General features: G+C 35.3%; 6 protein-coding genes and 1 long non-coding RNA gene across 10 annotated transcripts; 2 read left to right on the forward strand and 5 right to left on the reverse strand.

Annotated features, from left to right (window-relative positions):
* Window positions 1-22,665: 22,665 nt before the first annotated feature.
* LOC140979080 (uncharacterized) lies at window positions 22,666-27,583 on the forward strand. Its single transcript, XM_073444432.1, has 4 exons — window positions 22,666-22,893; window positions 23,153-24,857; window positions 25,467-25,795; window positions 25,982-27,583. Exons 1-4 carry the CDS (start codon window positions 22,666-22,668, stop codon window positions 27,581-27,583), a joined length of 3,864 nt encoding a protein of 1,287 aa, XP_073300533.1.
* Window positions 27,584-32,493: 4,910 nt separating this feature from the next.
* LOC140979081 (uncharacterized) lies at window positions 32,494-33,204 on the reverse strand. Its single transcript, XM_073444433.1, has one exon. It carries the CDS (start codon window positions 33,202-33,204, stop codon window positions 32,494-32,496), a length of 711 nt encoding a protein of 236 aa, XP_073300534.1.
* Window positions 33,205-33,210: 6 nt separating this feature from the next.
* On the reverse strand, window positions 33,211-35,475 carry LOC140979082 (uncharacterized). The gene is made up of 2 exons (XM_073444434.1): window positions 34,187-35,475; window positions 33,211-34,039 (listed from the first exon to the last, which is right to left on the reverse strand). Exons 1-2 carry the CDS (start codon window positions 35,473-35,475, stop codon window positions 33,211-33,213), a joined length of 2,118 nt encoding a protein of 705 aa, XP_073300535.1.
* On the reverse strand, window positions 34,529-38,089 carry LOC140978682 (uncharacterized). 3 transcript variants are annotated; one of them, XM_073443882.1, is made up of 4 exons: window positions 37,745-38,089; window positions 37,488-37,613; window positions 35,846-36,756; window positions 34,529-35,738 (listed from the first exon to the last, which is right to left on the reverse strand). In XM_073443882.1, the coding sequence occupies exons 1-4, from the start codon at window positions 37,788-37,790 to the stop codon at window positions 35,532-35,534; spliced, it is 1,290 nt and encodes a 429-aa protein (XP_073299983.1). In that variant the 5' UTR covers window positions 37,791-38,089; the 3' UTR covers window positions 34,529-35,531. The 3 variants fall into 3 exon arrangements, with proteins under 3 accessions (XP_073299983.1, XP_073299984.1, XP_073299982.1); XM_073443883.1 differs by having other exon boundaries at window positions 35,890-36,756; window positions 37,742-38,089; XM_073443881.1 differs by having other exon boundaries at window positions 37,742-38,089.
* A 394-nt stretch (window positions 38,090-38,483) lies between these two features.
* LOC140978683 (uncharacterized) lies at window positions 38,484-38,901 on the reverse strand. Of its 2 annotated transcripts, none has more exons than XR_012175597.1 (2): window positions 38,751-38,901; window positions 38,484-38,678 (listed from the first exon to the last, which is right to left on the reverse strand). It is a non-coding gene; the product is annotated as an uncharacterized lncRNA (long non-coding RNA). The 2 variants fall into 2 exon arrangements; XR_012175598.1 differs by having other exon boundaries at window positions 38,743-38,901.
* A 418-nt stretch (window positions 38,902-39,319) lies between these two features.
* On the forward strand, window positions 39,320-42,603 carry LOC140979420 (probably inactive leucine-rich repeat receptor-like protein kinase At5g48380). Its single transcript, XM_073444806.1, has 3 exons — window positions 39,320-39,664; window positions 40,343-41,269; window positions 41,463-42,603. Exons 2-3 carry the CDS (start codon window positions 40,406-40,408, stop codon window positions 42,465-42,467), a joined length of 1,869 nt encoding a protein of 622 aa, XP_073300907.1. The 5' UTR covers window positions 39,320-39,664; window positions 40,343-40,405; the 3' UTR covers window positions 42,468-42,603.
* A 20,807-nt stretch (window positions 42,604-63,410) lies between these two features.
* Window positions 63,411-67,490, reverse strand: LOC140979421 (formin-like protein 1). The gene is made up of 4 exons (XM_073444807.1): window positions 65,781-67,490; window positions 65,494-65,699; window positions 64,594-64,838; window positions 63,411-64,342 (listed from the first exon to the last, which is right to left on the reverse strand). The coding sequence occupies exons 1-4, from the start codon at window positions 67,370-67,372 to the stop codon at window positions 63,536-63,538; spliced, it is 2,850 nt and encodes a 949-aa protein (XP_073300908.1). The 5' UTR covers window positions 67,373-67,490; the 3' UTR covers window positions 63,411-63,535.
* Between the last annotated feature and the right edge of the window lie 4,599 nt (window positions 67,491-72,089).

Below are 72,089 nucleotides of genomic sequence, written 5' to 3' on the forward strand. Positions count from 1 at the left end.
TAGCCCACTTTGACTTGTTCTCTTCATCTACCAAAGCTTCATGCTTGTTCCTGGATGACTCCTTCTCATCTTTGAATCTTCTTCTGTACTCGAAGTGCTTTTTACCCATCTCAATTGATCTTCTACTGTCCTTTTTAGGCTTTGGACAGTCAGCAATGAAATGGACAGTCTTTCAATAGTTTAAGCACGTATTAGGTTCCTCCTTAGATTCATTCCTATGATAGTTTTTCTGAAAGGAACCTTGATTCTTTACCATGAACTTTCCAAACTTCCTCACAAAAAATGACATTACATCATTGCTCAGCTGTTCTGCTGAATTCTCAACTGAAACTAATGGTTCCAGTTTCAGTGTGCTTAGAGAAGTTGTAACTGGTGGAATTGTTGGCTCGCCTTCTCTGATTTGCATTTCAAATTCATAGGCTTTTAGATCTTTAAATAGGTCATAAAATTTCACCTTGTTCAAATCTTTAGATCCCCTCATGGCCATGTTTTTAACATCCCACTCTTTGGGAAGACCACGCATTACTTTCAGGAAAATCTCTTTATTTGAGTGCAATCTTCCAAGTGCATTCAGTTCATTCACTATGCTGCTAACTCTTTCATCAAAATTACTCATCGATTCTCCAGCTTTCATCTTGATGTTATCAATTTCTGAACAGCAACTGACAGCTTGTTTTCTTTTGTCTGCTCATTTCTTTCACATAGCTGAATCAGATTTTCCCATATTTCCTTAGCTGATTTACACATTTTGATTTTGCTAAATGTGTTTTTGTCCAGAGTCTTATAGAAGATGTCCTTTGCAACATTGTCCAAGTCAGCCTTTCTCTTATCTTATGAGGTTCACTCATCTCGTGGCTTCTCTATTCGATGTGGTGCTCCATCAGTAAGAGCAACTACTGTGTTGGCTTTCATTATCTTCATGGTTCCATCTGTTATGACATACCATATGTCATCATCCAGAGCAGCTAGATGAGCCTGCGTGCTGATCTTCCAATCATCAAACTCTTCCCTGGAGAACCTGAGAATCTTGTTGAATGAAGACATGATAATCTGTATCAGTTTGTGTGTCAGAAAGTATTTAATACAAGATTAACCGTTCTGATACCACTTGATAGGATCGGTTAAGGTAGTTTAAGTGTTTAGAAAGGGGGGTTAAATAAACATTTATGATTTTTTATTCCTTTTCCAAATATGAATCAGTTCTTTGAGAAACTGAACCTAAAATCTTGTTTGTCAATATAAATTTGTTAATTGATAAAAGTGCGGAATTAGATTGAATATTAAGGAATGATATAATGTAAAATTGACAGTATACCTAAAATGAACACACGGATTTTTGCGGATGTTCAAATGCTCCTACGTTACCCCTTCTATCACAAGGATAGGTTTTTATTAAAAGGCTTTGATATATTACAACAGATTGTAATAATCCACTTCAGCTGGTCTTACAAACTGTCAAACTGAAACTTTTAGTCTAACAACTCTTTTATAGTAATAAACTGAATCGCTCTAATTGGTAGCATGAATGCTATTGATAAATACAATGAATTTAGAGCTTGAGTGTACGATCTAAACTGAGAAAATACTCGTGAAAAGTATCACAAGTAATTGAAGATTGTAGCTTGATTATTTTGTGCGTTTCATTAGCCTTCTTCAACTGATTTGATCAACTATATATAGTCTTCGATCCTAACGGTCGTATTGAATGCATTTAATGAAAAATATTCGTTGAATCTTCGTCTAGTTACTTTATCTGACAGTAGTACGAGGTATTCAGACTGTTCTGTTCTGATTCATCTGTTCTGCTTTGGTGCGATCTGTCAGTGTGTCTGCTGATACTTCATGTAAGGTCCAAAATAAAGACGACGTAATCCAACTGCATGCAAATCTAAGAAATATGAAAAAAAAAGTAATTAAATGATTTAATTTCTTAATTGATTATGTGACATGCATGATTACATGTTAAATAAGATTTAATTGTCATGATGCATAAAACGTTATTTTTAAGGATTACTCAAGTTGCGACCGAAGAACGGAGACCGAGGGCTGTAAAACGTAAAATATTTTTATTAAATAATTATTTTTCATTGTTCAAAATATGATTGATGGTTTTTCTTATTTTGAAAATAAGGGGTTTTGAGGTGATTTTATACGCCGGGACGTAAATTTTATCGGTGTTGGATTTTCAACAAAAATACGAACTTTTTGGCAACCCGGCTATTAAATTCACACTTATTTTACTAAAACTATTTTAATGTTTTAATTAAATCCTAATTAAGACTAATGAGCCTAAATTGTTGGCTTGATAGGCGTAAAGCCTTGTTAGTGATTAATTAGTATATATTATACAAAAAAAACCCTCCCCAAGCCCTACACTACACGCCACTTTTCTGAATTTGCTCTCCCAAACTCATAAGTACACGGAACACACACAAAATTTTGAGGCAAAATTCGGTGGAAGCTTCAAAGAGATTTCAAGCCACGGTTCTTGTCCGTTCTTCGCAATCGTCAACGATTTTTCGTGCGTTTAAAACGTAAAAGCACTCATATTTCTTTCTTTCAAAACATCATCACATCATATTATATTTTTATGCATGAAAATTATGGAAATCAAGTTGCACTTTGTATTGTTTTCGAAATTTCATGTGTAGGGGTTCCAAACTTGAGTTTTTGATCACCTAAATCATGTTGATGTATTGTGTAAGGAGCTGCCATGATTAGGATCCAATCCAGTACTATGTTTCATGAATATTAGAGTCCTAGTTCATGACCATACACCCTGCAAACGTAAAACACGAAAGCTGGTAGCATAAATTCGAAATCATGCATCATGGGTGATCGGAGTCCTGAACTGGTGGCTTGGCTTGGCTAGGCTGGACCAAGACTGGACTGGAGTCTCGTGAGGGGTCTGAGGAGGGGCCCTAGCCACGCTAGGGATCGAGTCATGTGGGCTGGGAGGAGTCCTTGTCAAGAAGGACTCCTACCCGAGAGCCCTCCTTATCGCGCGCAGGTTTCAGCGCTTGCACAGGAGATGTGGGGCTCAGCCTGGGGTTCAAGGGCTGGCTCAGGGTGCGTCCTAAGGGTCCTAGGTGAGTGCTGGAGAGGTTAGTTAGAGAGCCAAGTCATGGGCTAGAGTCCTAGACACCTCAACATGAGTCCTTGTCCACATAGGAGTTCTCGGCCACTACATGGGAAGGCTGTTATGGTTCGGTTAAGGGGCTAGAGATGGGTTCCGTGGGTTCCTAAGGTCCAGTAGTGTGTCTATGGGTGTTGGTCAGAGTTTGGTTCATCATAGTTTGAGGGTGACTCGAGAAAATCGGAAGATGGCTCGGGGTCGAAGTTTATGTGTCACATTAGGGTCTCCTAAACGAAAATAATTGAAAACGGCTCACGGGGGTCGAGTCGTGGTTCATAAGGGCTAAAATAATATAAAAAGACTAAATTTTAAATTTAGGAATTTTATATTAAAAGTTTGGAATTTTTCGGGATTAAAACGCCTTCAAAACGATTAATTATGAATTAATTAAAAAGCCTAGTTTTTAAGCTAAATAAAATTATGGGAATTTTAATTTAAGCTTAAATAATTATTTGGGACATGTTAGAGTCAAAGAAATCAAGAAAAAGTCAAAAACGAAAAATGTCACGTTCATGGGTAAAACGGTCTTTTTACACCGGAAATTTAGTAAACGTCATGGCAGTGTCCTAAATGCTATTTTATATGCTAATATGATTATTTTCAATGATTATGGATGTTTATGAATTTTTATATGTTGAAATATGATTTTTAAATGTTCATGAATTATTAAGTTTTAAATTGGACATTTAAAAGATATGTTGCATGCTTGTTTTCAAAAATAAAACGATATGTATATGCATGATTTTTTTAAGTGATGATAACTTGTTGAAGGATGTGAAGGGATTGTGAATACTACATGTTGGAGATATCATGAGGGTTATGGTCTCAGTGGGAGCCCGACGATCGTGTTTCCTTGGATACGGATACGAATATGTTAATACGTTGTCCAATGCATAGTTGACCGGTGAGAGTGCCGCTGGTGTCCCCGTCGCCCAGTACTGTGGGTTTTATAAATGGATCCATCGCCCAATACGATTAAGAATACGAGTCACAATCACGATCTGAAACAAACAGAAATATGAATATGAATATGGATATGAATATGAATACGAATATGGATATGGATATGAATATGGATATGCATTATAAAAATGTAATGAAAATGTTTTTATTTGAAGTTTATGCATTGTCACGAAAAATGTTATTTTAAGTACAAATATTTTTCACTGATACATGTGGTTTTATATGTATTACTTGTTACCAAGGGTATGTTGTGTTGAGTCTTTAGACTCACTAGGTGTGTTGATGCAAGTGAATATGATAATAATGTTGTTGGTGGTCTTGATGGTTGACCCGACTGGACTGAAGGTGCACATGACCCGAGGACCAGCGCTTTATTTTCCGCATTTAAGTTTAAGTTTATGTTAAAAGATTTTACGACTTTTTATTTATGTTTTGAGAGATTTGAGAGGTTTAGTATAGGCTCTACTTTTCACATTTTATTGCTTTTTAGGTTTGGTAAAATGATTAACGACTTCATGTTTAGTCCATTTTCTTTGAGATTTTCAAATACTAGTTGGATGTTTTATTTTAAAATGGTGCAAAAGTAATTTATGTATATTTATATGTATAGGCCGAAAGTTTGAGAGTTTTTTTGAAAAAATTTCTATTACTTTTTAAGAAAACGAATAATCAGACGTTTCACTTCAATTGATGATGTGGCCAACTGCTTAGAAGTCAACTGATCAACCGATCAGTTCAGCTAGACATTATCATTTCTAACTTTTGTCCTTATGAATACATCAGTTGATGAGGTTTTTCCAGTTCAGTTCAAGCGAAGTCTTCAGTTACGATTACTCGATTTTTCGATCAGTTAGATTCTTCAGTTCTCTTTCGGATCATCTTGTCAAACTTTGAAACTTTTAATATTCCAACAAATCTGTGATGAAGAAATTTAGTTCTTCGATCACTGTGTCCAGATCAGAACATTCAATCATTTGAAGAAACTGAAAAAGAAGAATGTGAAGGATCATGTTCTGGTACCTTCGAAGGTACTTGAAACACGATATTCTCAATAAGCTACAATAGCTCGTGTTTTAAGAATGTATACACCGATGAATTAAATCAAGTTTTGTTTTAAACCAAGCGAAAAATACTTGAATTAATCATTCGTTGAGAAAACCGATCAGTTAAAGCTTTTAGCTTGTGTAAACTGATCAACTGAAATACGGGGAATCAGTTCTGGCTTGTATCAGTTCAGTTATGGTAAGAACTGAACTGATACCAACTGAACTGATCAAATCAGTTTAAAACAAAGTTAAGCGGTTAATACACAAGATATTTTTATGGATGTTTGGACACTTCAACTGCTCATACGTCACCCCTTCTACTACCTCGGGTAAGTATCACTAGAAGACTTAGATTTATACAGACCCTTGTACAAATCTTACACAGCTTAGGACTTACCCTACTGCCCAACTGAACTCCTAGCCTAGGCTGAAGGCAGCACCTTCCAGCCAATACTTCTTTAACGTCTGTGTGTCAAAGACTACATACACAAGTTTATTGTATTTGTGCAAGACTGTATTTGAGTGATGGTTGTGTACGTGTGTGTGAGAACTGAACAATAAATACACCAGGAAGGTGTAGAGCCCAAAATCAGTACACGTAAAACTCATGCGTTTATTTAATTGTTAAATTACTTATTTAAATTTAAAATGATTTTAGTGATGCATGATTCATGAATTTACATTATTTTAAATTTTTATATTTATTTGATACACGTTAAAATATTTTCTTGAATATTTCAGGCGATTATTCGATGCGGGATCGAGGAAAAGAGACCGTCGAAGAGTTTGGAGATTTTGAACTGTGGTATTTTATTTTAACTTAGGATTGATGCATTTTAAATGATTTATTTAGTTTTAAGCATTTTAAAGTCTAATTTAATTATTTGGTGATTTTAAGATTTTTTTTAAACCTTTAAAGTTTATCAATTGTGTATTTAATTTTAAATAGGGGAGAGTTAGTAAAGTTAATAGTGGGTTAGCATTTTTTTTAGTATTTTAATAGTGTAATTAAGCAATTTTATTCCCCTAATTTAACTAAACATATGTACACACACACACTCTTTCACGACAACACACACACATATTTCAATCCCCCCTTTCATTTCATTATTTTGTGAGAAAAGTTAGGGTTCTTGGAGTTCATAGCAACCTCCCCTTTCCTCTGCATCTTTCCAGCAATTCTCGTCCACTTTTCTTCAAGAAAATCGTGCCACGTTCGTCCCGGATCAATCCTCGTATCTTTCCCGCTTTGATATCGTCGTTTCGGTACTTTTAAAGATCAAAGGCATGTATAATCTTTTATTTCTACATCGATCTCGTCATATTATGTGTTGTGATATTTATTATGTGTGAAAATCCATATATGTTATGAATAAGTTTGAGCAAAAACCTTTGAAATGATTTTGGATCAAAGTTTTTAGATCTAAAAACGTGTCTGCTGTCATTTCGATTACTTCAAAAATTCGTCGATTTTTTGGAAAAACTTTCAACATATAAAATGTATTACTTGTTGATACCTTCGATTTGACAGTAAATTCGTAATTTTTGGACAAGAAATGAGTGAGTTATGATCGTTTTCGTGGGACTACTCATACTGCTATTTTATGAAAATACGTTCTTGATGTGTTCTTGAAGTTTAATTGTTGCAGGCTTCGATGGGAACCGTCGGGTGATCACTGATACATTTAGGTATATTAATTATAATGTTTGGATGATGTTCGGTGCTTCGTTTCGTGTTGATAGACACTCGGTTACATTAGAAGTCGTAGGAATCATTTTGGTGTCAAAATTCATGTTTATGGGTTATGTTGTGTCGTCGTTGTGCGTCGTTGTTTTGGGGACATTTGTTTTAGTTGAATCATTGTCATAGCGCCCTAAGATGAGTCTCGTTGCATCGGTTCGAGTCGTTTGAGCGTGATTTTTAAAAATTCCATCAAAATTTGTTTTTTTGTTGGTTTTGCGTAGGGTTAGCGCGGCGGCGCTCCCTGCGCCCAATCTGCACAAGTTTAGCGCCACGGCGCTGAAGAGCTAGACCTGCGGCCTTGCTAGCGCCGCGGCGCTAGGCAACGCCGCCGCGTAGCACTGTCCAGCGCCTAGGCGCTCGTCCATGACTTTCTAAACACTATTTTAGGCTTATGTCTTCTATGTTTTGGGAAATGTTCACACATCATTTTATTATTTGTTTCGGGGGTTGATGTCATGGGTTAGTACGATGATTAAACGAGGTCAAGTCACGAGTGATCTAGAACGTCATAAATCATTTGTCTATTTAAGGTGGTGAGCACGAAGTAGTACGTCTTAGTAATGAATATTAAGTGCTTGAAAATGTGTTAGTATGTGCAGCAGTAACCCCAGCGAGATCCAACGAATCTCTCAACGCCAAGTAAGTATTTTCGACGTGCAAAAGAAAATATGTTATGTTTTTTAGGTATGCTAAATGTCTTGTGATCAATTATGAACGGGTTTAGAAGCTGGTGAACGTGACCGGTGATCTCTCCACCCCAGTAAAACAGGACCGGGTTTAGATTAGGATTTGAAAGCGGTAAAGCATGATCAGGGACCAATCCACCCGGTAAAGCATGACCGGGGATCTCATGTATGTGGTAGTGAATTTTCCCGCCAGCCCAGTACTGTGGTTTATTCTGATAAGGGGAATTTATGTATGGGTTACTTGCTTTGAAACATATCTCTACGCAAAATGATGAAGTTTATGCATGTTCAAGTATGTATGATACAAGTATGTTATGGAAAGTTTTACGATGATGGCACGCCTATGTTTATGTATGTATGTTAAAGTTTATGTACGTACACTCTACTTTTAAGTTGCATGTGGTTTTATTATGTATTATTTGTTATCTCCAGTTTATACGTGTTGAGTCTTTAGACTCACTAGACTTGATCGATGCAGGTGAGGATGAGTATGAGTAGACGAGGGGTGGGGACCAATGAGCCGGCTCGGTCTGCGCAGGAGGCTAAACCCAAGGACCGCCAATATTTTTAAGAACTTATGCATGTTTCAAATACTTTGATTTCACGTATCGTTTATGATGTTTAAACAAATATTTTTAGCAAACTTTATTTGTGATCTTTTCATTGCAAATATTTTGGGATGAACAATTTATTTTTATCGCAATTTGAAGGTTTATTTCATATTTAAGAAAATTTTTATTTTTCCGCAAATTTTTAAATAGTTTAAAAGTACAGTACGTTACAGAAGGTGTTCTCACACACTGAGGGAAATGAGCTTCTAAACTAAGCTGATATATCTTGAGTATCCCTCTGGGCTGATTGCTTCTTGTAAGCTGATAAGAAATAAGTGTGCCCTTTATTTTCTGCACTCTCGTGTCTATATCTGTTGCCGATGGTCTTGGTCTGTATTTATACCAGCAAGATGACCGTACACCAAGACTCATCACATGTGATCGTTGCTTCTTGAATCAATTCCTTGAAATATGTGTCTCGTCTTTTCTAACATTAATTCAAAGACGCTTCATCTTTAAGCTCTGCTGCAATGTCCATTATTGTACCTTTGATAGTACAGATGCTTTTGTATCATTGTGCGTAGATGGATTCCATTGAATAAGCTTGTCGTGTTTTTGCAAACTGATTGGTTCCTAACTGATGCTCTGAACTGATCAGTTGAACTGGTCTTCAACTGGTGCGGTGAAACCAGTTGGCCCGTCGGCTGAACTGATTTCATTGATTCAGTTGAACTGGTCAGTTGAACTCTTCATTAGCTGGCCGGACTTCTGAAGGTCTTCTGCTGAGTCACTTATCAACTGATCAATCAGTTGAACTGTTCTTGATACATTATTTGGACTATGTCAGTTTGATTGGTTATTTGGTACTTTCAGTTTGATTCTCGATAGCTACAGTTTTGGCAAGATAACTGATCAGTTCGATTTCTAATAAGTTCAAGTATCCTGCGCACTACGATAAATCATTAGAAACAAAATAACAAGTTTTGTTAACATCAAAATCAAGAATACGAACATTGAAAAATTCCGCACAATCTCCTCCTTTTTGATGATCACAAAACTTAAAAAATTAAGGCGATTTTAATATTTTAAAATTTTAAAATAACTGATTCTCTCCCTTTGTGAGAACAAATAACATTTAAAACAACTAAAAAGAGATTTTCAGTTCGAGGGATAAGAAAGCTCCCCCTCAAGAACTGAATTTAAAAAGCAAGTTAAAAGCTATTTTAAAACATTTTTCAATTTGTTGGATACTTAGAGAAAACTCCCTTTCAAGAACTGAATTAAAAACTCCCCCACAAAATATAATCGTTCACGCGTTTTATGAAGTTTTAGCAACATTAAACATTCAAGCAGTTTAGGCAATAAATATTAAGATAGAAGTTCCGTTATATGAAGACTAACTGGATAAACATGATGTTTATTTAATAAAATATGTGTCCCTTATATCATACATTTACGCACACCATCATGTGTAAGGGAAAATACTACTATACAAGCAAATTTTAAGTAAACATCAAATATCAGTCAGTTTATACAGAATAGAACTTGATATACTAACAACTGGTTGCATTGAATGCTTCATTGATCTTGAGTTTCTTTGCCAGAAGAACAGCTAAGATGCCTTGGACTTGATCTTTATGCAGTCTAACTGGTCGAGATGACTCAAACTGAACACAACTGATGCTAAGCCGCATTGATAATCTACTTTGATCTGATATGGCAATGAAGCGGCGGTATTGCTGATATTAAGCTCCACTTTAATCATCCAACATCCCAACATGGCTGAGCTGCATTTATTGATCATCTAAACTGGTAGACTTGCAGCTGAGATCTTGTACGCTGAGCAGTTTAGCTATTCTGCTGTCAGTTGGACTCAGCGATCCTGCACGCTGCTAAAATATCAAAGTTACAAAGTCGAGAGAAGTGGCTACAACGTTAGTTGCAGAGCCAAAATCCTTCTCTCTTCCCTCGGTAAATTCATATAAATTTTTTAAAAAGATTTTGAAATCCATTTAGATACCATTTTGAAACATATTTTAAAATATCAGTTTTCAAATGTCCTTCTTATAACAGCTAGCTCTGATATCAATTGAAGGATCATGCGCTGGTACCTTCGAAGGTACTTGAAACACAATATTCTCAATAAGCTGTAATAGCTCGTGTTATAAGAATATATACACCGATGAATTAAATCAAGTTTGGTTTTAAATCAAGCGGAAAATATTTGACGTAATCATTCGTTAAGAAAACCGATCAGTTAAAGCTTTTAACTTGGGTAAACTGATCAACTGAAATACGAGGAATCAGTTTTGGCTTGTATCAGTTCAATTATGATGAGAACTGAACTGATATTGGCAGAACTGATCAAATCAGTTCAAAACAAAGTCAAGCAGTTAATACACAAGATATGTTTATGGATGTTCGGAGACTTCAACTGCTCCTACGTCACCCCTTCTACCACCTCGGGTAGGTATCACTAGAAGACTTAGATTTATATAGACTCTTGTACAAATCTTACACAGCTTAGGACTTACCCTACTGCCCAAATAAACTCCTAGCCTAGGCTTCCTGCCAACACTTCTTTAACGTCTGTGTGTCAAAAACTACATACACAAGTTTATTGTCTTTGTGCAAGAATGTATTTGAGTGATGGTCGTGTGCGTGTGTGTGAGAACTGAATAACAAATACACTGGGAATGTGTTCTCACACACTGAGAGAAATGAGCTTATAAACTAAGCCGATATATCTTGAGTATCCCTTTGGGCTGATTGCTTCTTGTAAGCTGATAAGAAATAAGTGTGCCCTTTATTTTCTGCACTCTCGTGTCTATATCTGTTGCCGATGGTCTTGGTCTGTATTTATAGCAGCAAAGATGACCTTACACCAATACTCATCACATGTGATCGTTGCTGCTTGAATCAGTTCCTTGAAATATGTGTCTCGTTTTTTCTAACATTAATTCAAAGACGCTTCATCTTTAAGCTCTGCTGCAATGTCCATTATTGTACCTTTGATAGTACAGATGCTTTTGTATCATTGTGCGTAGATGGATTCCATTGAATAAGCTTGTCGTGTTTTTGCAAACTGATTGGTTCCTAACTGATGCTCTGAACTGATCAGTTGAACTGGTCTTGAACTGGTGCGGTGAAATTAGTTGACTCGTCAGCTGAACTGATTTCATTGATTCAGTTGAACTGGTCAGTTGAGCTCTTTATCAGTTGAACTCTTCATCAGCTGGCCGGGCTTCTGAAGGTCTACTGCTGATCACTTATCAACTGATCAATCAGTGGAACTGTTCTTGATACATCAGTTGGACTGATTGAGTTTGATTGGTCAGTTGGTACTTTAAGTTTGATTCTCGATAGCTTCAGTTTTGGCGAGATAACCGATCAGTTCTACTTCTGATATGTAGTATCCTGCGCACTACGATAAATCATTAAAAACAAAATAACAAGTTTTGTTAACATCAAAATCAAGATTGCGAACATGAAATGTTCCAATATAATGCATTGGATAAGACAATTGGATTGGAGAAGAGTGTTCTCAAGGTTACCAAGACTTAAAACATATCAGAAACTATTCAAAGGCAGCTACACTTGGTAGAAATTATGAAAATCAAGAAGCTGACAACAATTTGCGCTGAAATAAGATAGAATTACAATCATTTGTGCCCAAATGCCTTTGATGACATTTCCACCATTAATCAATTAGATATGAATCTTCTATCCTTATAGATGAAAGTAAAAGTGTGGGAATATGAGCATGAGCTGGCATTGCCAACTGATAGAAAGAAGGATAAGACCCGCTCCCGAGACTCCTCAATAGTCTGTCTCAAGCCAAACTGAAAAGGTAGAGCAGTCAAGTTCCCAGACAATTAAAATATACTTCAGCTATCCTCCACATTAGCAGAAGAACCTATTTTTAAAATGTTTCTATTGTCGAACCTTCAATCAGTCTATCTCTACAAGAAGTCTCGCTGATTCCCCGACAACAATCAGAAGCTTTTGCATCTCCACATGTTAGGGGGATTTCTTTGGCAAAAATTGTTGAAGTTGTGCAGTCCATTGCACAACATGAGTATGATGATGTGTTCATGGGCGATCTACCGTCATTTTCACTTATCATCGAACAAATAAAAGTTCCAGGTATCGCACAAGTTACCACATATCCATAATAAGAGATGATCCTATCTGAAGATGAAGAAGTTGTAGAAGAGGAAGTTGTGCAGAAGGAAAAGTTATTTCCTGAGCCAGTAGAGACAGTACAAGAGGTTGTGAGGATTGAAGGAGTAGTCTCTCTATCGGAAATTACTGAAATTGTAATGCCCGAGATTTTGATTCCATTAATCTGGGATTATTGATTTTTGAATTGATATGATTATAGATGGACCATTCCGAGACCAGATTGGGTGAAGCATGTGATTGATGTATATTTTGTACAGAACTGTTGGCGCCCGAGCGGTAAAAAAAGGCCGCCCGAGCGCCAATGCATCACAAGAATGGGTTTCGGACAGAGAGTCTGGCGCCCGAACTGTAGTTTTTGACCGCCCGAGCGCCAGTGTTCAATAGGATTATGTTCGGGCAGAAGATGTGGCGCCCGGGGGGTAGTTTGTGACCACTCGATCGCCAGTGCATAACGAGTGCGGGCAGAACATTCCGCGCCCGGGCGGTAGTTCTTGACCGCCCGAGCGCCGCCTGAAATATGTGAAAAGAGGACACGTAGCTTAGACATGCAACTTGATATATATAAAGTTGGAATTCATTCATTTCCTCCCAGCAAAAGAAACGATAAGAGCTCCTGGGAAACTACGAGAAATCCTTACGCCTTTTATCTTGTAGATTTTTGATTTACGAAATATCCGTCCGTCTGATTTTAAATCCGACTTCAGTACTGTGTTTCTATCAACGCATGCTTCAACTGGACATAAGTTTTACTACGTTTTGAGATGATTTGAAATTATGGTATTGCCAGAATCTGATATGATTCCTATATGATGTTCTTGATATGTTAGACCTCATATAATCGAAACCGGATTGAAGAACGGATACCGTATAGAATTGTTATGAATTTCGGAGTTGAATTGAGTGAGAATTGATATCAGATTTGTATTATTACGGATTATGAGTTGAGATTGCTATCTGTTGATATTTGTATTGTTGGGTATATTGAGATTGTGCAGTTATGCTGTCGAAACAGAATTTGATTTAATTCTGATTATATCCAGTATTGAATTGATCGGTGTATTGATATTGTACTCCTCGATATTGTCATTCCCAGATTGAGTATTGACAGGCCTTGAGTTCGAGACTTCGATAGAGTCAGATTAACAGACAGAAAGGTATAATTCATGTTGATTCGGGAAGATACAACTCGAGTTAGATTTGATTCGAGTTTCCCAAAATCACATACTAGATCTCTATACCTTGCTATGCTTGTGATTTATCTTGATTTATTTACACGCATTGAGATAGGAGAGTTATTGGCAGATTTGCAAAACTTTCTAGATGTTCGGTGGTATTGAAGCATAGGAGAATATCGACTCCGATTGTAGAGACTCGATACAGACAGGACCGAAGTCTAGGAATAAGATGTACCGCCACCACGATTGGGAGAGTAGGTGGGAGACTTGTTACGTCTTATTCACACCGGGATCCCTAGACTTAGATATGAGTCGAGTCAGAGAATAAGAGTCGAAGAGTTTTATCTGTATTCACTAATGCGTCATAATTACTGATTTATGTATTATGACTTTGTATTTAATTGTATGACATGCATGTATACATGTTTTATACTGGGATTTGTTCTCACCGGAGTTTCCGGCTGTTGTTGTGTCTGTATGTGTGCATAACAACAGGTGGGACAGGATCAGGGTCGAGACAAAGATGAGAGATCGAGATAGCGTGGTGATTACGGGCATAGACGATGAACTAGTGGTTCTACATGTTGATCTGTAGTTGTTTTGTTTAAACGCTAGTTTGTATGACTGTAATGAATCAAGACATGTATTTACTTCGGTTGAAATGAAATAGAGATATCATTTGTGTATGATTTATATACAATTGTTTTTTATATTAAAAAGGAAAATTTTGACCCACATTTTCTAGCAAAGATCCACTTAATCCCAAAAATAATTGAGTTAGAGCCCGGGTCCCCACAGAAATAGATGAAGTGAAGATGGTTGATCCAGAAATTTTAATGATTGAACAAGCAGGACATTCCAAAAATGTTCTTGAAATGTTTATGACATTAGAGTACTGATAAACATAAAAAATGTACATTAATTAAATGTTTTATAATATAAATTTATAGTTTTTGTTTTATTAATTGTTTAAATATTATATGTTTTATAATAAATTGTATAAAAAATAAGTTGTTGTGTAATTATAAGTTTTTTAATATTTTTACAGGTTCGATAAAACAAGAATAACATTGGCGTTGCAAATGGGATTAAGATGATTCTTGGATTTGTAGAAAGTTGATGATAATATCTACAATATTGGTGACAAGCATAAGATAAAAATCCTCTCACAATTGAGATCAAATTAAGCAACAAATAAAGTTACCAAAGGAGTGGTAGTTTTACCATACTCTAGCATTTTGACCATATCTATCAAATTACTTGGTCAAATGGTAAAAAAATTACCACAATTCAAACAACTCAGATATCTACATGTTTTGTTTTATGTGGAAAAGAAAATTCGGATGGGAAGATTTTCAAAAGTGATGTGTATTAAAATATAATTTCTTGAAACACCAATGAAGACTTATGTGTAAAAAAAATAATATTTTATTTGTGGTTATCTCCCCAAATTTGGCTATAAATAGAGGTGCATTGTAATGAATTGAGATATCCCTCATTCTATAAACAAATCTTTGAGTTCATAATATTTCTCTCTTTATTTTTCCTTTATTTCTTCATTTAAATATAATTAGCATGTTAATTTCATATTCAAAGTTTTATACTTTGAATAATGAGTAGCTAACTTCCCAAGGTTGAGATGAAACGGTGAAGCTCTTGGTATGATAATAAGGTTATTAAAAGGTAATAATCTATATTTTATATTATTTAATCATTATTTATTGTTTATGTTATATTTATTTCTTTAAGCATTTTTATATCCTACTTATAAGTGGGAGTTTTGATTTATTGTTGCTATATGTTATACTAAATTCTTGGAACTATTTAAATGTTAGTTTTGTATTACCAACCATTTGAAGTGGATGCCTTGATTTATTATATATGAATATATCATAATATTAAATTCTTGGAACCATTTAAATGTTAGTTTGGTATTACCAACCATTTAAAATGGATGCCTTGATTTATTATATATCAATATATCATAATATTAATTTTTTGGTACCATTTAAATGTTAGTTTGGTTTTACCAACTATTTAAAGTGGGAACCTTGATTTAGTGTTTACAAATATATATAACACAATAAATACTTGACAACATTTATAAGTTTTGGTATATATTTTATACTTATAAGAAAATAGTATATAACATAATATAAATATGATTATTTAATATATTGGAACCATTTTNTACCTGCTATTGGGAGTGCAACAATCAAAGTCGCATCAAGTGCACCAAGAAAGCACACGCTGCCACTACATCTCTTGTTGGACAAATTCAAGTGAATCATTTTTAGTTATCTTCCAAAATTGATGTTGCGAATTCAAATCTAAATGAGAAGATTGATGATGTCAGTAATCAAATGAATGTTGTGCCCAACTACCTAAAAGCCCTGAGTGGTATTGACAAAAAAGGTAGTGAGCAATATCCAGAAGAAAACTGAATCCAAAATTCAGACTCAAAAGAAAGAGCAGCCGCAACCGAAGTCAACTCATAAATCTAAGCACTCTAGATCGCTCAAAAAATGTAATAAGAAATAGTGCTTCTGTGTATCAATGTAACAGTTTTGCATTTTTTTTTTATTTCAGATTTTATATAAATTCAATTTTTTCTGTGAGTACATAGTTTGTCAATCAACAAAAAAGAGGAAATTCATGGATCAATTAAGTTTTGGTGAAAGATGGCAACTATTTGAAGAAAATTTACAGAGCCTAGACAAACTAGAAACTGATCATTCATGCATAAAAGTTTTCCTGACGTAAAACTGATATTCAGAACCCAACAGGTGTCTAAGCATTACTAATGGAAGCTAACTAATAGAAAGGCTATCCATAGAGGTTCACTGACCAGTTTGCATTATTGAACGAGTCAGTCTGTTCGACAGAAATTCTCTAAAGATGTCTAGAATATTCTTTGAAGAGCAGAACCAAGCTAATATTGGAAAAAAATCTTCAAAATAGCTTTATCAGTCCGTTAGAATGACAGAGTCCATGCACACTAACAAAAGTGTATGATTTGTTAAAAAAGACAATGACATGACAACAACGATAACTGTATTTTAAAATGACTATCTGATTCGAAAAGGCAATCTTTGCAATAAAGTTTATAAATAGATCAATTGGATGGACTCTAAAAAATCTCTAATCCTCTAATCTTCGGATCTTTCAAGTGAATTTTGAGTATCAAGTCTTTGAGAGCCTAACTGACCGAGCAGTTATTCAAGCACAAACTAAAGTTTCCTATTCTGATCATTAAGGATCATTTGTGCTTTAAAGTTTTTCATTGCAAAATACTTGTAATTGTCTATAAGAAGTCTTAATGATAATCTTAATTGATTAAGTTGTGAGCATATTAAAAGTTTCAGTTAGGCAGTGGCAAGTCATAATGAAATGGATATTTGAAAAATATTGTAATTATCAAAGAATTTTAGTGAAAACCCTTCTTGAGAGGAAGAAATAGTGATGTATGAATTATTCAAGTATCCGAACATCAAGAAACATATTTGTGGATTTACATTTTTCCGTTACCTTATTTTTGCTTTCAATTTCGTAGCCTAATTGTTCATTAGTATAGCCATTTAAGGTGTTCAAACTAGTTCAATGAGCTTTTTTTTTTAACAGTACCCAACTGTTGTCTTATTGATAGCCAACTGACGAGAATTTCAATTCTATATTATTAACCCAACCGAAATATGTTCCATACTTTGTTGAGATTATTTATTCACCCTCTTTAAACCAATCTCCCGATCCCTACCCATTGGACATTTCACTATCAATGAAAACGAATCTTTGAATTCCTATTCACCACTGAAAGGAACCACTTAAATTTTTTGACCCGAAACCCAATTCTATATTTCACTGAGGGAGAGTTGATTTTAAATCCCTAAATCCAAAGATAAGATTATGTTTAGTTTTTGTTAGTGACATTTTTTCTCCTACAGTCTCATATTCACATAAAAAAATGTTTATGCACTCCTTATGTTCACATATGTTTTTCCGGATGAAACTCGATATAGAAAATTGAAAATATGATANTCCTTATTAAAGAAAATGCCATTTAAAAATAATCGTAAGTAATTACCAATAAAAATATAGCGAAGTAAAATCGAGTAAAAATCCTAACATCAATCAGTAAATAAAATAGCATATAAATGCTCAAATCCTCTCAATAACTTAAAATCGTAAACGTGCGGAAAATCATGAGGTCCTCGGGTCGTGTCGCCCACCATGACTGCCGGCTCAGAGTTCAGCACCTCTAGCCCCCTCAAAATCCTGATCACCTGCAGCACACACACCTAGTGAGTCTAAAGACTCAACACATCTGTCAAAACATACATTTCATGTAACAAACAGCAATGAAAAATATCGTAATCAACATACATTTCATGCCTGCGGTAAAATCATATGCATAATTGTGACCTGCCAAAACATGTCAATAATCATAGTACGTATCATCGTATCAACATATACGTGTTCATTTTATTAATTTGAATTCCGTTCGTCAGCTGTGACTTTCGTATTATCATGTCATTCGATGGATCCATCTACGTGTAACCGAGGTACCCAGCGGCGGAGGCATCAGCGACAGCATTACCCATCCACTGTGCCCCAACCTATCGTGTCATCATGTCATCGTGTCATCGTATTAGTCACAACCAACTCACATCCTTCAAAAACGTGTCATCATTTCACCACTTAAATAAAAGCATGCATATACATAATTTTTCCTTTAAACCAAGCAGGCAACATATTTATCGTAATTTCATAAAAATCATGAACATGATGTATAAACATTTAAAATATCATAAATTTGTGCTCAGGGCGCTGCGAGTACCTAAATCTCACCCCGGGTGCAAAATGACCATTTTGCTCATAGAAACCCAAAAATTATCGTTTTACCCCTGGGCATCAAAAATTGACCTGAAGCTTAGCAAACTCTTTAAAATGTCCCAAAACATATTTATAAGCATTCCTAGACATAAACTCGAACCCATTTTATAATTTAACCGATTCGTTTTAAAACTTGGACCGGGGTCCCTGTTTTACCCCTGAACCGAACCGAAACTCAACCAAATTTTTCCCAACTTAAAACACCACTTAATATCACCAAGGTAGCCCTAAAACTCTCAAAATTCGACCCACCCAAGCCCCCGAACACTCTGCTGTACGCTGCTGAAATTCCAGCACCTATTCCAACAAAACCCACTCGCTCAACTCGGTCCTAGCTTGCTAACCACTCCAACCAGCCCCAAACCAATCTACTAGGGACCAAGACCAGACCCTAAGGGACCTACCAGACCCACACAACCAGCCCCATGGAGCTTACACAACGGAAACAAGCGCTAGAACCCTAAGGAACACTACTGCGACCGATTCTCACTAACCCACGCTCGATCGCCTACAGGGCTTGTTCCCGCAGTGCTCGAGCCTTCCTAGGCCGTGTCTCAGACCCACCAAGGTCTGGTCCATGCCTTGGATTGGCCCTTGTGCCGCTGGTTCAAGCAGATCGGCCAAAACTCCTCACCAACGAGCCTATGCTTCAAGGAACGCACTCAACTCCTTCTTGATTCGACACAGCCTAGTATCCAACTTACACTCCCTTCTTCCTCGATGATTACAGACCTATAGCATCACCAACCAGCAGCCCTTCCACAACAGATTATCAGGAACGTGAGTGAATAGGAAGAAATACATAACCGAAGCAAAGAAAACCGAATATCCTTCATGCATCAAGCTGGATAAAAAATTATCATGCATAAACACATTCATCAGCATATAAAACGTGCATGATGCATAAAAAATGATACAAAGCATGCCTTGATGAGGTATATACGCGAGGAGATCGAAGAACGATTGCCGGAGGAATTTCTCTTTGCAAGAAAGGTGGTAGCCGAAGCCTTGCTGGTGGAATTCTGCTGAAACCCGAGAGATTTTGATAGGGAGAGGGTGTCGGCTGGTTGTAGGAGTTTAGGCTTAGGTTAGGGTTAATTAGTTGTTTAATTAAATAGATAACAATTAGCTAATGAACCCTAAATTGCTTAATTAAAGTTTAAAAAGAGTTTTAAGCCCAGCAAACTTAAAATTAGGCCCATTAAGTCCAAACACACACTAGAAAAATATTTCGTGTTGGAATGTTTTTGAAAATATTAGCCGAACCCTCAATAAGTCTCCCGATTTGATAAAATTTACGTACCGCTGAAAATATGTTCTGGCGGGTAAAAATACCCAACAAAGCCCATTTCTTGAAAAATACGTTTAAAACACCTTATAATAATTAATAAAAATTAATCCTGTAATAAAATAATTTTCCTGATAATTCTCCGGTCTCCGTTCCTCGTTCGAGCGCGAAATGTACCTAGAAAACCTAATGCATGAACTTTTAAAATTTCATTAAATAAATTCTATGATGCAATAATTATGCATAAAATGCACAAAAATAATTAAACACATAATTTATAAATAAAAATCCTAGATTTCTTGCATTCAGGTTACGTGAATTAAATCCATGGACCTTACAATATTAATAGCAAATTTGATACTTGAATATCGTATATTAATATCACATGTCTAATATTTTGTACTAATTTTCATCCGAACAAACACATGTCATTGATACAAATACTTATTATACATGTTTGGGTACTCAAAAATCATATATCAGTACCAGATCTGAAACATTTGGTACTCTAATATCATATATTAGCATCATATTTTCAAAGTTTTGTATCAATTCTCATTTGAAAAAAGAGGGGTATTAATACCAATACTTGTGTTAATTGCCTTATTCTTCGATATAACATAAATGAAAATATTCTATTGGGGAATTATTGAAAATTTACTCTTGCATTAATTGCCTTTAGGGATGTAAATGAACCAAACTGTTTGCGAGCTATTCGAAGCTCGGTTCGATAAAAAGCTCGTTTGAGTTCGTTTGTTAATTATATCAAACCAAACTCAAGCTCGATTTCGAGCTTGAAAATTTAATTAAACCAAGCTCAACCCTAAGGATATTCGGCTCGTGAGCTCGCAAACATGTTTGATAATAGGCTCGCTGTAAGAATATGATTTATTATTATTAATTATTAGTATTAGTGTTATATTTATTATCTATTATGGAGTTCAAAACATTGACAAACATGAGCTCAAAACATTGAAAAACAAGAGCTCAAAACATTGAAAAACAAGAGTTCAAAACATTGAAAAAACAAGAGTTCAAAACATTGAAAAACAATTGTGCCCAAATTTTTGACTAAAATAATTAAAATATTTTAAAGCATGCATTAAATTATAAGAATTATTCTCCAATCTTACCTATAAATAGATGTTTTGAGAATGAGGGAAGACACACCATAAACCTCTCAAACTAGAGCATGAATGAAGCTTGGACACCATCAACATTTTCTTGAGTGATATTTTCGAGCTAGAAATTCTGTTCATTTTCGAGAGAAACTTCCAGTCCAACGGTTTATTTAAATCTAATCTCCACCGTTCATATTATACTTTCATATGTTTTCAAAATCATATCAAAATTTCCGCCTCATCCATACGGTCAAATTTTGTGAAACAATTCGGCAAGAAAACTGCTCGGATTTCAACCGAGTTTAGCTAATTTACGCATTTTCGGACGATAAATTCCAGCTTGTTTCTTCCGTAATTTTGGAGCACCTTTTTCGGTAAGTGGGCTTATGTTTTAAAGTATTTAAGTATGTTTTCGAAAAATCGATCGACATGATATATTCCTTCGATTTGATATATGAATATTTCGTTTCGATAAATTGTTAAGCATGTTTAAATCAATTTCAAATGCATGTTCCTTTAGTTTCAAAATTATGTTGTTTTCGTTTCATGTTATATTCTAATATATATTCTTAAACATCAATTTGGTGTATTCTAAGAATTATGTTTAAAGGCTCTGTTATGATTCAAGTTAGAAATGGTAAAAAGGAAAATTTTCCTAAAACATGATAAGATATGACAAGTTTATGACCCCGATGCGGTGGGTAATAATAACCGATATATGGCCTCACCCCTTAGAGGAATTACATATAGGGGACTGATCAGTAACACCATGGATAATAAGATGAAATAACAATGCAATACGAATAATATATGATATGTCTATATGCATATGATAAGTTATGCTCATTGTTAATATCATGTCCTGATTTTGTTATGAATTATTATTGTGACATGAAATTCATTTAATATTTACATAAATATATATAAGTTATGTCGTGTCGATCATTTTGTCTATTTATTGTTCCGACGTTTGTTGAGGCACGGAAAATTTCGAATTGTTAAGATCTATATATGTATATCCTTGTGTTATTGTGATCGATCGTCCCCCACTTGCTGAGTATTTCACAAAATACTCACCCTTACACCTATCACTCCCAGATAAGAATGAAAAACAAGTTGAAGAAGAAGAGCAAATGCATTTCTGGGGATGGTAACAAGGTTTCAGTTGATCAAGACATACTTTGGAATTTGGCTATCTTTTATTTTTACGTTGTTCGCTTCCGCACTCGTTTGTTAAGTTGATTACGTTGTAAAGACAAAGTATGTTTTATGAAAAAGACTGGTTTGGTTGTACACTGTACTACGAGACTTGTTGATTTAGGATTGAATAATTGTAAAAAGACGCCGGATGTCAACCCACCCCGGTATCGGGACGTGACATTTAAGTGGTATCAGGGCCCTCCAGGTTCATAATCCGGCTGGAAAATTGCCATAGGAAATTTGACAAAGTCAGTTTTTGGCAAGACCATAGCGAATTCCTACCAATGAACAATATTCACTATTCTTATCGTGACATCTGAAAATCGCAACATTCTATTGTTGAAGCATCCAAAATCACGTTTTGACGTTTTTGGGTAATAATCGTGAATATCATAACTCCTTATTCTAAGCCTTTCCATTTGTTTTATTTCAGGAAATGGCTCCCCGTACTCGTGCTGAAATACCCAAACGTATGCGTGAACTCGCCCTTAGCGACCACGAAATTGCGATGGCACATCTTAGAGCGCAACTTTATGAGGAACAACAAAAATATCAAGATCAATTGTTAGCCAAAGACTTGGCATTATCTTAACTCAGAAGAAAAACAGCACGAAATGACCAAGAACAAACTAGAGGCTTCCCAAACAATAGCCCTTGAAATGGATGGATTACGCTAACGAATGTTAGAGGAATCCCAAGCACTACAGTCTCAGATTCAACAAATGTTGCTAATGGAAAAACAACGCCGTCAGCAAGATGAGGCAACCATTCAAGAACTGCAGAATTCGGTGCAGAATTTGACTATGCAAAATGAACAATTACATAATCATGCTCATCATCTTGAGGATGCCATCATTATGGCATTGGAGCCAGAATTAGAACCGGTAGAAGAACAGATGGAAGATGAAGTACTAGGAGATGGCGAGATTTTAGATGATTGAGTATTTAGTGTCGTGACTATTTGTAATAAGAATTGATAACCCATTTTCTTTCTTTTGCTTCTTATCATTGCACTTCTGAAAACTTTGATTTGTATTGCTTTTCCTTTTCATTGGAATCAATAAAAAGTTTATTTGATCTATTCCTTGATTGATTTCATATTTGAGATAATCTTCAATATTTTTGTACATAATTATTCAAACCTCTTAGAAATTCTCATGCGTGTAGGAAACGGCAGAGAGACCCCATCGTACCAACCGCAACCCGCGATATGCCAATCGCAACAATGATTGCAACAACAATAACAACGAAGATACACCACCACCAGCAAGAGTTGGCCTTAGCAGAGAATATTTAATGGCCATAGCAACCATTGTGGCAACAACTCTCCAAGGAATGAGCGATTTAAATACCAACACTAATCAGCCACCACCACCTCCACCACCGAATGGAATCAAACACCATTATGAATCTCTTCGGAGGAATCGAGTCCCAACGTTTGACGGCAACCCTGACCCAGAAGTTGGTCGAGGCTGGCTCAAGAATATTGAGACACAACTCCAATTGCTTGAAGTGCCAAATGAACTAAAAGTGACTGTGGTGACACCATTCCTAGAAGAAAAGGCGGCTAAATGGTGGGAGACAATCTCAGCAAATATGATAGAAGTCGGACCAATCACATGGCAAAGATTTCGAGAAGCATTCTTGAAACAGTACTATCCATCAGAGTTGAGATTAAAATTGTTGAGTGAATTCGAGAATTTTACTCAAACCCCTGATATGTCTGTTGTGGAGTACACTTCTAAATTCAACTCCCTTGGAACCTATGCTCCTGCCATCATGGCAGATGATATCCTGAAGATGCATCGTTTCAAACGTGGTCTGAACAGCCGTATCCAATCAGCTCTGGCAGTTTACCAACCCACAGGTTTTGATGATTTAATGGGAGCAGCCATTAGAGCTGAGACTGATATCAAGCGCCGAGAAGATGAAAATAAAAATAAACGACCTCTCTCTGGACAATCTTTTCAAGGTAAACAACCAGTTAAAAGGTCGAACCAATCGAGTGGACCATTCAAGGGAACTCCTTCCAATTCAACTACAACATTCTCAAGCATAAAACCGTGTCCATTATGCAACTACCGACACATTGGAGAATGTCGAAGGAACACTGGTGCTTGCTTCGATTGTGGGAAGATGGGACACCGAATTGCTAATTGTCCTGAACCATTAAAGAAAACGACATGGTCAAACACTAATGCTACCCTCAACAAGCCAAAGGAGAATAAGACCAATGCTCGTATGTTTGCCATAACTCAAGAAGAGGCAGATGATGCAAACGATGTCGTGGTAGGTACCATTATAATTAATAAAATTTCAGCTTATGTGTTGTTTGACTGTGGTGCCACTCATTCATTTATTTCTAAGAGATTCACTAAGATGTTAGGGCTTATACCAGAGATACTTGTTGAACCTTTTAGAATTGCTACTCCTACCAGTAAAACAATTGAAACACATAAGATACATCGGAACTACATAGTATATATCAATGAGCACACATTCAACGCTGAATTGATTCAAGTCAACATGGTGGAGTTCGACGTTATTCTGGGAATGGATTGGTTATCCAAGAGTCATGCAATAGTAGATTGTCGGCGTAAGATTATCAAACTTCGAACTCCTAGCCAAAAAGAAATCACATACCATGGCAAGGCTAAGAAACATAAATCACTCCTTTCTGCATCTCAAACCTGGAAAGCCATGAAGTCTGGAGAAATAGTCTACCTAGCAATGGTAAATGAAGGAAAAGAAGGAGTCGAGCTCAAGATAGAAGATATTCCAGTGGTACAAGAATTTTCGGATGTCTTTCCAGAAGAGTTACCTGGAATGGTCCCGGACCGTGAGATAGAATTCGAGATTAACTTGGTACCAGGTGCTACACCAATATCAAAGACACCCTATCGAATGGCTCCAGTAGAACTCAATGAGCTAAAAGAACAACTCCAAGAGTTGTTAGACAATAAACAAATCAGACCAAGTGTCTCTCCTTGGGGAGCTCCAGTCTTATTTATAAAAAAAAAAGATGGAAGTATGAGATTGTGTATCGATTATAGAGAACTCAACAAGATCACAATCAAAAACAGATATCCTCTTCCAAGGATAGATGATCTTTTCGATCAACTCAAAGGAGCCACAGTATTTTCCAAGCTTGATTTAAGAACATGATATCATCAACTGAAGGTCAAACCAGAAGACGTTCCAAAGACAGCTTTCAGAACAAGATAAGGCCATTATGAGTTTACGGTAATGCCATTTGGATTGACAAATGCTCCAGCAGCTTTCATGGATCTCATGAACAGAGTATTCACGCCATTTCTCGACAAATTTGTGGTAGTATTTATCGATGACATTCTCATATATTCCCCAAGTGAAGTGGATCACAAAGAACATCTTCACCTGACTCTTCAAATGTTAAGAGCAAAAGAGTTATACGCGAAATTCAAGAAATGCGAATTCTGGCTAAAAATTGTGACTTTCTTAGGCCATATCATTTCAAAAGAAGGAGTATCTGTGGACCCTAAAAAGGTGGAAGCAATCACTGGCTGGTCGAGACCTAAGGCAGTAACTGAAATTCAAAGCTTTCTGGGATTGGCAGGTTACTATCGAAAATTTGTTGAAGGTTTCTCTTCAATAGCTACGCCTCTTACAAAACTCACACAAAAGAACTCAAAATTTAACTGGAGTGAGGAGTGTGAAAAGAGCTTCCAAACGCTCAAGGAAAAGCTTGCATCTACACCAGTACTGGTTCTACCCACTGAGGACAAAAGCTTTACCATTTACAGTGAAGCATCAAAAGAGGGTTTAGGATGCGTACTCATGCAAGAAGGAATCGCATATGCATCAAGAAAATTGAAGCCGTACGAGAAAAATTATCCTACTCACGACCTCGAACTAGCTGCGGTAGTTTTTGCCTTAAAAATTTGGAGGCATTATCTTTACGTCGCCAAATGCGAGATCTTCACAGATCATCAAAGTCTCAAGTATTTGTTCACACAGAAAGAATTGAACATGAGGCAGAGAAGATGGATTGAATTGTTAAAAGATTATGATTTAACAATAAGCTATCACCCGGGCAAGGCAAATAAGGTAGCTGATGCTTTAAGTAGGAAAAACATGGGTAAAGTGATCCTAGCTTCACTTTCTGCACAACCCTCCCTTCAAGAAACAATCAAGTTAAGACAGAATCAAGATCCTACTTTGACAAAACTTAAAGAACAAGTCAAAGAAAAGAAGTCACAAGATCTTCATATAGACGAGAAGGGAGTTTTGTGGATGAAAAGACAATTGTGTGTACCAAACATCGAGAATCTTCGGCAGGAAGTAATGTCTGAAGCACATAAATCAAAATTTTCGGTTCACCCCGACAGTACAAAAATGTACAGAGATTTAAAGAAAAATTTCTGGTGGAGCGGAATGAAGAAGGATGTAGCAGAATACATCTCTAGATGCCAGGTCTGTCAACAAGTTAAAGCTGAACATCAACGGCCTGGAGGACTTCTTCAACCCTTGGAAATTCCAGAATGGAAATGGGAACATATTTCCATGGATTTTGTAGTAGGTTTACCAAAGTCTAGGCAAAGTCATATTGGAATATGGGTAATCGTAGATAGACTCACAAAATCTGCACATTTTCTACTTGTCCGCATGAATTATAATCTGGAAAAATTGGCTACCATATACATGGACAATATTGTGCGATTACATGGAGTTCCGGCAAGCATTCTGTCTGATAGAGATCCAAGATTTGTATCTCGGTTCTGGAAAAGTTTTCAACAAGCTATGAGGACTAAGGTTACTCTCAGTACAGCTTATCACCCTCAAACTGATGGCCAAACAGATAGAACAATACAAACCCTTGAAGATATGCTACGAGCATGTGTTTTAGAATTCAGTGGTAATTGGAGTGAATATCTACCTTTAATTGAGTTCGCTTACAATAACAGTTATCATAGCAGTATTGTAATGGCTCCATACGAAGCTCTGTACGGCCGAAAATGTCGATCACCTCTATACTGGGATGAGGTAGGAGATAAATCCATAATTGGACCTGAACTTGTCCAAGAAACCGTAGACAAAGTAACAATTATTAAAGAAAGACTCAAAATTGCTCAAGATCGACAGAAAAGTTGGGCGGATCTAAAGAGGAGACAAGGGGAGGGCACCGGTGGAGAAAAAGATTACGGAAAAGTTTCTCCCATGAAAGGAGTTGTTCGATTCAATAAAGCTGGGAAATTACATCCTCGTTACATAGGACTTTTTGAAATTTTAGAAAGAATCGGAACATTGGCATACAGACTAGCATTGCCACCAGATATGTCAAGAATTCATAATGTATTTCATGTTTCACAATTGAGGAAATACATCCCAAATCCAAGTCATGTTCTTGAAACTGGACCGCTCCTGATGGAAAGTAATCTGAATGAAATAATAAGATATGAAGAAGTTCCAATTCGAATTTTGGACACCAAAGAACAAGTATTAAGGCGACACAATATTTCCTATGTTAAGATACAGTGGTCTAATCATACCGAAAGAGAAGCTACTTGGGAACTAAAAGAGAAGATGTTCGAGCAATATCCCTATCTTTCGAAAATCTAGAAAACTCAAGTTTCAGGGACGAAACTTCCAATAAGGAGGGATGAATGTAAGAATATGATTTATTATTATTAATTATTAGTATTAGTATTATATTTATTATCTATTATGGAGTTCAAAACATTGACAAACATGAGCTCAAAACATTGAAAAAGAAGAGCTCAAAACATTGAAAAACAAGAGTTCAAAACATTGAAAAAACAAGAGTTCAAAACATTGAAAAACAATTGTGCCCAAATTTTTGACTAAAATAATAAAAATATTTTAAAGCATGCATTAAATTATAAGAATTATTCTCCAATCTTACCTATAAATAGATGTTTTGAGAATGAGGGAAGACACACCATAAACCTCTCAAACTAGAGCATGAATGAAGCTTGGACACCATCCACATTTTCTTGAGTGATATTTTCGAGTTAGAAATTCTGTTCATTTTCGAGAGAAACTTCCAGTCCAACGGTTTATTCAAATCTAATCTCCACCGTTCATATTACACTTTCATATGTTTTGAACATCATATCAAAATTTTCACCTCATCCATACGGTCAAATTTTGTGAAACAATTCGGCAAAAAAACTGCTCGGATTTCAACCGAGTTTAGCTAATTTACGGATTTTCGGACGATAACTTCCAGCTTGTTTCTTCCGTAATTTTGGAGCACCTTTTTCGGTAAGTGGGCTTATGTTTTAAAGTATTTAAGTATGTTTTCGAAAAATCGATCGACATGATATATTCCTTCGATTTGATATATGAATATTTCGTTTCGATAAATTGTTAAGCATGTTTAAATCAATTTCAAATCCATGTTCCTTTCGTTTCAAAATTATGTTGTTTTCGTTTCATGTTATATTCTACTATATATTCTTAAACATCAATTTGGTGTATTCTAAGAATTATGTTTAAAGGCACTGTTATGATTCAAGTTAGAAATGGTAAAAAAGAAAATTTTCCTAAAACATGATAAGATATGACAAGTTTATGGCCCTGATGCGGTGGGTAATAATAACCGATATATGGCCTCACCCCTTAGAGGAATTACATATAGGGGACTGATCAGTAACACCATGGATAATAAGATGAAATAACAATGCAATACGAATAATATATGATATGTCTATATGCATATGATAAGTTATGCTCATTGTTAATATCATGTCCTGATTTTGTTATGAATTATTATTGTGACATGAAATTCATTTAATATTTACATAAATATATATAAGTTATGTCGTGTCGATCATTTTGTCTATTTATTGTTCCGACTTTTGTTGAGACACGTAAAATTTCGAATTGTTAAGATCTATATATGTATATCCTTGTGTTATTGTGATCGATCGTCCCCCACTTGCTGAGTATTTCACAAAATACTCACCCTTACACCTCTCACTCCCAGATAAGAATGAAAAACAAGTTGAAGAAGAAGAGCAAATGCATTTCTGGGGATGGTAACAAGGTTTCAGTTGATCTAGACATACTTTGGAATTTGGCTATCTTTTATTTTTACGTTGTTCGCTTCCGCACTCGTTTGTTAAGTTGATTACGTTGTAAAGACAATGTATATTTTATGAAAAAGACTGATTTGGTTGTACACTGTACTACGAGGCTTGTTGATTTACGATTGAATAATTGTAAAACAACGCCGGATGTCAACCCACCCCGGTATCAGGACGTGACACTCGCAAATATGTTCGATAATAGGCTCGCGAGCTCGAGCTTGGCTTGTTTAGGTGGCTCGTAAGCTCGAGTTCGAGCTCGACTCATTTAGGTGGCTCATAAGCTCGAACTTGGCTCATTTTTTGACTTGAAAAATAAAAATATTAGTACTAATGTTAATGGAAGGAATTAAACACAAAATATAGTTGAAAAAAAGATGAATTTACACCATATAGTCACAATTATATTTTTTTATCTTACTTGCATATCATTATATTGATTAAAAAATAAAATTTATTTGGAACACAGCGAATGGAGTATTATAGGAGTGAAATTATTGCAATGTTATTTATATGGTGATATCAGTGTATGACGAATATTTGTTATTTGGATGCTAGATGTATTATTTTGGGATTTTCAATAATATAATGAGTTTATGTTTTTTAGTTGTTATTTTTGTCGTTTTGGTTATTTATGAATGAATTTATATTTTTATATCTGATTTAAAATTAGTTCATAGATAGATTTAATTTTTAACAAGCTCAAATCAAGCTCAAACTCGAGCTCAATTCTATGCTTTACGAGCTTGAAAACGAGCCGAACTCAAGCCAGACTTGTTAAACATGATAAACGAGCTATTAATGAATCAAGCTCGAGCCCGGCTTGATTAACATGATAAACGAGCTTTTAACGAGTCGAGCTCGAGCTTTTTTCGAGCTTAGTAATTTCAATACAAACCGAGCTCGAGCTTGATAATAGAAGCTCGAGCCTCAAACAATCTTAAACGAGCCAAGTTCAAGCCTGATACTGTTTGGTTTGGTTTGGATTGTTTACATCCCTAATTGCCTTATTCTTAGATATAAGAAGTAAGTATTTAAATTTTTTTTGCCTTTGTCAAAAATTTTATAAGTAGACGTCTTGTTAGACGGTTTCATGGATATAGTGACGACAATTTTGTCTATATTTGTTGTGAAAAATAATATTTGTTTTGTATAAAAATGATATTTTTTATGGATCAGTTGATTCATCTCACCAATTCGAATTGTGGTTGGTCTCATAGAAATTTTTGTGGTATTTTTTTCTCAATATTTGCAAACATTATTTTCCAATCGAAAATTAAGATATTAAATTGAAACATATCTTGAATTTAATCTTTTAATAATCCATATTACTATCCTAATTTGATAACAATTTTCTAGATGAAGGTACTAAATTAAATAAGTGGATAGCTAAAATTTCTCGTACCATTGTTGTGTTTCAATACTTTGACAGTTTTGTATTAATCAAATTGAATAACGGGTAGAATTTTAATATAAATATTTTATAGAAATTGAGCCTTCGTCTCGAGTAATAGACCATTTTATAAAAGAGTAGGTCTCTTATGAGACAGTCTCACAAATCTTTATCTGTGAGACGGGTCAACCCTACCGATATTCACAATAAAAAGTAATACTCTTAGCATAAAAAGTAATATTTTTTCATGGATGACCTAAATAAGATATCCGTCTCACAAAATATGACCCGTGAGACCGTCTAACAAGTTTTTGCCTTTATAAAATTTGCTAATTATGCGACCGTTCAAGAATTGTGTCGATGAGAATATGATTAGATAAATATTTATAAAATATTTAGATAAAAATGTTTCTTTACAAAAGTTTTATAAAATATTTTCTAAATTTTATTTTAAAAATAAATATGTATTTATATATCTATTTAAAAAATATTTTTAAAATTGATGAGATGTATGATTATTCTAAAAATATATAAAAAAAAACGTCATTCAATTGTTTTTAAAAAGCTATATTTGAATTTTTTTTCATTTTACAAAAATTTTATTTAAACAGATATTTTTTGTTTTTTTATTTTATTTATAAAACACCTGAAAACATTTTTAAAACTAGTTACTATGCACACGCGATGCGTGTGTGTACAATCTTTTTTATTATTATCAATGGACTAAAGTGAAATTTGACAAATTATTGAAAGACTAAATTGATATTTGAATTGTTGAAATAAAAATAAAAGTGTGTGTTGAAATTAAAACAAAACAAAAAACAAAAAAAAGTGTAATATTAATATCATATAAGACTAAAATTGGAGAAAAAAAAATTTGGTGTCCCCTCTAGGTAGTTATTATCATGTCGCACTTAATATAATAACTAGCCACCGAGGCACACGCAACGAGGCACACGCATTGCGTGTGTCATGAATATATGAGGCTAATATATTAAACCTTCGTGATTTTACAACACCATGAGAGTAGAAAAATTTGTACTTCATCAATGAAAAGCAAGGAATTCCAAAGCTTAAATAAATATGTCAAACTCAATTTGTTACCTCTCATGATATATGTGTTGATTATAAAAAAATAATATTCTTTTAAATCAGTAATATCATATCATGAGAAATAATGATTAAATTCAATGTAAAAAAGTCAAAAAATAGTCAAAAAAATTGTCTAAAAAATATGAGAACTCTGCTAGATCTTGAATCATCTGAGTTTAAAATTTACCAACCAAATTGTAAATTTCTCTTTAAAGATTATAATAAAACAATGTCTAAGAAGTCCTAATATAATGATTTATCGAATCTGTTGAGAATATGTGAGAGATTAGATCATAATATCTTGAAGCTCGTAATAAATATATTAGCTCACCTGCAAGATCAAAACGAACTGACGAATATGATATGACCATTAATATAATGCAACATAATAAATGATAGGTAATAAACTAATTCACTGTTAAAAACAAATCAGATGAAGATGGGGGCGAGGAGATTGATCCATTGAATTGAGTATGTCATTTATACAAATATTTTGTTTGCAACCAATATCATTCAGCTTTTGAGGAAAAAAAACACAAAGGCAATTCATAATCAGCAAAGAAATTCAACTTAAGCCAACAATCAAATAATCATAAATAACATGATTATCCATTAGGCACTACCCAAGTACAGTTTAAATTTGATTCAATAAATATAGAAAGTATAGTAGCAATGCCAAATATGGTTTTCGGGTTGCGTGATAAGATAGAAGATGACAAATAGATAATCATGGGCATAGATAAAAACATGTACATAATAGATGGTGCCACATATAGATGAATGTGGTTGAACATAGATAATGGAATTTATTAGCATCCCTCAAATTCTAACGTTGAAACATGTAACATGTATTTAATGATTATTGTAAATAATTGTACATAATGTTTTTTTTAAAAAAAAATTAGAATAAAGAGAGTTGACTTACTCACAATTAATTATTCTCTATTAGGTAGCAATACGTCTTTGAAAACCACGTTTCTTGTGAATACTCCAGATTGACGTTCTAAATTCCCATCTTTTACCAGAATTTTGGTAGAATTTTGTGAGACTCCACTTGAAAGTGCCACATATAGCTGACCATGGCTGAACACATGGTTACGCAAAAATATGTCAATATTTGGGATTGTTTGACCTTGTGCTTTGTTTATTGTCAGAGCAAAACTAAGCCTTATGGGAAACTGTCGACGTGTCAACTCAAATGGTAATCCAGAAGTATCTTCATTTTTCAAGGGCATTCTATGTAGAAAGAATCTGGTACCCTTGTAAGGACCTGTTATGATCTCACCATCTATAAAATTTCTACCAAGACTGCGGCATATTAATCTTGTTCCATTGTATAGCCCAAGTTCGGGCGCAACATTTCTCAAGAGCACGATAGGACTTCCTACTTTCAATATGATTTTATGTGGTGGCAAACCACTTGGACAAAGGGAATTCAAAAATTCTTCTTGAAAGAGGTTGTGATTGTCGTCTTCTACATTATCCCAAGAGGTATACTCTTTTTCCTCTCCAGGAAACTTGATAATGAGCATTTGATTAATATTGTCGACATCAACATTTTTTGGTGTGATGATGGCTCTATCAACCATATAGTTTTCATCTTTAACATGATTTATCATATCAGGAATAACAGAATCAATCAACATCTGAATTTATTGTTCTCCTTCCCATGGTATGATAATTGAATCTGGTAATTTTATGAAATCGTGATTCACAGTATGTTGCAATCCATCACCTATGCGCAAGAGAAATTTCGAGAAGTCAATATCTTGAGCAGATCTCATATTTTGCTGAAGGTGTATTATCTTTAAGCAATGCCAGAATGTTGATCTTGAAATACTTGCAGCAATTTGTTCTGCCTTTGACCCTCGTTTAACAACCGGTAACACTTGTCGAAAATCGCCACCAAAAACCATTGTCTTCCCTTCAAACGCTATTTGATTTTCCATAATATCTTGGAAACTCTTACTGACGAATTCAAAAGCATAGCGATTTGCCATTGGAGCCTTGTCCCATACTATAGCTGATGCACGCCTTATTAGATCTGCAAGTTCTGACTGCTTTTTTATTTGGCACAATGTTGATGCTGTCTGTCTAAGTGGAATTAGAAAATTTGAATGTACAGTTCTTCCACCTTGCAACAATGTTGCAGCTATTCCAGATGTTGCTACCGCAATTATACTTTTACCCATTTTTCTCAAATGTGCCAACATTGAGCGGTATAAAAAAGTCTTACCAGTACCTCCTGGACCATCAATGAAGAAAATTTTTGATTGGTTATGCGTAATACTCTCTATGATGGTGTCAAACGCAATCTTCTGCTGAGCATTCAAACATTCAATAGATCTCAAATCATCATCAGAAATCTGATAAGAAAGCTCATCCTGAATTATTCTTGGTAGCGTTGTGTCTTCTAAAAACTCAGCACTTATTGATGGCAAATCAAAATCATCAAGTTTCTTTTTGTACTGATGCAACAACCTTCGTATCTCAAGCAATAACTTATTGATGATTAAGTTATTTGATGAAATTTCTCGACCATAATCTTCACACATGCAAGGATGGAACTCATCCCAAAGTTCTCAAACTGTTGTTGGTTGACAGAACACCAGTATGAATACAAATAACCTTCTAAATGAAGATGACATTTTAACAGAACGTGCTTCTTCCAGACATTGTTTTACATAATCATCATGTTGAAGAAGTCCTCTCATTTGAGCAGACTCCTTAAATGTTGAATATGCTACCCCATTCACAGTCATCAGATCTTCAAAAGATGTTGGGCCCCTAACATGGTTTAAAAGGATACGAAGATAAAACCTCTCACCTTCAGATGGCGACACAACATATACTCTCCCAACCACTTTCTTGTTGCTTCTTCGACGAATCCATTTTTTTCCATATTTTATCCATGTGTAATATTGTGGAAATTCTCGATATAAATACTTTCCAGTCAAGTCAGGATCACAATTTATTTTGAAAAATTCTGTAAGCATAGTCTTCGAGTTGTCGTCATCTGCTAGTAGATCACTTACGTGTTGTTGGGGGTCAAAATAAACCAAATGTTGGTTTGGTGTATGTAGTTGTAACCTAATGACTGAAGGATACATCCTACTGAACTCAAATGAGAAAATTCGCCACAATGCTTCAGGCGCACAAATCCACCTTCCATCCACGTACCGTTGGATTTCATCACAATTTTTCCCATTTCGTAACTCTAGTGCGACCCGATCAGGACCTTTATGGATGTACTTGTATATGTACTTGACACATTTAATCCCTCCACATACATCAACATTAATATGACAATCATATTTTAACAGAAGCCATGGATTGTATGGGACAACCCAACCATTATCAATGAAGACATTGTCATTGTTGGTAATTGATACTTGGCCACCTTCACGTCTTCGATACAAAGGATATGAATCATTTCCTTTAGATGTGTATTCCACAAATGGCTTTGGAAAGTTTTTCTTACATTTACCATTTACCATGCATGGACAATTTAGATTGATTGATCCACATTGCCCATGTATCATATGGTGGAGAACTGCTTTATGTAGATTGGGTTCTTCTGTTTGTGAAGTTATTTCAGCACGCACAATTGAGTCAAAGTGATCGGGAGTACACAACTTGTCATTATTTTCAAATATGACCAACATATGAACATGGGGAAGCCCTCTTTTTTGATACTCAATGACGTACGAATAAGAGCAGACCTTACCCAAAACCCCCCTATCCACAATGTCTTTCTTAAACTCTTCAAATTTTGATTTAAATATCCTTGTAATCAAATCTGGACGATCTTGAGATGATTGCCCAGGAAGTAGTTGATATTTTATCTCATTCCAATTCAGATTGCATGTCATTGTAAGCATTATATCTGGTTTTCCATATGTTTGTACCAAAGTCATGGCATCTTGATACCGTTGGTACATATCACGTGGACTTCCACCGAAAGATAATATTATTATAATAATAGTGTTATGATACCTGCATTATTTTCACCTCCATGTAAACAATCTTGCAATCTTTGGTAAAGTTCAGAACGCATATCACGTTGATTTGAACTTATCCATCGTAGTCTTTGTGTTTCAATCTTTACGTAATTGTCAACTACGTATTGTTGAAGTAGACGGCCTCCTCTAAGTAGCAAAGATGGAGAATTTTCTCGTATCTGAATAAGAAGATAATTTACATTATATGAGTATAGGTGTATATGTAAGTTTTAAATTGTTTTTAATTAAAAAAATGAAGCATAAAGTACAATGTTTTTTCACTAACTTGTAGCATATGCGCATAGTAATTTAAGCATGTTAACCGGGTACCATTGATATTTCGGCTATTTATGTCCCAACCATATGTACCATATGGCAGAAGGAGTGGATATTGCAGAGGATCATAATAGCCAACTTTATCTTGAATGCTGATAAGATTTCCACCGATACCTTGTATAGTAATATCTCGACCTCTCAAAGTTTCTTTGAATTCGTTGTCAACAATTACAGCTGCTACTTGAGATGTTGTTGGTAAACTATATTGATGTTCATTAGGTTTTTGTTGCCTGATGATGATCCTACAGTTAGGTATGTCTTGACATTTGCCAATTTGTCGAAACACGTGCACAAATGGATTGTGTTGATCAAGAATGTTTTGTATCTTAAGCAGTAATTCTCGCCTTAGTTCTGGATTTTCATGAAGTCTATTGTCTATATCATGATCTGTGTCTACAATCCACATCCGCATGTACGTTGGCCTACAATTCTCATTTGGTAAAAGACTTCCAATCGAGTGATATATTGATCCATGGGCACGAAATGTGTAAATTACATGCGTACCAGTTGCTAAGGACTCATCTAAGTTGACTCCCATCGATGCAAAAGAGAAAACACGATTGTATGTCCTTATGAACTGTCGAAAATGTCTTCCTTCCTCATTATCAGCAGCATACAACTCTTGTAATTCAATGGGAGAAGGGATATGATCCAAATTTGTATTTCCATTTCTACAGCAGAATTGTGATGTTTCACCATGAAACAATAGAGCTTGGTAGTGTACACAAATTCTTGGGGCAGAAAATTGCCACCGACAATTTATCTCACTTTCACCAAAATTTCTTGCTAGGTTACGAAATCGACGTGGACGTGGATAGCGTCGTATGTTAGTAATGACATTGTTTTCATTGAAGTTGATTCCTGCAATAATTTTCAAAATAATATTCAAACTAATAATTTTTTTAAAAACATATTGTTGCTGGAAGATTGAACCAATAAATTATCTATTGGAAATTTATTATTCTAATCTTATTTCTTAAGCTTTTTTTAAAATAATATATTTTCAAAATATTTGACGATATACTGCCAAAATTCATGAACTATATTCATAACACAAAAGGTTTCGGTGTCTTGGTGTTGTAATATGATGAATATTTAATATATTAGCCTCATATATTCATGATGCACACTACTCGTGTGCCTTTGTGGACAGTTGTAATTGAAAGTGTGAAATGCATATAAGTGTTAATGAGAAAGTCATATATTTCATACTTTACGTTAAAAAAATTTACATTAATATTAAAAAACATTTTTGTTCATATTTATATGAATTAATAAAAAATGAGAATAATTACGTCAAATATAAAAAAATTTTGTACGAAACTCTTAAAATTAGACATTAAAAAAATGTAACATGTTTTCAAATTAAATTTTCCATGTTTAAAAATATGTGTCAAAAGACGATTATGTTAACAATATACGTTTAAAAATATATGTAAGAGTTGACAATTATGTTATTTTCAATATTGATAGTTCATGTAGTTATATTTTGATTTTGGATGTCTTATATTATATATCGATGAGATAATGCAAAGTCAAGAAAATAAATGATACATATTATATCAATGTTGTATTTGAATTTAGTATATTACCTTGATGATTTAAATCAGTTAGACCATGGCATGTGCTAGTACTCCCTTGCTCAAAATTTGATGTCATTGTTTGATAAAGTACTGTCTTTATATGATACATTTGTCCAACCGTAGTTGCGGTGATACCTGTCATTAAAAGTGAATGTAAAATATTTAATTATTACATGTGGATGTAGTCTCACATATCGGCTTGCATATCATATAAAAGAAATGTTTAATATCGTTCAACTTAAAACAATGCAAATGAAATCTACCACCTTCATTTGAAGAAGTTTCCATTATTGCATATGTTGTGGTAGCCATAGCCAAATTGTTGTTGGTGGGAATTGAAAATGTGTAAGAGCATTATATGCATGTAGTAGAATAAATAAATAAAATTCAGAAATAATAATATAAATGTAAAAAAACGAAAATTATGACTGATAAAAAGGAATAATTACATATTTTATATAACATACCATTCAAATGTGTAGTAGCATCTGACATTTCAAAGTTGGATTCATCAGAATATGTTGCATGTGCATTTCTATTTATACGTCTTTGGTAGTTTGATCGACGTTGGGTTAGATTTGCTTGTCGTTGATCTTGTGTCATTGATTGTCTTTGTGACTTAAACAGAAACAGAATACACGAAAGAGAATAACAAAGATCTAAACATTTCATCATCAAAAGAATAAAAGTCTCATTAACAAATGAAGGTCAAACACAACCATAACATGAAACATCAAGATTCAATCTTTAATATAGGAATATAAAAAATATGGCAACTCTGTACGTAAACCACCAAAACATCTGCTAGGTAAACCAAAAAAATTGAAGTGAAAGTATAAATTTACCAGTACAAAATCATTAGTGTATCCGGGCTTTTTGGGAGCCAGATCGTCATCATGGACGATGTCACCGGCTGTCGCACCGTGTGTGATGCAAAATAGCATCAGTTGGCGAAGCTTCAGATTTATAAGAGCAATTTCCTCTTTATGTCTTGATTTCACTGCATCACCAACATAAAAAGACAGACTATAATGATACAAACCATTATGCATTATCATTTCATAGATAAAATTGCAAAAAGAATGAAACGAACATGTCACAGGAACTTCCCCAATAGAAACCTCCTGGCAGAGAGAGATTTCTTATCCTCTTGAAACCACCCAACAGATTTTTGAGATTCTTGCACAATTTGTGAAATCCCTGCATATAGTAAAATGTGAAGAAGTTGATAAGAATTAAAAAAACAAAGAATGGTAAAAATTACATAGAGACCCGATTGAAATAAATCTCTTTTTCAGCGTTCCAAGATAAATTGATTGTCGATGGAGAAGATTTGAAAGAGGAAGTGAAGTTTATGAATGTGAACCAACTATAACTGAGAGAATCGTGCAGAAGTGTGTGGAACGATTTTGTTGAAGATATGGATTGATTTTGAGAGAGAAAGATATTATTGAGCTGAAACAAAAGGGGAAAAAGGTAAAAAAAAAAAAAAAAAAATGGTGTCAGATGGAGCAGTGTCTATGAGCACATATGCTTTAATAAAATAGTAGAGATATAGAAAATATTTTTTATTATTATCGATGTACTAAAGTAAAATTTTATAAATTATGAAAAGACTAAATTCATATTTGAATTGTTGAAATAAAAATAAATAAAAATAAAAGTGTGTTGAAATTTAAAAAAAACAAAAACAAAAAAATATTAATATCTTATAAGGATAAAATTAGAAAACAAAAATTGATATTCTTTTTAAGTAGTTATTATCATGTCATCACACCTAATATAATATATTGATATTTATTCAAAGAACTTAAAAAGACATCAAGTTGTTCGATGGAAGAATGTGAACACGTACAATGTCCATTAACCCTGTCAAACTCCATAATCCCAGTCGACTCCAAGGTCTCCGTTGAGAAATATCCAAGCTTTTACATTTCAGCGTGATTAATACTTCTTCAATTGTCAAATTTCTCGCCATTTACTGTATAAATATGGACTTCATTAGCTTGTGGCTTTTGGGTTGTTTTCATTTTAGATTATATTTTTGGGGCTGACTTTGAAGTTTTTCCCCAAGACTTGAATTTTTGTTGGTCTCTTTTACCTTTTTTTTTTAATTTTATTTCTTGGATGTGATTTGGAGTTCTGGGCTTCTGATTTAAGGGACGAAGAATTTTGTGGTATCGCAGGTGGGTTTTTGTGCATCTTTTTTGTTTCTCCTTTTCTTTTTGCGCGATTAATTCGGTCATGTGAATTTATTTTGATTAATTAAGAGGCATAAATGGGTGAATTCGAGTATATTTTTGTGTTATATTTGGCTATCTTTGTTTGATATGTTGTATCTTGTTGGAGGACCAGCTTCTTGTAAAAATCTTTCCCTATTAGGGTTTCTTTCTTCTTCGGGTAGAGGAAGTGTTAGAGTTTATTGAAGCCTTTATTTGATAATTTAATGTGAATCGTGTTAATGATATTTACCCGCTTCATCTCCTTAGATAAAACTCTTGAAACTCATAATATTCATAAAGATATTGAAATTTTTTACAGTAATTTGTGTACTTTAGTATCTAAACATGCCTTTTTTTGTTGTGATTCCGATCTTTGATCGTTGCCGTGCTTTTGTTCGAGGGAGTGAATTTTTATGCAGATTACTGTATAACATGAGGAATCAGTTATGTTAGTTCTTGATTTCCTTTGATTGAGTATTCACCTTTGGATTCAACGGTTAGGATCTCACCTGCCATGGATTGGTTGTGGGGTTATTTGTGGTCGGAAACTGTTAGTCATGATCTGGAATAGTATATGTCGGACTCACCTGAAAGTTTTGAGATGTTATCTGATCTTTTATGTGTATGTTTTGTTTGTTTCAGGAAGTGAAGTACGGGATTTGTGATGCACCAAAATCCTTGAGTTTGATTTCATTTTGGTTCTTCATGATGGCTCCTTTATCAGAATTCAAGTTATTCTGTTTTCAAGCTCGTACTACTCTTGTTATCATCTCTATTTGGTTGATCCTAACCGAATCAATCTGCTTTGCCGCTGAAAGTGACGTGGACTGTCTCAAATCCATTAAAGATTCTTTGGAAGACCCACTCAACCACTTAAGATATTCATGGAATTTCACTAACGATACTACTAATGGTTATATCTGTAACTTTGATGGCATTGAGTGCTGGCACGAAGCTGAGAATAAGGTCCTAAATATCAAGCTTGTGGACATGGGACTTAGGGGAGAGTTTCCTCAAGGAATTGTTAATTGCTCATCGTTGACTGGCTTATATCTTTCGAACAACAATATCTATGGCAACATTCCAAATAATATCTCAAAGTTAACTACATATTTGACGACTCTCGACCTATCATCCAATCAATTATCAGGAGGGATCCCCGAGGATCTTGCCAAATGCCAATACTTGAATGTTATTAAACTCGATAACAACCAATTGAGCGGTGAAATCCCTCTTCAGATCAGCCTACTTAACCGAATCAAGACTTTTTCGGTGGCAAACAACAAATTGACTGGTCCTGTTCCAAGATTTATCAATGCAACTATTACAGCTGAGAGCTATGCAGGTAATGCGGGACTGTGTGGTGGTCCTTTGCGTTCGTGTGATGTTTCAAAGAAAACCCGTGTTCCGGCAATTGTCGGGGCAGCTGTTGGTGGTGTGGTTGTTGCAGCTTTAGGTGTAGGAATCGGCATGTTCATCTATTTGCGTAAGGTCTCGAGAACAAAGAAGGATGAAGATCTTCTGGGCAACAAATGGGCAAGGAGTATCAAGGGTACCAAACACACTAAGGCAAGATAAATACTCACTTTTATAGAATTTCCGTTTCTAATTTTGAAACGAGGGTAAATTACATTGATGCGGCTTATGTTAGATTCTTAGGTCACATTTTGTAAGTTCCTCAAAAAAAGTTAATCATATGTCTCGATATTTTTTGTGTATCTGTTTCCATACGAGGGATAACTGAGAATTTTATAATTTTCAGCTTAAAATGTTTGACAAAGCGGTGTCTAAAATAAACTTAAGAGATCTCATGAAGAGCACTAATGACTTCAGCAAAGAAAACATTATCGGGTCGGGAAGAACTGGAACGATGTACAAAGCAGTACTTGAAGATGGAACCTCTCTTATGGTGAAGAGATTGCAGGATACTCAACACTCAGAAAAAGAATTTATGTCTGAAATGGCTACTCTAGGAAGCGTGAAACACAGTAACTTGGTTCCACTTCTTGGTTTTTGTACGACTAAGAAGGAAAGACTCCTAGTCTATAAGAACATGCCGAATGGGAACCTTCATGATAAGCTGCATGAAGTAACTGATGGTGGAAAGGTTATCGACTGGCCTCCCAGGCTCAAAATTGCGATTGGGGCAGCGAAAGGATTCGCTTGGCTCCACCACACTTGTAATCCACGTATAATTCACCGAAATATCAGTTCAAAATGCATACTACTGGATGTGGATTACGAGCCCAAAATATCTGATTTTGGACTTGCTAGGCTCATGAATCCCATCGAATCTCATTTGAGCACGTTTGTGAATGGTGATTTCGGGGAGTTGGGGTATGTTGCTCCTGAATATACTAGAACTTTAACAGCCACCCCCAAAGGCGATGTCTATAGTTTTGGGGTTGTGCTTCTGGAGTTGGTAACCAGGGAGAAATCAAATTTTGTCAAAAGAGCCCCCGAAAGTTTCAAGGGGAATCTAGTTGAGTGGATTTCACAACTCTCAAGTACCTCTACGATTCAAGATTCGATCGACACAGCCCTGAAAGGGAAAGGTTATGATACCGAGCTTCTCCAGTTTCTCAAGGTCGCCTGTAATTGTGTGCGTCCAGGTCCGAAAGAGAGGCCCACGATGTTCGAAGTTTACCAGCTTTTGAGAGCTATTGGACAGAAGTACAATTTCACAACAGAAGATGATGTTTTGGCCCTGTCTGACGTCGGGGATACTGAACAACTTGTGGAACTCATAGTTGCTCGAGATGCATGATAGAACCATGAAAGAAATTGAACAAGGTATGCTTATGTCATTATATCCTGATATTGTTGCTTGTTTTAAAGAATTTTTGTATGCTATTTTTATAAATATTAGTAATATTGATATGATGAAGAACTATTTTTGAGTTTATTGTCTGATTTGGTATTTAAGAATGTGGCTATCGACACTTACGTATGCCATTTTTAGTTTTATTCAAACACAAATGTTGGCCCCAATAGTAGTAGTAATCTAATATCCAAATGAGTTATTATGTAAATATTGAGGAGATTTTTAGCAGGGCGAGAATTAATTATGAAATTAAATATTTTGGTATTCTCTAAGATAGTTATTCTAAAAGTCTCACACTTAATAATATANTTTTTATTGTGAATATCGATAGGGTTGACTTGTTTCACAGATAAAGATTCGCGAGACCGTCTCACGAGAGACCTACTCTATAATTAAAGAAGAAAAATAAATAGTTAGTCCAAGTAAAAATTAAAATAAATAAACAAATATTTGTTCAATTAAACAGTCGACCAAACTTTACGTTCTTTTTGCCCCCATAAGGGTAGCTGTGTTGGTTGAGTATGTGAAATCTCAAGTTTAAATTCCACAAAAACATTCTCTACTTGAACCTATATGCAATCTCCGTAGGCTTACTTGGTTTGTCACACATATCAAGTTTACTCAGTGCACACTAAAAAGATAGTGGTTGTGGATTACTTGTCGTAAAAAAGAATGAGTCGACCAATCACTTTAATAATTATCGTATCTATATTATCTATACTTACTATATTATTAATTTTGGAGGTTTTGAGTAACTATTTTTTATTTCATCGCATGTTTTTTTTATAAAACAAAAATATCTTTTTCCTCTTCAAATTACAAGATATTTTTATTATTAAAACTATTTTAGTATATTTGTATCTTATCTATGTGTACCATATCCTAATAAAATATTTTCTTTACCGTTATCTATATTTTTGAATTTATAAATTAAATAATAATATAACTCATAACAAAAAAAATTGTTATAAAAATGTTTTCAAAGTTTTAAATTTTAATATAATCTCTCAAAATTCACAAAAAATTAATTAATATTAAAAAATTTTATATGTATACACACGACAATAGTATTTATTATTTATCCAAAAAAAGTCAAATATTTATCATTTCTTTCATTAGTCACAATTATTCAAGCGTAGACGTTCTCTTGTATTTCAATCTTTGAAGTGGTAAAAGTTCAGTGTATACAGCGGAATCCAATTCCCATATTTTCCACTCTCACTTTGCCATTCCAGTTCTCAGATGATTCCAACAATGGGTTTTTTTATTATTAATTTTTTTCTTTTCAAAATTACTCTATTTGATGGAGTTTCGCATATCTATTGCGAATACTGGCAGACCTGGAAAAAAAATTGCAGGCTATTATTGGTAAAAGATGGTGCAGCCACACGTTCATGCAGTGTTTGCTCTATTTCAGAGCAGACACTCCAACAGTGAAACTCTGCAAAAAGCTTGCTCCGTAGCACGATTCCCTCGTTGAATAAGCAATTCGTGCGTCTTCATAACTCGTGAATTTTCAATTATTAAAACGTGATTGCAAGTTTTTTTTGGTCACAATTTCAAGTGAAGTCTTGATTGATAACTTTACTTTATTGCTTTCTAGTTGTTGCGAGTGATTGCTGGCAGCTACTTGTGAAGCGGCCCCTTTTCTTTTGTCTGTCACTCTTGGTAGTGGTTGAATGGTCCTATCTTCCATTGATGGAGTGGTTAATTCACATGCTTTCTTTAAATTTTCAAGGAATTTTTTAATTTTTTAGTGGTCTTCGATGAAAAAGTATCTTGTGTGGTCTCTCACCACTTGGACTTATCTCTGCAATGTGATTTCACTGTGATCTTGGCCGGAAATCTTTTTCTAATTCTGGCTCTTTCTGATTTGGGAATTTTGGGCAGATCTTTTCTGACTATCTTCCAATGTGAGAGCCATGTTACAGAATTTTCGGAAAGTCTCTTTGCTTTCGATAGCTTGCTATTCCACAAAATATTTTTCTTCTTTCCAAATATTTCTTCTGCAAATCTTGTAGTTTTCCTGCAATTGTATTTAACAGGAAAGATCCATTAACTAGATTTTGATAAAATTTAAACTGAAACTTAACTTTTTCCTTCTCTGTAAGATACTCATAATCTCCATGCTCTTCTTATGAATATGTCATCTTAAGCAAGTTAAGCAACAAAGGTTATATTGTTTACTGGAGAATCTTTAATGAATTTCTGGAAATTCATACTTGGTCTCCTGAGCTTGATGAAATGTAAAGCCTCATGTGAGTCTTTCCCAACCGGTTCTGGTACTGCAGTAAAGAAGTATAGCTCCAAAATATCTCTTCTAAAAAAATACTCGTTATTTGCCCATATTTCATGAACAACTTCCTCGATTTATTTTTGTAGTGCAAATATATTTGAGAAACTAGGTGCTATGATATATAACGAGGCAAGAGCCCCAAATTCATACCATGACTTGACCTTCTTAGGATGAGCATTGAGTTCCATACATATTCATGAATATTTTTCTGTTATGTCAACCCGACCTATAGCTGAGTTAATTCATGCTCTATTTTTTAATTTCTCACAGTTTTCTTGATATACCTAAAATAGATAAACTGTAAATTCATTAGTACAACCTAGATTTACCCTTGTTTGTTTGAGGTGATCTATAGTTGATATCTCTATTTTCAGTCCACGAGATGAAGAGTTGACTTGATGAATCAAGATAAAGATCTGGAGCCTCAATTTTTTCTTAGATCGACTCATTTAAAGATGATCTCGACTTAGAACTTGTGCTAGAGATAAGAATTTGGAAACACGGGATGGCCAGAAGAAAGCAGCTAAGTTCCTGAAGATCATATTTAATGGCTATAGAGATTGTATGGCCAAGGTTGGTCTGCTACCCGAGGGTCGGTATGTAGTGTTGGATCTCGGTTTTCTCGTGCCCAAACGCAGGGGAAGTTTTACAAATTTTTAGATCTTGACATTCAAGATATATTTGAGCACTCATATGATTTTAATAATTAAAAATACATAGGATGTTCAGTAATATATCTTTAGTGAATTAATTCACTCGGCTCTAACTAATCCGGTATTGGCGGATATAGCTCTTGTCGAATCCCCTATGAACTTTCTTCAAGAACTCCTTTCTTCAAACCTTCTATCAAGTCCACAACTGGAAGATTTGTTCCTCTTCCAAATAGCACTTGAATATTTGGAAGAACTTTTAATGTTGGAGATTAAAAATCGAGAAACGACTCAACCCAAAAAAAAAAATTCAAGGTGGCCAAAATATTTGAGAGAGATAGGAGAGTGTTTTTCGAAGATTGTGGTCTCTTGGAGGCTTGCTTGGTGGCTAAGGTTATGGCTTACTTACTCTTTTTTATAATCAAGCCATGACCTAATATTCATAATTAACATTAATGAGCTTGATTAATTAATTAGGCTAGTCCAACTAGTTTAATTAATTAATCAAAGTCCATTAAGCACTTTAATTATTTAGTATATTGGACTTGTACTCCTACAAGCCAATTAAACATACTTCATTGTCATCGTTGTTCCTGTGAGGCCCGGGGCCGAAGAGGGCGGGTGGGTGATCGTCAGTGCTATAAGGTTGCACGGACAATGAGCGGCTCCTGACAGGCTTCTAGACAGAGGGAACATGAATGAACCGATCTTACATCGGAAGGAGAGGGATTCCAAAACTGTTCATGAAACGCTACTACTTCAAATACTACTAGAATTTTTTTTTAAACTCAGTTTCGAAAATTACCAACTTATGCATGTATGCAGTACCACTGAAAATTACACATTTTAAAATAAGATGAATCCAATACTGAAAAATTACTGCAGTTAAAAATATTCCAAAACTCTTGTCGAACCATCAACATAATAAAAGACATTGTATGAAAATATTCAAAATCAGTCCTATCTCAAAAATATGATGTGCGGAAAATACGGTCCTCGGGTTCGAGTGCGCACATCCAACTCTGCCTACTCAGTCTTCGGCATCTCCAGTCTCCTGATCAAAATTCTCACATGCATCATTCACACCTAGTGAGTCTAAAGACTCAACACACATGTAACATTATAGCAAGTACATATACATAACAGACAACAGTGAAAAGTACCGTAATAAGAAATACATTTCATGATTTTAAAAAGTCGTAAGCATAATCATGACATGACGAAGCATAACCATGTTCATAACATATCTCATCAAATCCACATATACGTGTTCATTTTCTTAATTTGAATTCCGTTCATTAGTTGTGACTTTCGTATAATCGTATTAGGCGATGGATCCATCTATGTTCAACCGCGGTACCCGGAGGCGGGGATATTAGCGACAGTATTACTCATCCACTGAGCTTTGGCCTTACATATCATCGTATTATCGTGTCATCGTATTAGTCACAACCAACTACCATCCTTCAAAACATGTCATCATATTCATCACTTAGTAAAATCATGCATATACGTAAATCTTTTCTTAAAATCAAGCATGCAACGTTTTATTCGTATTTACATAAAAAGTCATATGCTTGATAACAAAAACATTTAAGACGTGTCAAATCGTGTTTAGGGCGCTGCTAGGACTAAAAACTCGACCCGAAGACGACCACGCTTAAATCATGAATCAAAGATTCCTAATCCAGCCTCATATGACCCAATCTAACTCTCACTAAGATTGGTCATAACGACGTATCAATACTCAAATGAAACAATATTGCTAAAATCGCAGCCCCTCAAACCCTGGACTAGCGCCTAGGCGCTGACACTGTGGCGTTGCGGCGCTAACCGCCCAGCCTCAGAACTGCAGCGCTACCAGTTCGAAGACCAGGCGCTGTGGCGCTAACCCTGTGACAGAAAAGCTTCCCAACAAGCCAAATTCTACCCTACTCTCAACCAACCCGAATCAGCCTCGAACCAACACTTCCCAACACACTTTTGGACCGTCCTGGACCAACCTAACCCCAGCTCACAGCCCCATGCACGCTGCAAGATGCAAACACTCGCTAGCCCCCAAACACGCCTCAAACAAGACCAAACCTTAACCTCTAGCCCGATCGGCCTCAAGACTCCGTCCAGCAGCGTTCGAGCCCTCCTAGGCCACGGCTCAGACTCACCAGGGTCTGGTCCAAGGCTAGCAACGGCCCTTGCACAGCCGGCGCACCACAAACCTTCGATCTAGTCATATAGCTGCTATGTTTCTCAACACAAACCGATCGATCCTCGCCTAAACCTACCAAGCCTCGACTCCAATGCTTAAACACCTTAACCTTGACATAAACAGCCCCTAACAACACAAAATCGGCAGTCTCTTTACAAGAACATCAAAAACGGGAGTAGTATGAAGAATACATGCGTGTTCATGGAAAAACTCTTCTAAAAACGAAATCACATGATGTATCTATGTAATATTCATGCAACCACACACATAACAACATAAAATAGCATGAATGATGAGAAAGAATCGTTTTTGGGAGTGCTTTTGTGTTAAAACGATCGAAAACGTTGATATCTTCGCGTAGGACGAACACCGGAGAGGCGGGGGATGATTTTCTTGAAAGCTTTGAGAGGATTTTCGTGAGGGCTGCTGTTTTTTCGAAAAAGGGGAGTTGCTGAATGAGGGAGGGGGCGGCCACCTTGCTGCTAGGTTTAGGGTTGATTAGATGATAGGTTTAGGTTTAAAAGAAAGTGTTAATGGGCCCTAATTTAAGAAAACAAATTGATTAAAATGGTTTTAGGCCCATTAAGTAATAAAACAAACCCGTCAAGCTCAAAAATACTCCCGAAAAATATTTTTTTTCATGTGTGTTTTTGAAAATATTGCCCGCACCCTCAAAATGTCCTCCGAATCGTTAAAATTTGTGTACCGGTAAAAGTATAACCCGACGGGTAAAAATACCCAGCGAAGGCTCATTTTCAAAAGTCATACTTAAATAAACCATGTATTGAATAATTAAAAATAATTATTCAATAAAAATATTTCTCCTGATTATCTCTGGTCTCCGTTACTCGTTCGAGCGCGAAATGCAACTTAAAGCCCTAATGTATGAAAGCTTAATAAACAATGCAGTAAACACATATCCATGCAATAATCATGCATTAAAGACATAAAATCATTAAACACATATTTTAAATAAAAACTCTAGATTGCATGCAGTCAGGTTACGTAGTTCGAATTTCCTAGACCTTACAGTTCCGGTTGTTGTTGCGATTTTCGTAACGTGAGTTGCGGTTGTTTCGTAATGGTCTTCTGTCCATGTCCTACAAATATACGAGTTTCAAAGATATAGTTGCAAATATGAGGTGATAATGATCATTAAGTAATAATGATGAAATCAAATAAACTTTCATTGATTTTTAGGAAAGCAATACAAATAAAAGTCTTTAAAATGTGCAACGAAAAGAAATGCAAAAGAAAGCAAATGGATTATAAATTTTTATTACAAATAGTCACGACACTAAATCCTCAATCATCTAAAATCTCGTAATCTCCTACTGCATCGTCTTCCATCGGCCCTTCTATTGGTTCTACTTCCGGTTCCAAGTCGATAAGGGCATCCTGAAGATGTTGAACCTGAATCTGTAAGTGTTTGCAATGCAGAGTCAGATGCTACACTGAATCTTGCAGTTATTGAATGATCATTGCATCTTGCGGATGTCGTTGGACTGCTATAAAAGAGATATTCTCCAAGAGAGCCTTGAGATGAGCTTTATGTTCCTCCCGCTCGTGCTTTTCTTCTTGCAAAGCATTTAGACTTGCAATCAGTTTCCCGTTGTTTTTCTGTTCTAGGGTGAGAGATGCTCGAAGGTCCTCAATGATGGTATCCTTGTCAGGGACGGGTATAACACTCATGCGACCTGTGGTCCGAGTGCGAGACATAAAAGAACTTGAAGCCATTTCCTGAAATAAAACAAATGAAAAATCTTAGAACAATAGAATAAGATCAATAGCAGTATTAACGGACAATTTAAAGTATTTCAACACCAGATAGGATTTTTCGAGAAAATTTTCAAAAATAAAAAGTTCGGAAATTTTTATATGGATTGCAAGCTTAAGTCAGGAGTATTACGTAACCGTTGACGGAATTGGATTTTGATTTTCTACAAGAATTTATTGGCCTCACGATTATTACCAAAAACGCGATTTTAGAGGACTAAACGATGGAATTTGGTAGAAACAAGGCTTCGATCATCGTGAAAAGTATCGTTCGTTGGATTGTTTCGGAGGGGATTACATTAGGCTTTTCCACCACTATGTGAAATCTCACTTTTTTTTTCCGGGAGAATCTCAGCCGGATTATGAAACTGGATCTCTGATACTACTTAAATGTCACGTCACGAGACCGGGGTTAGTCGACACCGGCGTTGTTTCACAATCACACAATTTGTAAGCAACAAGCCTAGTAGTAATCAAATATCCAAACCATTCTATTTAATAAATCATAACATTGTCTTTACAAAACTTGAACAAAATGCGGAAGCTTAAAAAAAAAATTAAAAACGGAATTACATGACTGGTCTTGTTATGACTTGACATCTTCACCATCCCCAGAAGTATTCTTGTTTTTCTTCCTCAATTTGTTCTTTGTTCTTATTTGAGGAGAGGAAGTAGGGGTATTTGGATAAATACTCAGTAAATAGGGGTCGATCGTGCGTTACACTTTTCAAGGATACATATACAAATAAATTATCATTATTTCAATAATAAGCATGTTGAATCCAATACAAACAAAATATGAATATAGCACTGAAAATCATCTCATTTTTCCATGGTTAGTCTCCTATATGTTACTCCTTTAAGGGACGAGGCCAAATAAGCGGTTAATATATCCCATCGCATGTTGCTTGACTATATTCTGATTAGTTCCTATTTTGTTCAAGAAAATAAGAGTAGAATCATGTGTTAAATATGATAAAGGTTTTCGAAGATATTATGAAGATTTTTACAGAGATTATGAAAGATCTTCACAAAACTCATGTGAGACGGTCTCACAAGTCAATTTTGTAAAACAGATATTCTATACGGGTCATCCACGAAAAAATATTACTTTTTATGTCAAATTTATTAATTTTTATTATAAATATGAACATGATTGATCCGTCTCACGAATAAAAATCCGTGAGACTGTCTTATGAAAGACTTACTCAAAAATCTTTGAAGATTCATTCACGGAAGTAATGAAGATTGAATATCACTAGAAAAATACTTGCAAATCAAAGTGAGAAGGTGTGGAAGAGTAGTTATTTTAGTTGAACTCAAAGTCTTCAGTATATTGGTTGTTTAGCTAAAAATAATCCCAAAAATGTAACCCCTGAAGGAGCTTGTATCTATCAAAGCATTAAAATACTGGAGATGAGTTAAAAGGATGATACTTCGGAAGAAATATGTTGGATAGATTTGGTGAGCTAAAATCCGGATTTATAGTATATTCTTTTGTGAGAAAAACGCTTTAAAATTGGAATTTTTTCGGGAGAAGAAATTGAGTTTTTAAATGTGAATGATCCGCATTGAAAGGATTTCAAACCAAGCCGACTTGAAAACTAGTGTTACTTGCTCAATGAAGATGTATTGTGTGTGTAATTTATCAAGGCGTCAAGGATGATCAAGATGAAATATACAATTGTAGGGGTACATTCATTGATTGTGCACAAAAACTCTTGTCAGACGGTCTAATTAATCAATTTTATGAGACAAATCTTCAATTCGAGTCATCCATGAAAAAATATTATTTTTTACGCCAAAAATATTACATTTTATTGTAAATATAGACATGACAAATTCTTTTCACAAATAAAGATATGTGATACTATCTCGTAAAAACCTACTCGTGCTGATTAGATTTCTTCGATGTCTTATCGTGCCCCTAGAAGTAGGACATTTGACCGGAAGAAGTTTAAATCCTACAAGTTCTCACTTTGCTTTTGGTTTAGATACTTGGATTATACATAAAAATCGGGATAAATAATTAAAAATCGGACTATCATATATTAAGTAGTAGAATGGTACAGAAATATAAACCTTTGTGACCCAATTTTGTTATTTAGGAAAGGATTATGACACCTTTGACTGTGGCTTTTTTGATTTTAATGATGACATATAAACTACCTAATTCACTACAAAAAAAAAATTTGTGATTAGCGATGGTTGTATCCGTCGCCAAAACTATCGCTAATTAAATTAGCGACGAATATTAAAAACGTCCCAAAAATCACCGGCGTAAAGTTTTTCAAAAATCGTGGCTAATTCTCGACGACATGACAAGAGTGAGTTGTCTATCTCGTCGACATGTCAATTGTGAGCGACAAGTCCAAGGCCATCTCTCTACCAATTGTCTCGTTCGATAAAAGAATAGTTGGAATTTAATCAATAATATTCCTTCTTCTTCTTTTCTTTTCTTTTATTTCTTTTTTGTGAAAATCCAATTGTAATCTTACTTCTGACATAATTCTCTATCATTGTTTCATTAAATAAAAGAATTGTTGTGATTGAATCACTCCTGATTAGAGGTGGTCGGTACGGTATATCGTATCGAAAATATCAGTATGAGAAAAATAATATCTTTACCTTACCGACTTTTTGGTATACCGAAAATTCGGCACGGTATCGGTAAAATACTATCATACCGAAAATATATATAAAAAAATTCATTCCCTTGTAATTTCAAGGCCAATGATTACCAATACTAAACAAATCCCATAAGATATTCAAAGAGATCAGGAAAGATATATACAAAAAAAATCCGTAAAGACAATAAATACCAACCACAACATGTGTCTGGAGATCCAAGACATCAATTAACACCAATAAACTTCAACCGCAACATGTGCGACTTCTTCATCCGCTATCTTTGCAATAATGTGTGAGATCCTATGATTTCTGAAGCCTGTCAGCTTTTCAACAAGTCGAGACTATGCATCCAGTCCTCTAGCTAGCTGTAAGTTTAGGCTATAGATATAAAACTTGTCAACAGTTTAAATTCTCAACTATGAGTTGAGTTGCTTCTCTGAACTTTGATTTGGACTATTACAACATGATTAGTCCAAACAGAAGTTAAATTCCTTAGTTTGGTACGGTATCTATATATATCGTTTTATACCAAAAAATATATTTTTTTAATTTATATATATTATTTCGATATTTCGGTATATTCTTTATTTTGGTACGGTATCGATATATATCGTTTTATACAAAAAAATATTTTTTTTTATTTATATATATTATTTCGATATTTCGGTATATACCGAAAATTTCAAATTTCATACCGTTATCATACCGAAAATTTCGGTACGGGTACCATACCGTACCGAAAATTTCGGTATACAAAAAATTTCGATAAATTCAATATTTTTCGTTACAGTAACCTCGGTATATCGAAAATTCGGTATTTTTTCCCACCCCTACTCCTGATCCCTTCTTCCTTTCTTTTTGTTTGATAAAAATCCAATTGTAATCTAAATTTTGACGTCACTAGAGAAGAAATTTTTGGGATTGAATCACTTCAAATCCCTTCTTTTTTTATCTTTCTTTTTGTAAAAATCCAATTGTTCCTAATACTGAAACCACTTTACAATTGTAGGATTAGATAAAAGAATCATTTGAGATTGAATCACTCTTGATCCCCTTTTTTTGTGGTAAAAATCAAATAATTATCTCAATTTTGACATCACTTTCACCCTTGTCTACTAAATAGATAAAGGAATCGTTTGGGATCGACTAACTCATGAAGCCCTTCTTTTCTTTTCGTTTGTGAGAAAATCTAATAGCAATAACAATTATGGAATCATTCCACCCTTGTCTTAATATATAAATGAATTGTTGGGATTGAATCACTCTTGATCTTGTCTTCCTTTCTTTTCGTGTTTTTATTTCAATCGTAATATTTATTCTAACATCACTCTAAAATTGTCTATTAGTTAAAGCTGAAATAGGGAACCCAAACCCGCATTGGACTCACCCCATCTGAGGCGGGTTTGGGCATACCAAATAGAACATGAGTCGGGTCTCGAGTCCAATTTTTCAGACCCGTCCTAGTATGGGGCAGGTCATGAGTTCTATAACACACGCTCCATATATGTGCATATAAATACTCTAGGGTTTTAGTTTTATTAATGTCCATTTGGGGATGTTAATATTTTTTTTTGGAGAGCTAGTAAATCTTTTTTTTATGTAATTCATTATGCCGTGAAGATACTTTGTTTGTCATTATTAAGTGTGGTTGAAAAAATGAATTAGTTTTCTATTGTGTTGTATTTAGAGGTTTGTTTGATTTATAATTAAGTCATGTGAGAAGAAAATTACTGTTTTCATTTTTAAAAAATCGGGTCTCACGGGTCTAACCGGTCCCGTTTTGTATTCGGAGTGAGACGGGTCTGAAAAATATTTAACAAGGTGAGGCGGGTCTTGGGTCTAGCCATTAAGATTGTATTCAGAGTCACGATCTCTTCTGATCTTATTTTGATTTTTTTGTAAAAATCCAATGATAATCACAATTTAGACATGTCCATACCATTGTCTCATTAGATAAATGAATCGTTAGAGATTGAATCACTATTATACCTTCCTATTTTTTTTTCTTTTTTATTGTGTGAAATTCCAATTGTAATCCCAATTTTTACAACAAAACACACATGTCTGTCTTATTAGATAAAGGAATCGTCTTTTCTTCTCTTTTACTTTCGGTTTTGTGAATTAAAATCCAACTGTAATCCAATTATTACATCAGATAAATTAATCATTTGAGATACAGTACTCTCTCCTGATCCCTTTTTCTTTTAGATAAATTAATCGTTTGGGATAGAATTAGTCCTGATCTCTTCTTATTTTATTTTCAATTTTGTTAAAATCCAGTTGTGAATCCCAATTCAGACATCACTCCTTCCTTGTCTGAATATTTAAAGGAATCGTTGGAATTGAATCATTCCTGATTTCTTCTACTTTTGTTTTCGTTTTTCGAAAATCCAATTATAATCCTAATTCTGACCAGTACTCCACAATTGTCTCATTAGATATCGGTTAACTTCATCACTTTGGAATAAATTATATGCATTAGAGGAAGCAGAAAAAAAAACAATTGCCCTCTAGAAGGGGAGCTGTATTGATGACAATTGTTCATCATTACTTTGGAGGGAAAGAATGTGAGTAGATCAGCACAGAAGATCTGATAAAAAAACTTAAAGCTTGTGATTTTCATGAATTCAGTAGAGGTTTCAAGGCTTGTAAACTTCATATAGATGATGATATTTTTAAAGTTCGTAGAGTATTGCTTGATTCTTGAATCGGTCATATATAGATAATCATATTTGACTTCATTAGCCATTGCTTCTAGATCATTGCATTGTCTCCTAAGGCTGTCCAATTTCAATTATGTTAATGAAACAGCATCATCAGGAGAGTTTGGGACTACCTTGATCAAGTATCTTTTTCTTGATCTGTTCAAGATGAACCACTTTGGCTGTCGAGATCAGTGAAATTTCATCAGTACTAGGGGTAGAGAAGGGAACCAAAGCGAGAACAGGAGAAGGTTCAGAAGATTGCGTGCGACAAATGTTTATCAGGAAGGACATCGTGACACACTAACTGTTGTTGAAGTTCCCCTTATAACATCAGTATAGAGATCAACTAGGACCAATTCATCCATTTTAGGCCCCGTCAAGAATAGCTTGCATTTCCATCTTAAGCTCAACTGAGAAATCAGTAAGTTTTGGAAGAATCGGTTCATCAGCAATAGCAGTAGATTCTGGTTCTTGTGTCTGAATTTAGGATGTGGAGAGAATAAAGAGATAGGAGAAACTGGTGCTAGAGGGAGAGAAGAAATATTAGAGCCGTACCCATGGCCGGCCTCCTCGACAATTGAGTTATGAACATATTCAAAAGTAGAGAAGCCTTTGACAGACATAAGAGACTAGGTGTGTTGAGAAAGAGCGGCAAAGGGTCAGACTGCTGGAGATGGTGCAGGAGTACTGCTGGATGCAACATCACAAGGAAGGGACTTTGCAACTTCTTTTACTGGTTTAATAACAAAGGCTTCTGGCATCATCCAAGAAGAGCAAGGAACACATAAGGGTTCAATTCCAGGTCACGTAGTCATCCATCGTGATCGGGAAACCGCCGATCGTAATTTGTTCAATGATTACTTTGCTGAGAATCCAACATATAATGAAGCAATGTTTCGAAGACGATTTCGAATGTCTCGAAATTTGTTCCTTCAAGTCATTGGAAATTTGTATGATTACTGCAGTATCATGAAAAGCAATGTGACTCTGAAAATCATTATCGGCCTTGAGTACAGTCAGAGTCTCACTAAGCGTCTGAACTTTTAGAGCCTCTGGGACATAGACTGTTTCGGACATGGCTACATTGACAATGGTGGTCTTTGTAGCAGCAAACACCATCCTTTCAATCTTAATTGCCCTAAAATTCTTCTTGTCTTCTTCCTTAAAAAAATAAAAGTGACAGACAGTGCAAAAGTTGACCCATTCATCGAAAAAATAAATTATCTTACGCATATTCATTCAATTGCTCCATATGCTGATCTATTTGGGTTTGAACTAAGGATTTTGGAACCTTGTCCTCGTATTCTTCAGCTATCTCAACCATTTTCATCTTTCCTTTGATAGGTACATCCTTGCATTTGATTCCAGATCAAGTTGTTTCTGTTGGGACATCTTATTCTCGCACCTAAGACGCAGCGGAAGTTTAAAATTTTTGCTTCGGCGTCGTATGTTCAAAACATTCATAGGACGTTTAGAATTATACTTTTGCGTTCTTAAAGCTGGACTCCAAAATATTCCGGTTTTTACGCGGAGATAGCCCTTCTTATGAATCCTACAGACGACTCTTCAACTTTGATCGTCTAATTAGGTCCACAATCGAAAGCTATGTTCCTCGATTGAATTGCACTAGAAATCACAAGTTATTTGTGCGTTGAGACTATAGCATCCGAATTTCCAAAATCTGGAGACGAATCGGCGCGGCGGTGGAAGAAGAGAGTTGGCCGAAATCTTTTTGCAATTCAATTGTAAAGTGGCCGTGAGTTACATGTTTCATAAAAATGGATTTTTGCTTAATTGATTCTTAATCAATCATTAACAAATATTATAGATTTTTAATCCATAATTAAGCAAATCTAATTTGCTCTTTTATGCCAAAATTTCTTCCAATTTCCTTAAGGGGTGGCCGTGAGTTTACTTCTCAATTGGGAAGGAATTTTGTGAATTTTATGGAAAAAAATTCTCTCTGGAATTATGTCCTCTTGTCCCTCTCTCACAAGGACTATATATTTTATAATTTAATTCCCATATTATTAATATATAACAAATTTATCAACTTTTGATAATACATGATATATTAATACCATATATACATATATTTTATATCACCATATAAAATGTATATATATTTATTAATTAACTTAAATAACCATTTTAATTTATGTAACTAACTCATATGTAAATTTAATTCTAGACTCCTCTAGAATATGTATGGGAATTTGTACATGTTAGTAATCACTACTACTAATGCAATAATTTAATCAATAAATTCTCAATTCACTAAATAAATTATTTCGAACTCATTATAACCCTGATCTTCGCCAATGTATCAATGATACAAATCTTGTTAATATAATGAAAAATGAAATTTCGAAAATCGAAATTTTCATTCACCATATTGGGCAACTGTCAGTTTTACTGAACTCCTTCACAAAACAGGCAGTTCCACTGTAAGGTCCAAAATTAAGACGACGTAATCCAACTGCATGCAAATCTAGGAAATATGAAAAATGGGTAATTAAATTATTTTAATTGCTTAATTAATTATGTGTCATGCATAATTATATGTTAAATATGATTTAATTGTCATTATGCATAAAACGGTATTTTTAAGGATTATTCGAGTTGCGATCGAAGAACGGAGACCGAGGACTGAAAAACGTAAAATATTTTTATTAAATAATTATTTTTAATTATTTAAAATATGAGTGTTGCTTTTTCATATTTTTGAAAATAAGGAGTTTTTAGGTGATTTTATACCCCGGGACGTAAATTTTATCGGTGTCGGTTTTTCAAAAAAAAAATATAAATACGAACTTTTTGACAACCCGGCTATTTAATTCACAAACTATTTTTACCAAAACTATTTTAATTAAATCCTAATTAAGACTAAGGGGCCTAAATTATGAGCTTAATAGTCCTAAGCTTAACTAATGGTTTTATTAATATATAATAAATTAATTACCCCAAACCTTACGTACCAACTCACGCCCCAAAGTCTGAAATTCTCTCCCAAAATACCTCAAAACACACGGCACACTCAACACAGTTTGCAGAAGAAAAATCGTGAGGTTGCAAGGAGGATTTCAAGCCAAAGGTCTTGCCCCGTTTTTCGATATCTTCAACGGTTTTCTTTTCGTGTATTAATTACGCAAAGCTTATTCTTTCCTTCTAAAACATCATCACACCATATTATATTTTTGTGCATGAAAAGTATGGAAATCAAGTGGCACTTTGAATTATTTTCGAAATTTCATGTTTATGGGTTCTATATTTGAGTTGTTGATCACCTAAAATACGTTTATGTATTGTGTAAGGAGCTGCCGTAATTAGGACTCAATCAAGTACTGTTTTTCACGAATATTAGAGTCCTAGTTCATCACCATATACCCTGCAAACGAAAAACACGAAAGCTAGAAGCATGTTGCTGTCAGGGGAAACAAGGGGTAATTCGGTTTTTGTCTTCACGGCTGGGCTTAGTGTTGGCTTGGTTCCAGGGCTAGCCAGGGCCGTCGGGGAGTCAAGGGAAGAGTCATAGCCATGCTAGGAGTCGAATGGCTAGGACTCGAGCTACACTATGATGAGTCTAACCATGGATGCGATCCAATGACCTTCAAGAAAGCGTTATCTAATGCCCATTCATCCAAGTGGCTTGAAGTTATGGAATCTGAGATGAATTCCATGCATTCAAACCAATGTGGAATCTTATGGATCCACCTGAGAGAACTGTTCCCATATGGTGTAAATGGATTTACAAGAGGAAACTTGGGGCATTGGGAAGGTATTGACCTTCAAAGCACGATTGTTAGCAAAAGGATATACTCAATGACAAGGGGTTGACTTTGAGGAAACATTTTCTCCAGTTGTAATGTTTAAGTCTATAAGGATATTATTAGCCATAGCTGCATAGTATGACTATGAGATATGGCAGATGAATGTAAAGACAGACTTTCTTAATGGGGATATTAAGGAAGAGATTTACATGTCTCAACTTGAAAGGTTTACATCTATCGAAAGTGAGCATATGGTATGCAAACTTCAGATATCTATTTATGGTCTAAAGCAGGCATCTAGGAGTTGGAACCTCAGATTCGATAGTACAATCAAAGATTTTGGTTTTACTAAGAATCTTGAGCAACCCTGTGTGTATAAGAAGGTCAGTGGGAGTGCTGTGACATTCCTGGTGCTTTATGTTGATGACATTCTACTCATTGAGAATGATGTAGAGATGTTGCAATCAACTAAAATATGGTTAGGGAGTAAGTTCTCGATGCAGGACTTGGGTGAAGCTTCTTTTGTATTGGGAATACAAATCTATCGAGATAGATCAAGAAGATTGCTTGGTCTCACCCAGTCCATATACATTGATACCATCGTTAAGCAGTTGTCGATGGATGAGTCCAAGAGAAGACATCTACCAATATGTCATGGCGTGTCCCTATCCAAGTCTATGTCTCCCAATAGTGATGCAGAGATAGCGACGATGACAAGCATTTCTTATGCATCTACAATTGTTAGTATCATGTATGGGATGATATCTACACGTCCTGACGTGGCTTTTGCACTGACCAATAAGTTGTTTCTTGTTCTATGGAGGTGGAGAACTTAAATTGAAAGGCTATACTGACTCTAGCTTCCAAAGCGATATCGATGACTCAAATTCAACCTCTGGGTTTGTATTCATGCTCAATGGTGCTGCTGTCTCTTGGAAGAGTTCCAAGCAAGACAGTACCGCAGATTCCACCACTGAGGCCGAATACATTGCTGCACCAGCTGCAGCAAAGGAGGCTGTTGGTTAAGGAATTTCGTCCAAGAGTTGGATCTCATTCCTAATGGAGTTGCTCCTATCCCGGTGTTTTATGACAACACGGGAGCCATTTCTCAGGCAAAGGAACCAAGGTCTCATCAGAAATCCAAACATGTATTAAGAAAGTACCACATCTTCCGAGAGAATGTGGAAAGAGGAGAAATGTTGATTGACAAAGTCGGCTCTGCAGATAATGTTGTTGATCCACTAATTAAACCTTTACCTGGACCATTATTCGAGAATCATCGCGAATCGATGGGTTTAAAGCATATGGGTAGTTGGCTCTAATGCAAGTGGGAGATTGTTAGAGTAGGTGCTCATCGAGCTAAGTGTTGGCCGAGGGTTCATGTTTAAACTCTATGTATAAACAATCTTTATTTTAATAATATTTGAAATTATTGTTTTGACACATTTTTATCTGTATACCCATGATAGTTGCATAGATAAAGTTCTTGAATATACAAATAGTAGAAAGAATATGAGATGCTTATATGATGAGTATCATGAAACTCATATTTGCAATACAGTATATTCTAAACAGTTCCTAGTCGATTCAGCCGCCGCTAAGAAGGATAAAGGCAGCTCGAGTTTGAGACTAGTATCTGCGATGTAAGTACAGTGTTTCATTGGTAGGGGTCATTGTGATGTCCGAGCATGCAGATAGGTGCTCCTTGTAGAGTGCACTAAACAACCCTCCATAAAGGACTTTCCAAGTGGTTCTTATTTATCGAGTGGAAACGTCCTAGTTTATGGTTGTACACCATTAATCCTTATGACCCGAGACAACATTGAGACTCTATATGCTAGCATTGCACTTTGACTTGTTTAACGACACTTATGGAGTCATCAGGTGGCAAGGTTAGGTATTTTGTCGAAATATATAGGAGTCGATGCATTGTAGTCGGAGATTCACCGCTTACCTTCGGGTATGGATATCTTATGTGATATCATTTGTATGTAGTTTGACATCTCTGATAAGAGTGTTGGTGGTAATTAAGAAAAGGATTTCTTAGATTACATTATCGATGCAACTACGACATGACACATAGTATCGATTCTTTGACAACTCTCGATATACCAATATTTGTCGAATCATTCGGGATAATGAAATGAAGGGACCATACTGTACGCTGACCATAATGGAATGGTTCTTGCAGGCACTATCATTTGATATCTAAGGAATCATGTAAGCGATGCTGCTAGACGTTTAACATGATTGGTTGGGTACTATCAGACTTAAGTTCTGACGTTCTTATTATCAAGGAATTGATAAGTAAGAATGGAACAAATGGAATATGCTCATATAAGGACATGTTTAGTCCCGAATCACATTGAGATGTGAACCCACGGCTAGTTGTATCAATGAACCATTGAGGATCACACAAGTGCTAACTTTCTAGATCCCGTTGAGAAGAAAAATAGTTCAATGTGTTGAACGACTTATAAAAGAGTTTATAAGAGCAAAAAAAAAAATAGAAGTATGACTTCTATAAGAGGATTATGGGGAATGTAACTTTTAATTTGTGGAAGTGTTCCTAAATTAACAGATGGCTCAAATAAATAATGTATTTGAAAATTGTGATTTTCATAAACATTATTATGGACTAAATTAAATTATTCAAGTGTTGAATTAAATAAACACTAGTGGGCCTAGTTTAGTCCAAATAATTAAATTAGTTTAAGTGTTGAATTAATTAAATAACATTGGGTCTTAATTAATTAAAAAACATTGGGTCTTGTAGAGCCCAATTGGAAATAATTATTCAACTAGTGGGCTTGAGTAAAATCAAATAAAGTTTAATTGGTCTCAAATGTGTTGAGATATTTAAATTGAAGTCCATGGAATTTGTAAATGTTACATGCTCAAATAAAATTGCAAGCTTGGGAGGTGAAGGGTTGGAGGCAAATTTTTTCGATAAACTAGGCATGACATGCACATGCAACTTTTACAGTTTTCAATCACCAAGAATTTTTCTTCTCTCCTCCAAGCACCCCCCTTTGGCCGAAACTTCAAAGAAAAATCCTCTCATTTTTGCTTCTTCAATTGTTGAGGAAAGTATACGCTTGTCAAAGAAAAATGCTCTAATTTTTCTAGTGCAAAATTAGAGTGGATCTTCCTTGTTAGTGGTGGACCTAATTTGAAAGAAGGAGTCCATTTGAGCAAGGTGTGCTCTTGAAAAACTTGTAGATTGTCTACCATCAAGAGCTAAGTTGTTTACAACTTAGTTGGAGCCAAAATATCAATCATTGTGATTGATAGGTAAGAAATTCTAAACACACTATGTATGACATATTTTTATGTTTATTTGTTATTTGCTATACATCAAAGTGGGTATTCGGTTTTTTCCTTGAGAAAATTTCATTTTTCCAAACTTCTGTCACATATCTTAGCACCGTAACCGATCCTCTTTCAGGTGCAGTATCACACACACTTGAAAGACCAATATTAATACCAAAAACATCATATAGACCTTGTAGTGTTAAACCCCCAGATAAACCATTAAACCACTAGATGGACCTCAAGTGTCAAACTCATCAAATGGCCCTGCGGTATAAAGGCACCTTATGGACTTGCATTTTCAAACACAACATATGTCCCTAAAGTATCCAAAACACCATATGAAACAATAGTGCCAAACCCACCTGATGACCCTTTCAACATGTTGTCCTAGGAACAAACCCCAATGATGACTGTTGTGAATCAAGAAAAGACATACTTAAATTTTGTGAAAAATTATTTTGTCTGAAAACAAATAAATCGTGTGGACATGGATGAAAACCAAATAATGCATACAGTAATCCGCTTATCCCACTGAAAATAATCATCGTTAATTTGCTTGATCTGTCGTGTCGTTCACCTGATCAACATACCTCAACTTTCTATTCCACGTAATAACAACATTTTATGATATTTCTTCAAATTTATGTTGGGATGACCTATTCTCGTGATATTGTGAAGGTCATCCTTGTCAATTGCAGGCACTTGAATATATTGTCGGATTACTAGATTGGGACAATGCATCTCCCCAATTTTGTAGCAAATAAGGGTGCAAACACATCGTCAAAAAAATATTATTATCATATAAATCAATAATTTTTCTTACATTTGCTAATATTTTGTTGTAAACTATCTAGTTAAACGGCAAAAAAAATTCAAAAAATGCAAAGTTAATAAAAAATTTTTAAAATGCATTAAATTTTGCGAAGTTTAAATAATTTAATAGTACTTCATCATTGTTCATATGATCAAAAGCAGTCTCTTATAATTCTTATCGCATGCATTCGTGAATGAGCTCAACTAAACACATTATTCCACCTAAAAATGAAAAAATATGCTTACATATTCAAAAATTTGTTACTATTTATACTATGACTACAGTTTTCAAATATTACCGTACACCGTATGGAACAAATGAAACAACTTCACCGGCCTGACTTTGAGGCACAACAAGAGATAAACTATGTCGATCAAGATTAACGTATTTAATCATGCTCAATGCTCATACATATCATTAATAATAAATAGTGTTAAAAGAAAACACATATTGTATTAAATAATCATAATACATTATATATAGACCTGCAGAATATATAAAGGCTCGGATATTATAGACTTTCACAAATAGAAGACTATTTCGCAAATATATAAAGGCTCGGTAGGTCTCGAAGACTATGATTATATGGCTGAAAATAGAAGAGGACAATCTGGTAAGTAGGAAAAACTGAAAGCTCCAGTTGGAGGGGTAAAACCAACTTGGAGCAGTAAAAGAACTTACCATTACCTTCCAGGAAATTTTATGTGTACATTTGTAACATAATTAGTTTTACCAAAATCTCTTACATTAATCTACAGTGATGAATACAAAATTCTATAGTAAAATACATATATATCTGAAAAGTGGGTACATTTTTAATGGCCAGAACTTGATATGACCATCAAACATCAAGGGGAATAGCTGTCATCATCAGATGAAGTGCATTTTTTTCCATTGAGGAATCCTCCGGACACTGGCGGTAGAGTCGGATTCACCGGAACTGGAAATTTGTGCGCTGAACTGTAAATAGTATGCTCGTTTATCATCCCTACTTCCTTGCAGACACGATCGAGCACCGTTAAAAAATCTCTAACGACTAAAAATATTCTGAATGGATGTGCCTCTTCCTTCACTGAATTTCCATGGAAATATTCAGTAATTTCCTTCACCAGAGATAGAGCAACACTTTCTGAGGCCTGTATCCGAATTATATCCTCTTCCGCCCTCTTCATGAAGAGGTTCATCGACTCTGAAAACTTACGACTTCCAGTGTCCTCAGATGGGATTTCCTCGAGTAATCTTACAACTTCAGCTATGTTCCCTATTCCATTTGAAAGCTTAGAAACATCACCACTAAGCACGTCTGAGTCCATAGCAGCAGCTTTCTTTACGTTCAAAAGCTCTGAACTGAGACCTGAAACGACTTGGAGGCCAATTTTCCTGCACTTGGCATCATCATTCACGGAGGATTTGTCGATTTGGTTTACATTAGAAAGACGAGCACCTTCGCTTCTTATTATCTCCTGAACAACAAAATGCAGAAGTGTTGTTTTACCATCAGCTCCCTTTACGTCAACTAGTTTAAGTAGCGTGTCGAGCTTAAAGGCATGTGCATCACCCCGATTTGTTCCCACATTCATGCGGTTTCCAGTCTTTAACACTGCTTCTAGAAGTTTTAGGAACATTCTGCTGGTTCTCAGTTCTTCACAGGCTGCCTGTAAAAATGTCATCCCAAAGCTTTATTATGTGCTTTTTAAAAAAGTAATGGTTTTGACAAGATACATTTAGAATCAGAATTCACTATATTAAGATTTAATAGAAGAAACATAATGAAGAAATAATACAACACAATACAAGATTTATGTACTCGATCATGAAAGCTTCATTTCACCCATATAAATGGATATTATTTTATTGTGTGATAAACTTAAGAGAATATAAAAAAGAAGAAAATATGGAACCTGACCTCAAGAGTTTGAAATGATTTTCGGAGGTAATCAACTTCGGAATCAAAATTGGATATGTATAGCATTGCATCCATTCTTTTGAAAGCATAAGGTATATCAAGAACAGACTTCAAAAATTTCTCAGCAGTCCCAAGTTTAAGTGGTGACTCATCTTTGTGTTCTTTAAGCTTCCTTTCTTCTTCCTTAGTTGGAGCCATCTTCAACAAAGTCTCAAGAAGCTCCATCCCAATAATATCTGCATTTCCTGTGTTGAGGCGGGGAAATAAATTATTGCCCCATGAATTTCAATAATTGATATTCTCACCGCATACTTTATATAAAATCATAGTAGGTCTACAGGGAATCTAGAAGAATCATAGTATTTTTTAAGGATGGCTTTCCCGATTGAAGCCAACCTTGATTTCTCAAATGGCAGCTCAGCACAAGCAAGGTTCAGAAATTTCAAACCAGATTATGTTTCTATAAAATAATAACTATCTACCGATACCTACAAGCTGTATTAGCATAACACGAAACTTATGAGTCAACAGCTCATTTTGTGTGTTCCATAATGCCACTCTTCAATGAGATGGCAACATGGAAAGAATCCACCAATGTAGATAAGATCAAGGAAAACATGGCGAGGAGCAACAATATCATGGTGGTCAGTTCAAGTCGCAATCTTCAAAGTAGGTAGCATGAGAGGTAAATAAGCATGTCTCAGAAAACAAATAGAAAAAGGAAATGATCAAAAACTGAATTAATGACTAACGAGAAGCAATTGTCTAGACACACTATATTTATTTGATGATCACCACGGGCGTAGAAATTACAATGTGCAAATCATCTTATATCTATCAGCTAAAAAGATCTACAAAATCTTGAAATCCCAGAAAGAAATAAGAGGCCACATATAATACCTTCTGAAAGTCCTTCGCAAACTTCCTCCACCGTGACATTGAGAGCCTTCAACAGAATGGCGATATTCTGAGCTTTCTTGGGATCAAGAACCCGATTCCCACTATCAGGTCCAGGTGTGGGAAGAACTTGCCACCTAGTTTTTTCCTTCAAATTCGGCATCGGGGTATTTACGACAAACAATGTTTCGATCATCTCCTCATTCAATCTGCATATGATTTAACGAATTATTATTTATTAACTTACCAGAATGTGTTTATAAATGTAAGAAGAGTAGAGAATTTTTCACTTGAAAGAGCTAGATTTGAGTTGATCCCACACCATCTCACGATCAGAGCTTGCTCTTACTTTATCCCAATGCAATGGCTTCAATTTTGGCTTTGAAATAATCTCCTCCTCATTTTGGTCCATGGTTTCAGTTGAGTATTCTCCTTTTTCATCAGTCGATAATGTGTCATCCTCATTCTTCTTGGCAGACTCTGAATCATTTGCAGGCAGTTCAATTGGAGATACCGAAAGGGGACTTTTGGCAGCTATAGGTCTAAAGGGCGTTATCAAAGCCGGTGGTACAGATGCTTGCTTTTTAGCTGGCGGGGTTGGCGTTCTAGGACTATCCAAGCTTTTATTCACCACGGCCCGCAAAGGTGGAGGCGGCGGTGGAGGTGGAACAGAAGCTTGTGGCGGAGGAGGTGGAGAGACTGTTGGGGTGACAATGACGTCTTGGTGTACAATGTTGCTGCCTTTTCCCACCGGAGATTCCGATCCGACTATCAGATCGGACACATTAGAAATCCTCGGCGAAGATTCCACGCTAGCCCTCGAATATCTATCCGGTGAAGATGAACTCGGTGGAGACGGCGATGCAGATTCCTTTGATGATGTCAATGGCCGATGAAATGGCCTCACAGCCGGAATCTCAATTAAGTCTGGCGACTTGGGGATCGGTTTCATAGGGCTCAAACTATTCTCCGGTGAGAGACTAACCGACCTCACCGGAGACCCAGAAACTGATCCCGAGACCGAAGAAGAACAGGTGGAGGAAGAATTCGACATCAGCCCGTGAAGATTATCCACTTCAATGGCGGCAAAAGCCCTTCTAGAAGCCGATCCAGTGCCGACAGAAACCTCGCTTCCGTTCAAAGATCCTCTGGGAGAGAAAAACTCTTCATCCACGCCATCTTTAGACGCGACCGCCGCGGCATTGGTGTAAATTCTCCGGTAACTATTCAAAGGCGGCAAAGGGCGGAGCTCAGGTGAGTCCACTTTCCGGGAACTGGAGACACCACTTTCAGGCAGTGTGCCGCTGCTTTCACTGTGAGCAACAATCCGTGAGTCAATGACGCTGCCGTGTGAGTTTACCATAGTCCCCAGGTACAAGAACTCCGCGCTGGTTTGAGACGGGCGCTGAAGCTTCGGGATTTGGTTTGCGTTACATCCGGTAGCATTTTCCACGGTGCTATCATTGTCAGATCTTTGGGTTTTAGCATCACCAGAAGAGGATCGCCTTCTGCGACGGAGATGGAGGAATACGGCAATGAAAACGATAACAACCGCGGCCACAACAGCGGCGGCGGCAGCAGCGATCAGTTTAGAGGAGGCATATTTGGAGGTGGTGGACTGAGGGACGGCGAGAGAAGAAATGTTAGCGGGGAAAGAGGCGAAAGCGTTGGGAGAGGGAGGTGGCGGAGGAGGAGTAGAGGCGGAGGAAGGGAAGAATGGGACAGGTGGAGATGAAGCGGAAAACGGGTAGTTAGGGGCAGACGGTGGGGACATAGTGGGAGGGTGGTTAGACGGTGGAAATGAGTCTAGCGGTAAGAAGGGTTGGTGGAGAATGCGGTGTCGGTGCGCGGCGGCGGAGTGGAGGAGGGCGGAGGTGGGCATCGTAGGTGCAAGAGAGTCAATGTAGCTTAGCTGTAGTTTGATGGATGAATTTGTATTTCTTCTAGAGAGACTGTGCCTCACTCTTCACACTTATTGTGTATGCTCACTATTTTCTGCATGAATGTCGGGGGAAAATACAAAGAAATATGGAGACAAGTCTTTTTCAAATATACACATTTTATTTTATTTTACTATTTAAATTTATGAAAATTATTACATTTTCACATTCTATATAATTATTAATTTTAATATATCGATTTCACAAAAATATGATGATCACAAAAACTCCTGTGAGAGGGACTCACGGGTCAATTTTGTGAAACAGATATTCTATAACAAAAAAATATTACTTTTTATGTCAAATATATTAATTTTTATTGTAAATATGAACATGATTGATCCGTCTCACGAATAAAAATCCGTAAAATGAAAGATATATTCTATTATGATTTTATTCCACCTTTTTAAAACTACATAAATTTAAAAAATAATAATAATGAATTGAGATAGTACAAAGATAATAGAGGATTAAAATGTTAGAGCAAGTCAAGAATACAAGATATATCATCTTCTCATTGTCTTGTTATCCAAATGAAATGCTTCCGATTTGNTTCGATCCGACCCAACTGGTGAAAAAATACTATTTTTATATCAAAAAAATTTGTTGGAACATTTTATGTTCTCAATTTTGCTTTTGATGTTAACAAAACTTGTTATTTTGTTTCTAATTAATTTACATAAGTGCGCAGAAAACTGAAACTGATCAGTCTTCGAACTGATCAGTTACCGAGCAAAAACTGAAGCTATCGAGATGCAAACTGAAAGTACTAACTGATTTCCCAAACTGACCAATCCAACTGAAATATCAAATACCAGTTCAGTTGATAGGTGGTTCAGCATAAGACTTTCAGAAGCCCGGCCAGCTGATGAAAAGTTCAACTCATGAAGAGCTCAACTGACCAGTTCAACTGAATCAGTGAAATCAGTTCAGCTGACGAGCCAACTGATTTCACCAAACCAGTTCAGAGCATCAGTTAGTATCCGACCAGTTTGCAGAACAGGATAAGCTTATCTAAGTGGAATCCAGCTGTGAACAACAGTATAAAAGCAAGTGTCCGATCAAATGACATAATGAACATTGCAGCAGAGCTTAAAGTCAATACGTTTCAGAATTGCTCTGAAGACCTTTCTTGTCTTTGTCCCAATACTGCTCCTAAAGCATAGTTTCTAGCATCGTACATCAACTTGATTGATTATCTTCAATCAGGTACGATCATAATCGGTGCAGTCACCAATACTTCCTTGATCTTGTCAAAGCCTGCAAAAACTCATCATCAAAAATAAAAGCGGTTCTTGTTCTATTTGGTTGCTCAAGGGTTTAATAATTTTAGAAAAATCTCTATTAAAGCAATGATAAAACCTGACATGTCCTAAAAAACTTTTGAGACCTTTAACATTCTTTGGTAGTGAAAGCTTTTCAATTGCCACCAATTTGGCTTTGTCTACTCCCAATCTCTTTGAAGACACTTTTTTCCCAAAAACAATGCCCTCTTGGTCTATAAAATGACATTTTCCCAAATGAGAACTAAATTCTTTTCTTGGCATCTCTACCAAACAAGGGAAAGGTTATGCAAACGGTGATAAAAGAAAGAGCAAAATGCCAATAAGTCATCCATGAATACTTCTATGATCTCTTCCACCATATTTGCAAAATATCCATCATACACATCTGGAAAGTGGCAGGTGCATTGTAAAGGCCAATAGACATTCTCCAAAAAGAGAATGTATCATAAGGACAATCGAAGGTTTTCTTCTCTTGATCCTCTGGTTCTATTGAAATTTTATTATAGCCTAAATACCCATCTAAAAAGCAATAGTGATGACAACCAGCTAGTCTATCAAGCATTTCATCAATAAAAAGAAGTGGAAAGTGATCTTTTATTGTAGCGTCATTTAACTTCCTATAATCGATGTATACACACCAACCAGTCACAGTTCGAGTCAAGATCAACTCATTCTTTCATTTTTCATTGTACAGGTGAGACCCAAATATGTTTATATATATTTATATAAACATATATTAAACCAGCATTAAATAATATATTCAGTCTTTGCTAATTATTTTCATAGATGAGTTCAACCTCCTTTTATGATCAACATAATAAATGTAAGACTTTTCCATTAAAATCTTATGCATGCATATAGTGGGATCGATTCACTTAATATCGGCAATAGACCAACCCAAGACAGATTAAAATTTCCTCAATACTCGTAATAATCTATATTTCTCATCAAGAGTAAGAGAAGAATAAATAATTACCGGATGTATCGCATTCTCACCCAAGAATACATAACATAAATGCATTGGAAATTCATTTAAGTCAGGAAGTGTTTATGGTACCTCTTTGGACGCTTCTTCTAGAAAATCCTCTTGTTGAACTTTACACTCCTTTTCTTTTGGAAGAATATCGAGAGCTAGTAGTTGCTCTCTAAGATCCCAATCATCATCTTCCATGTTAGATGTTGAACTAATAAGGAATATTTCCAACGAGTCTTGAACCACTTTTCATGCACAAATATTAGAAATGCAATAATCAATTATGTCAATACTATTGCAAAAATTTACCTCATTCGTCTCCTTGATGGCATTATATATGNCATATTTCCAACGAGTCTTGAACCACTTTTCCTGCACAAATATTAGAAATGCAATAATCAATTATGTCAATACGATTGCAAAAATTTACCTCATTCGTCTCCTTGATGGCATTATATATGTTGAACATTACTAATTCGCCACCAACTCTCAACGTAGGCTCTTCTTTATGTACATCAATCAAATCTATGTCAGTGGCTAGAAAAGGTCTTCAAAAAATTAAAGGTGCATCTTGATCTTCCTTCATGCCTAAAACCACGAAATCCACAAAGAAGATAAATTTGTCCACCTTCACTAGTACATCCTCCACGATCCCACATGAATATGTAAAAACCTATATGTCAGTTGTAAAATGATGGTTCTAGACTTTACTTCTCCAAGCTCGAAGTCCCTGTACATAGAAAAAAAGCATTAAGTTAAATCACATAAATTTTTATTTACATGAGAACCACCAATAACACAAGGAATAGCAAAACTCCCTATATTTTTTAGCTTTTGTGGTAGCTTCTTCTACATAATTTCACTGCACACTTCACTCAACCTCACAATATCATATTCTTGCAATCTTCTTTTCTTTGAACAATGTGCTGTATGTACCTGACATCCGTCGGAACTTGGTGTCTAGGTCTCTTCTTAACAAGCATGGTTTCCGCATTGTCTTCGAGTCAAATAAGGTGGTTTTGTCGAAAAGTGGAATGTTTGTTGGCAAAGGTTATGTTAGTAATGAGTTATTCAAACTCAATGTAATGGCTATTAAGCCCGTGATGAATAAAGTTAATACTTTTGCTTACTTGCTTGAGTCTTCTTGTTTATGGCATGGTAGACTTGGACACGTTAATTACGATACAATTCGTAGACTAATTAACATGAAAAACATTCATGCATTCCAAATTGATAAAAAAACACAAATGTGAAACTTGTGTTGAGGCAAAACTAACGAGATCATCTTTTCGAACAATTGAAAGAATTAGTGAGCCACTTGATATAATTCACAGCGATATATGTGATTTAAAAGGTGTACAAACTCGTGGTCGAAATAAATACTTCATTACTTTTGTTGACGATAGCACAAAATTTTGTTATGTGTATCTTCCCAAAAGTAAGGATGAAGCTATTGACAAATTTGTCCAATATAAGAGTGAAGTTGAAAACTAACTTAGCAAGAAAATTAAGGTGCTAAGAAGTTATCGTGGAGGTGAATATGAATCATCATTTGCTGAGTTTTGTGCACAACACGGTATCAAACATGAAAGAATTGCACCTTATTCTCCTCAGCAAAATGGCATTGCAGAGAGAAAGAATCGTACCTTAAAAGAAATGATGAATGCGTTGTTATTAAGTTCTGGTTTACCACAGAACATGTGGGGGGAATCTGTTCTAACAGCAAATTACCTTTTAAATAAGGTGCCCCGAAAAAATCAAGATAAAAGTCCATACTTTTATGGAAAGATAGAAGTCCTTCCTACCAATACTTGCGAGTGTGGGGGTGTCTGGCCAAGGTAGCAGTACTCACTCCAAAGATAGTAAAGATAGGACCAAAAACTGTTGATTGCATTTTCATTGGATATGTTCAAAACAGTAGCGCATATCGTTTTCTTGTACATGAATCTCAAATACCTGATATTCACAAGAATACGATAATGGAATCAAGAAATGCTTCGCTCTTTGAACACATGTTTCCATACAAATCTAAAGAAGAGCCAGGTTCATCCAAAAGATTATATGAGACAATTTATAAAGAACAAGAGCTTGATCAAGACATTGAACCTAGACGTAGCAAGAGAGCTAGGACTGAGAAATCCTTTCGTTCGGATTTCATCATTTTCATGATGGAAAGTGAATCTCAAAGCTTCAAGGAAGCAATGAGTTCATCTGAGGGACCTCTTTGAAAGAAGCTATCAATTTCGAAATGGAATCCATTTTACAAAACCATACTAAAACAATAGTATAATCAAGAACAAATCGACAATCGAAATAAAGATTAACTAAATCAAAGTTTGGGGTAGGATCCCCTTAATTCCCAACAAATATTAAAAAGTTAGCTACTATAATTCATAGTAA

The sequence above is a fragment of the Primulina huaijiensis genome, chromosome 6 (assembly GCF_012295235.1).
Source record: "Primulina huaijiensis isolate GDHJ02 chromosome 6, ASM1229523v2, whole genome shotgun sequence".
NCBI lineage: Eukaryota > Viridiplantae > Streptophyta > Magnoliopsida > Lamiales > Gesneriaceae > Primulina > Primulina huaijiensis.

Bases quoted from the DNA above. Each gene is read 5' to 3' on its own strand.
- LOC140979420 (XM_073444806.1), top strand. From the start codon at position 40,406: ATGATGGCTCCTTTATCAGAATTCAAGTTATTCTGTTTTCAAGCTCGT. The intron at 41,270-41,462 runs GCAAGATAAATA...TATAATTTTCAG, and splicing joins AGGGTACCAAACACACTAAG to CTTAAAATGTTTGACAAAGC.
- LOC140979080 (XM_073444432.1), top strand. From the start codon at position 22,666: ATGTTAGAGGAATCCCAAGCACTACAGTCTCAGATTCAACAAATGTTG. The intron at 22,894-23,152 runs GTACTAGGAGAT...TCATGCGTGTAG, and splicing joins AAGAACAGATGGAAGATGAA to GAAACGGCAGAGAGACCCCA. The intron at 25,796-25,981 runs GTACTCATGCAA...TTGTTCACACAG, and splicing joins CAAAAGAGGGTTTAGGATGC to AAAGAATTGAACATGAGGCA.
- LOC140979421 (XM_073444807.1), bottom strand. From the start codon at position 67,372: ATGCCCACCTCCGCCCTCCTCCACTCCGCCGCCGCGCACCGACACCGC. The intron at 65,700-65,780 runs GTGAAAAATTCT...AATCATATGCAG, and splicing joins CTCAAATCTAGCTCTTTCAA to ATTGAATGAGGAGATGATCG. The intron at 64,839-65,493 runs GTATTATATGTG...GCCTCAACACAG, and splicing joins TTGCGAAGGACTTTCAGAAG to GAAATGCAGATATTATTGGG.
- LOC140979081 (XM_073444433.1), bottom strand. From the start codon at position 33,204: ATGTTGATTGATTCTGTTATTCCTGATATGATAAATCATGTTAAAGAT.
- LOC140979082 (XM_073444434.1), bottom strand. From the start codon at position 35,475: ATGACTTTGGTACAAACATATGGAAAACCAGATATAATGCTTACAATG. The intron at 34,040-34,186 runs GTTATTTGTATT...TGAGATACGAAG, and splicing joins ATGTCATCTTCATTTAGAAG to GTTGTTGCATCAGTACAAAA.
- LOC140978682 (XM_073443881.1), bottom strand. From the start codon at position 37,790: ATGGCTACCACAACATATGCAATAATGGAAACTTCTTCAAATGAAGGT. The intron at 37,614-37,741 runs GTAGATTTCATT...TTTTAATGACAG, and splicing joins AACTTCTTCAAATGAAGGTG to GTATCACCGCAACTACGGTT. The intron at 35,739-35,845 runs GTTAGTGAAAAA...CTTCTTATTCAG, and splicing joins ACTATGCGCATATGCTACAA to ATACGAGAAAATTCTCCATC.